General features: G+C 36.9%; 1 protein-coding gene and 1 pseudogene across 1 annotated transcript; both read right to left on the reverse strand.

Annotated features, from left to right (window-relative positions):
- Nucleotides 1–10,776: 10,776 nt before the first annotated feature.
- Nucleotides 10,777–11,192, reverse strand: LOC130830593 (elongin-B-like; annotated as a pseudogene).
- A 7,263-nt stretch (nucleotides 11,193–18,455) lies between these two features.
- On the reverse strand, nucleotides 18,456–59,672 carry ZPLD1 (zona pellucida like domain containing 1). The gene is made up of 10 exons (XM_057697819.1): nucleotides 59,537–59,672; nucleotides 45,191–45,411; nucleotides 34,422–34,603; nucleotides 32,941–33,013; nucleotides 28,834–28,931; nucleotides 27,853–27,933; nucleotides 25,793–25,964; nucleotides 24,512–24,620; nucleotides 19,033–19,062; nucleotides 18,456–18,631 (listed from the first exon to the last, which is right to left on the reverse strand). Exons 1-10 carry the CDS (start codon nucleotides 59,670–59,672, stop codon nucleotides 18,456–18,458), a joined length of 1,278 nt encoding a protein of 425 aa, XP_057553802.1.
- Nucleotides 59,673–72,089: the final 12,417 nt, after the last annotated feature.

Here is a 72,089-nt window from a genome sequence, read left to right on the forward strand (position 1 = left end):
GTCCTCTAAGGCATCTTCCATCCTCGAGTTGGACTCCCTTTGTTATACAACAACTTCCCACTGGCTATCTATTTTACAGTTGGTAGTATATATATGTCTGTGCTACTCTCTCACTTCGTCTCAGTTTCCCCTTCACCCCCCGCCCCCTCCCATACCTCGAGTTCTCCAGTCCATTCTCTGTATCTGCATCCTTATTCTTGTCACTTAGTTCATCAGTACCATTTTTAGATTCCATATATGTGAGTTAGCATACAATATTTGTCCTTCTCTTTCTGACTTACTTCACCATGTATGACAGATTGTAGTTCTATCCACCTCATTACATATAGCTCCATCTCATCCCTTTTTATAGCTGAGTAATATTCCATTGTATATATATGCCACATCTTCTGTATCCATTCATTTGTTGATGGGCATTTAGGTTGCTTCCATGTCCTGGCTATTGTAAAGAGTGCTGCAATAAACATGATGGTACAAGTTTCTTTTGGGATTATGGTTTTCTTTGGGTATATGCCCAGGAGTGGGATTACTGGATCATATGGTAGTTCTATTTGTAGTTTTTGAAGGAACCTCCAAATTGTTTTCCATAGTGGCTGTACCAACTTACATTCCCACCAACAGTGCAGGAGAGTTCCCTTTTCTCCACACCCTCTCCAACATTTGTTGTTTCCAGACTTTGTGATGATGGCCATTCTGATTGGTGTGAGGTGATCCCTCATTGTGGCTTTGACTTGCATTTCTCTGATGATTAGTGATGTTGAGCATCTTTTCATGTGTGTGTTGGCCATCTGCATGTCTTCTTTGGAGAAATGTCTATTTAGGTCTTCTGCCCATTTGTGGATTGGGTTATTTGCTTTTTTGGTATGAAGCTTCATGAGCTGCTTGTATATTTTGGAGGTTAATCCTTTGTCCGTTGTTTCATAGGCAATTATTTTTTCCCATTCTGAGGGTTGCCTTTTAGTCTTGTTTATGGTTTCTTTTGCTGTGCAAAAGCTTTTAAGTTTCATGAGGTCCCATTCGTTTATTCTTGATTTTATTTCCATGATTCTAGGAGGTGGGTCCAAAAGGATGTTGCTTTGATGGATGTCATAGAGTGTTCTGCCTATGTTTTCCTCTAGGAGTTTTATAGTGTCTGGCCTTACATGTAGGTCTTTAATCCATTTGGAGTTTATTTTTGTGGATGGTGTTAGGAAGTGTTCTAATTTCATTCTTTTACATGTTGCTGTCCAATTTTCCCAGCACCACTTATTGAAGAGGCTGTCTTTTTTCCATTGTATACTCGTGCCTCCTTTGTCAAAGAGAAGGTGCCCATATGTGTTTGGGCTTACTTCTGAGTTCTCTATTCTATTCCATTGATCGTCCTTTCTATTTTTGTGCCAGTACCATACTGTCTTGATCACTGTGGCCTTTAGTATAGTTTGAAGTCAGGAAGCCTGATTCCACCAACTCCATTTTTCCTTCTCAAGATTGCTTTGGCTATTCGGGGTCTTTTGCTTTTCCATACAAATCATAAGATTTCTTGCTCTAGTTCTGTGAAAAATGCCATTGGTAATTTGATCGGGATTGCATTGAATCTGTAAATTGCTTTGGGTAGTACAGACATTTTCACAATGTTGATCCTTCCAATCCAGGAACATTGTATGTGCCTCCATCTGTTTGTGTCATCTTTGATTTCTTTCATCAATGTCTTAAAGTTTTCTGCATACAGATCTTTTGCCTCCTTAGGCAGGTTAATTCCCAGGCATTTTATTCTTTTTGTTGCAATGGTGAATGGGAGAGTTTCCTTAATTTCTCTTTCTGCTCTTCCGTTGTTAGTGTATAGGAATGCAAGAGATTTCTGTGCATTAATTTTGTATCCTGCTACTTTACTAATCTCATCAATTAGTGCTAGCAGTTTTCTGGTAGAGTCTTTAGGGTTTTCTATATATAATATCATGTCATCTGCAAAGAGTGAAAATTTTACTTCTTCTTTTCCAATTTGGATTCCTTTTATTTCTTTTTCTTCTCTGATTGCTGTGGCTGAAACTTCCAAATCTATGTTGAATAACAGTGGTGAGAGTGAACAGCCTTGTCTTGTTCCTGTTCTTAGAGGGAATTCTTCCAGTTTTTCCCCATTGAGAACGATGTTGGCTTTTGGTTTTTCATATATGGCTTTTATGATGTTGAGGTAATTTCCTTCTATGCCCATTTTCTGGAGAGCTTTTATCATAAATGGATGTTGAACTTTGTCAAAAGCTTTTTCTGCATCTATTGAGATGATCATATGGTTTTTATCCTTCAATTTGTTGATATGATGTATCACGTTGAATGATTTGCGTATATTGAAGAATCCTTGCATCCCAGGGATAAACCCCACTTGATCATGGTGGATGAGTTTTTTAATGTGCTGTTGCAGTCTGTTAGCTAGTATTTTGTTGAGGATTTTTGCATCTATATTCATCAGTGATATTGGTCTGTAGTTTTCTTTTTTTGTGACATCTTTGCCTGGTTTTGGTATCAGGGTGATGGTGGCCTCATAGAATGAGTTTGGGAGTGCTCCGCCTTCTGAAATATTTTGGAAGAGTTTGAGAAGGATAGGTGTTAACTCTTCTCGAAATGTTTGATAGAATTCGCCCGTGAACCCATCTGGTCCTGGGCTTTTGTGTGTTGGGAGATTTTTAATCACGGCCTCAATTTCAATCACTGCCTTGTGATTGGTCTGTTCATGGTTTCTATTTCTTCCTGGTTCAGTCTTGGAAGATTGTATTTTTCTAAGAATGTATCCATTTCTTCCAGGTTATCCAATTGATTGGCATATAGTTGCTTGTAGTAGTCTCTCATGATGTTTTGTATTTCTGAGGTGTCTGTTGTTACTTCTCCTTTTTCATTTCTAATTCTGTTGATTTGCATCTTCTCCCTTTTTTTCTTGATGAGTCTGGCTAATGGTTTATCAATTTTGTTAATCTTCTCAAAGAACCAGCTTTTAGTTTTATTTATTTTTGCTATGGTTTCTTTCCTTTCTTTTTCATTTATTTCTGCTCTGATCTTTATGATTTCTTTCCTTCTGCTCACTTTGGGGTTTCTTTGTTCTTTCTCTAGTTGTTTGAGGTGTAAGGTTAGGTTGTTTATTCGATCATTTTCTTGTTTCTTAAGGTAGGACTGTATTGCTATAAACTTCCCTCTTAGAACTGCTTTTGTTGCATCCCATAGGTTTTGGGTTGTTGTGTTTTCGTTGTCATTTGTTTCTAGATATTTTTTGATTTCCTCTTTGATTTCTGTAGTGATTCCTTGGTTGTTTAGGAGTGAATTGTTTAGCCTCCATGTGTTTGTATTTTTTGCAGTTTTTTTCCTGTAATTGATATCTAGTCTCATGGTGTCGTGGTCTGAGAAGATGCTTGATATGATTTCAATTTTCTTGAATTTGCTGAGGCTTGATTTGTGACCCAAGATGTGATCTATTCTGGAAAATGTTCCGTGTGCACTTGAGAAGAAAGTGTAGTCTGTCGTTTTTGGATGGAATGTCCTATAAATATCAATTAAGTCGAGATGGTCTAATGTATCATTTAAAGCTTGTGTGTCTTTCTTTATTTTCTGTTTGGATGATCTGTCCATTGATGTAAGTGGGGTGTTCAAGTCTCCCACTATTTTTGTGTTACTGTCGATGTCCCCTTTTATAGCTGTTAGCATTTGCCTTATGTATTGAGGTGCTCCTATATTGGGGGCATAGATATTTACCACTGAGATATGTTCTTCTTGAATGGATCCCTTGATCATTATGTAGTGTCCTTCCTTGTCTCTTTTAATAGTCTTTACTTTCAAGTCTAATTTGTCTGATATGAGTATTGCTACTCCTGCTTTCTTTTGACTTCCATTTGCATGGAATATCTTTTTCCATCCCTTTACTTTCAGTCTATATGTATCCCTTGGTCTGAAGTGGGTTTCTTGTAGGCAGCATATAGAAGGGTCTTGTTTTTGTATCCATTCAGCCAGTCTGTGTCTTTTGGTTGGAGCATTTAATCCATTTACATTTAAAGTGATTATTGACATGTGTGTTCCAATGACCATTTTCTTAATTGTTTTGGGTTTGTATTTGTAGGTGTTTTCCTTTTCTTGTGTTTCCTACTTAGAGAAGTTCCTTTAGCACTTGTTGTAAGGCTGGTTTGGTGGTGCTGAATTCTCTGAACTTTTGCTTGTCTGGAAAGCTTTTGATTTCTCCCTCAAATCTGAATGAGATTCTTGCTGGGTAGAGTATTCTTGGTTGTAGGTTTCTCTCTTTCAGGACTTTCAGTATATCCTGCCATTCCCTTCTGGCCTGCAGAGTTTCTGTAGAAAGGTCAGCTGTTATCCTGATGGGTTTTCCCTTATATGTTGTTTGTTGCTTTTCTCTTGCTGCTTTTAATATTTTTTCTTCGTGTTTAATTGTCGTTAGTTTGATTAATATGTGTCTTGGTGTATTTCTCCTTGGGTTTATTCTGTATGGGACTCTCTGTGCTTCTTGGACTTGGTGAATTATTTCCTTTCCCATGTTGGGGAAGTTTTCCACTAGAACCTCTTCAAAGATTTTCTCAGACCCTTTCTTGTTTTCTTCTTCTTCTGGGATGCCTATAATTCGAATGTTGGTACGTTTAAGGTTATCACTGAGATCTCTGAGACTGTCTTCTAATCTTTTTATTCTTTTTTCTTTTTCCTGCTCTGTGGCAGTTATTTCCCCCATTCTATCTTCCAACTCACTTATTCGTTCTTCTGCCTCAGTCATTCTGCTGGTTATAGCATCTAGAGTATTTTTAATTTCAGTTATTTTGTTATCCATTGCTGTTTGTTTTTCTGAGTTCTTATGAACTGTTTCTTGTACTTTCTCTAGTTTGTTATCGAGATTTTGTATCATTTTTACTATCATTACTCTAAATTCTTTTTCAGGCATTTTTCCTATTTCCTCCTCATTTCTTTGGTCTTGTGGGTTTTTTTCCTGCTCCTTTGCCTGCATGGTGTTTCTTTGTTTCCTCATGGTTGTCCAAACTTTTGGAGTTGCTTGTCCTGGCGATAGAGGTGTTTATAGAAGACTGTCCAAGCCTCAGAGTAATGTCCAAGTATTGGATTAAACGAATATTAATTCTAGGAAACACATACATGTATAAGACACACAATTACTGAATCCGTTAGGACATAAGGCTCTAGAAAGACCTGACAGAACCCCAGTGTGCTATCAGATATTCAAAGAGAAACCCAGCAGAAATTGACAACTGAAACAGAACAAATCAGAGACAAAAGCAAAAGCAAACAAACAACAAATAACACCCTACACATACAAACATCAATCCAGGGAGATTTTGTAAGCTAGGATCAAATATAGAAAAGAGCTGGAGTACCACCAGACAGAATGGAGATTCTCAGAATATAATCAGACAACTGTACTAAGAACTAAGATAAAGACAAAAGCCTAATATTAAATACCAAGGCAGTGCGTCATCTGGAGAATAGAGCAAGGAGTCTGAGCAGACCGATAGTGTTGTTTATAAGTATGCTAAGATAAAATAAACTTAAAAAGGCTGGAAGAAAGGGGAACAGAAGAGCGTACTGTGGTTGGAAATATGCAAATAAAAAGAAAGGAATAGAAATGTATAAAAGATAGGGATGAAAGGAAAGTATGAGAGATATATTGTCCGTACTACCAAAAACTTAGCTATAGAAGTATATAAAAAGGCAAAAAAAAAAAAAAAAGAATAAAAGAATCATTAAAAAATTATGTTATAAAACTTGTAGATCCCTTAGGGCTAAGATCGTATTTAATAAATCAAAAAAAAAAAAAAAAAGAGAGAGAGAGAGAAAGGAAAAAAAAAAAAAAAATCCAGAACTGATCCCAGAATGGACCATTTCAATAGGTATTGATACTACTATTTCTGTTTCCTTAGCGTCTCAGCTGTAAGTGTCCTTCTCCTTGCCTTGGGTTTTTTTTGCGTTATTCTGTGACCAGCAGAAGTTCCTTTATTGTTCGTCTGTAAGCGTCGGTGTGTGGGGAGGGAGAGGGTACAATAGTGGCTCCTTCTCCTGGGAGTGAGTGAGCAGTGGCGCACTGTTGTTTCAGTCAGGCTTGGAGGTGCCTGTCGCAGAGGGCGCTGGTGGCTCAGGCGTAAACAGAAAGTCTTAGAGTTGGGCCTCTCTTGGGGTTTTTTTCTTTTTGATGCTGTTGTTTTTTTTTTTTTTTTTCCTCTGGGCAGCCTCCCTGCTGCTGGCGTTGCAAGGGTTTTTTTTTTTTTTTTTAATTTAATTTTATTTTTTTTGGGGCGGTACATCAGGTTCTATCATCTGTTTTTATACACATATCCCTGTATTCCCTCCCTTCCTTGACTCCCCACCCCTCGAGTCCCCGCCACCTTCCCTGCCCCAGTCCTCTAAGGCATCTTCCATCCTCGAGTTGGACTCCCTTTGTTATACAACAACTTCCCACTGACTATTTTACAGTTGGTAGTATTTATATGTCTGTGCTACTCTCTCGCTTAGTCTCAGCTTCCCCTTCACCCCCCGCCCCCTCCCATACCTCGAGTTCTCCAGTCCATTCTCTGTATCTGCATCCTTATTCTTGTCACTGAGTTCATCAGTACCATTTTTAGATTCCGTATATGTGAGTTAGCATACAATATTTGTCCTTCTCTTTCTGACTTACTTCACTATGTATGACAGATTGTAGTTCTATCCACCTCATTACATATAGGTCCATCTCATCCCTTTTTATAGCTGAGTAATATTCCATTGTATATATATGCCACATCTTCTGTATCCATTCATTTGCAAGGGGTTTTAATCTAGCCCCGCCCGAGTGCCTGAGGGTGCCTGTTATCCCTGAGCGCCTTAGGTGGCCCGCAGGGCCTCTCTCCGCTGCCTGTTGCAGAGGCACCGAAAGAGAGGGAGAGGCTACGCACGAGGCTCCTCCCCCCGCCCGTGAGCCTGCAGCCTCCAGCCGCCATCATGGCCGGGCAGCTCTCAGGGACGGGCACTCCTCTCCGCGGACCTCCTCCCTCCTGTCCTCTCGGTCTGTCACCCTACCGGCAACAATGTTTCTCACCCTGAACCAGTTCTCCGGTTCCCACGCTCCCGCTCCTGGACCCTCCGTTCAGCCGCGGATCGATGTCTCGGTCCGGGAACGCTGAGCTGCGCTGCGGACCCTCTGTATGTTTCTCGCTCCCTCCCATCTGCCACAGCTCCACTGCTTCACCCTCTTTAAGCCGTCATAGATGCCTCCCTACCGGCTATGTCGGGCTCCCCGCAGCCCTTTCTGGTGTCCGAGGCCGTCTGCTGGTGTTCAGCTGGTTCTCTGTGGGAATGACTGCGTCCTTCCGTGCATTCCCAATGCACCTGTGGAGAGGGATGCACTCCACGTCTCTCTACTTCGCCGCCATCTTTTCTCCTGGCCTGGGTCTCTTAATTTGCTGTCTAGGAAAGTCTGAAATGACTCTTATCTCCTCAATAGATTCCCTGTCTCGACCCACATGATCCCACCTGTAAGATTCGGAGACTGCTCAGCAGACTACAGCGTAAGAAAAGCCAAAACTAAGCATGGTGAAGAACCCTTGTGCACTGGCTCCCCTAGAGGAGGCCAACCATATAAAATTAAAAATCAAACCATGGTCAGACTTAGATGTGATCTGGGCTAGTGTAAAATTCCATGAGGCAGAAGTGATAAAAGAGACCCCAAAGAGGAATCTTCCAGTACTTGTGACACCTCTGGTCAGGAGCACTGCAGCTCATGATTCTAGATTATAGCAGGACAGGACCTGGTAGCAACTTATAGGAGCAGAAGCAGAGAAAAGTGCTCTACAGGCTGTCAGGAAAGTGGAGAACAAGTTAGGGATTAGAATTGAAGTCCAGTCATGAGAGGTGACAAATAGCAGGGAAGAGTGCAGCCTGATGGACACACAAATGTCCAGGGAGTTCCCAGAGATCCAGAAACAATGAATCTGAGAAGCAGCAAGACAAACTTAAGACCCTATCACCACGACCCTGACGGAGAAGGGGTCCCTATTACTGCCCGGTTCCTTGGCTCCAAACTCGACCTGTAGCAACATGTAGTTCAGCAGCCTTGAGCAGCAAAGACCCACACTTTCCCCAACATTCAAATGTCATTCTGTGGTCAAAAATCAAGTTCTTGTTTTCAGAGTGTAATGTTGGTGGTAGATAAACATTCTTTTCAGTGAAAACATTGGTAATATACAACACATTTACAGTAGGGTCTAGAGCTTTAAGTTTTTGAAAAAGAGGAAAACTTTGTGAATCTGGTCCTTCTACTTATTTATTTCATATTTATTAAACAGTTTGTTCTTCTCACTCATCTCATCCTATTAAGAGCACAAAGGCTGCTAAAGGAAACACAAATAGGAAATTGGGGGATGTGTTTGGAAAGGAGGAGCAACAGTCGTACTCCTCTACCTTGATGCTATGCTATTTGGGGAGGTGACTATGGTTTGATTATATATGTAAGGTCTTGGGGCTTCTCATTTCAGTTTTTGGAATCTCATTTACTATCTCATTTTATTTACAACACTCTAACATGGATACAGAAAGAATTGTTATTATCCCCATTTTAGAGAGATTAGGAAACTAACTTGGAGCAGAAGTGGTAAATGCAAATTTGTCTTCAAAAACTGAGGGCAGAGACCTATCTGTGCGCAAGTCCTTTCACGCAGTAGATGTTCAAAAATATTTGCTGAATGAATGGGTGACTAGATGATTTTTTTTTCCACTAAAGTACTATTTTAGGGCACAAATAGAATAAGGAAGAAAAGTGAAGTCACAACAGAGCTGGGGAATGAAGTTAATAATAGCTAACATTAATGGCATACTCTCTGTCAGTCATTTGAGAAGCACCTTACACTCATTTATCCCTTAGAACAACTTGCAAAGGTAAGTAGTAGTATTTTTCACATGGAACACATGAGGAAAACACAAAATATGTTTCAGAGCTGGGATTCAAATCCAGGTATGTTGACCCACAGCCTATGCTCTTAACCTCCCACCACACTATGCAGAACAAAATTAAGTCAGAAATCACAATAACAGCCAAGAATAGGTGCAATAGTAAGGAAATCAGGATAAGTGGAAGCTCTAATATCTACCAAGTGCCAGGCCTTTACATAGATTATCCCTAGTCCTCAAATTAACCCAAAAAGTTGGTATAAGAATCTTCACTTCGTACCTAAGGAAGCTGAAGTTCAAAGAAGCTAAATGACTTTCTCAAGGTCATACAGCTAATAAATGACAACTGATTCAAATCAGGTCTGTCTGATTCCAAAGCACAGGGTTTTCTTCTATATAGAATATTTCTAAAGACCAAATCTACACAATCTAGACCACAGAAATTTTCCATGTCCTGGAGCATTCTCTGTCCTTACGGAATATGGTACAGAGGAATTCAGGGATGTGGATGTCTTTGAAGAACCATCTTTTCTCAGTCTAGACCATTCATTTCCTTTCACTAAGCATATAAAATACTAAGCATGGATAATAAAGAGAAATGAGGGAGAAAGTACACACCTGAATTCAGGTCAGCTGAATTAGCCCTGGTGATCATAAACTATGGATAAGTGTAACCATTTGGGTCAAAATGCTATCTATATATAATAGAAGATTTTATAATAGAAGTGCGTTTCCAGCTCTAGACACTAGGCAGAATGGCTCCTTCTTTCTGTTTGGGGATATACAGGTAATTCCACATATCTATGGTGATCACTTTTCAGCTTTTTGGGATTGCTTTCAATCTGATTCCAGAGCAGTGGTTCTCAAACTTTAGCAAGCAGTAGAATCAACTGGAGGGCTTGCTAAATGGAAAATATGGGGCTCTACTCCCAGAGTTTCTGATTGAGTAGATCCAGTAGGTCCTGAGAAACTGCACTTCTAACAAGTTACTGTGTAAGACTGATGGTGAGGGCCAGGGCCTCATACATCCAGGACTAGGGTTCTACAGTTACTGTAAGTTTTCAATTTGTCTTTACTCCAAACCAATGCCAGCCATAATATGATATCCGCTCTCAGGAATGAACAACCTATTTTACAAGCAAGGTGCTCAATCCCTTGACTTCAAGTAAGGCCCCTAGGAAGCTCTACTGATTTGCAGAGCTTCTGCATTTCATAGTCAGTTCCACATTTTCTCTGTGCATAGAAAGCACAGATAAAGATGATATCTAAGATAAAAGTTCTTCACCTTTGCAATTTATGCATAGGTCCTCAAAACTCAATTTTGTCCTACATGGTTTAGATTCCTTGGGCTAGCCCTGTCTAATCAATATAATTTAGAAAGTTTCAACTAATCAATATTGTAGAACTTGTTCATTTTTCTGCCAATATAGGACAGAAATAAGGTTTTGCTCATGTTTTGCAAATGAGTTTTTTTAAAAAATTATTTTCATAGCTTCCCTGTGAGCCTTAGACTTTTATAGTTGTCAGAGCTCAGCTAGGGAAAGCTATAACTGACTGTTTCATTTGACAGTTTCTTTGGAACAATTATTTAATGTGAGCATTATTTAAATGTGAGAGGGGAATGAATATATCTTGGTGTGGTTTTACAATTTAGCCTCAACATCTTATCTTCCATCTACATTTAAAACAGCACATTATTCTTTGCTTCCTGCCTTCCATTTAGAGTCTGCACAGAGTTCAGATATTGGGGGAAGTCATTTAAACTGAAGAGCAAAAGATACACATTTTTCTTTCTTCAAATGGGATTAAGAGAATAATCTCTTTTTTTTTTTTGGACACTCAAATATCTTTGGCTGGGGTGGAGTGAGGGGGCCGTGGGGGGAGGGTCTCTCACCTCACAGCGTGTTCATTAGCGCTGCTTCCTGAGTCCTGCAGCTTCATCACATCCAGCAGCTGGGGTGGGCTGGAGAAGGGCTCGATGCGCAGGGCCTCGAATGCTTCATCTGCCAGGAAGGCTAGTCGCACAGTGACTGGGGCCTGAGGCCCTGCTGTCTGGCTGGTGAAGCCACACTCGCCCAACGTCTTGCCGCCGTCCAGAAGCTGGTCGTCCTTGTGCAGCCGCTGCTCGTCCAGAGGCACTTGAGGATGTCCTCGACGATGCGCTTCAGCTCGAACATGATACTCGACTCTTTGGCGTCCGTGAAGATGGTGGTCTTGTGGCGCCAGATGAGGAGAGACTCGTCCATAACAGCCGCTGCCTCTCGGCCTCCACGCTCTGGAGCTGCGGCGCTCCGCCCCGTTCCCCGCAGCCCGCTGGCCCCAGCATGCCCCGCGCCGCCAGGGCTCCCTGGTTCTCTTAACCTCATTTAAAGAAAGGAAAGTGTTGGTTTTAAACTGAGGCAAAATGCGATCCCGCTCAACCCTAAATTTAACAACTTAGGAAAAACCACACAGTTTTCAAGGCATTCTTTTCAAACCCTCTTGTTATGTATAAAGTTACTTTCACTGGTTGCCATTTTGAGGAAAGATCCTTTTTAGAGGAAGAATTTAACTCAAAGAGTTCATGAATTAGCGCAGGAAAGCTGCAAAGCTGCTAGTCTTTTTCCTCAAGACTGCAGGAATTCGGACCTTATAGCTTTACAGTGGAGTCTTGGCAACCCTTTCCAAGGGTTACTGAGTGGGGCATGGAGGGAATATGAAGAGTCTACAAAGCAATTGTCACTGTTCTGTTGTGGTGATGGAGTGAGGCGAAAATGCACAGAAAATGGTTGTTTACTTCAAAATATGAGTAGTGTTCAACTAAAGGGGATAATCTGGAGAATTTCTGTATCTGTTTCATGTACCATTTCTCTCAAGAATCAACAGGCAGTGGCATTATACTTATTCTGGAAATTGCCTTTGTGTACAAATAGCATTCATTACATGCAGATTTTCTCAGCTCTAAAGGACAAGGGGAAAACAGATTATTAGTAAAATAAAAAAAATAACGTTGATATGTATTTTTTTCCTCAGGGTAAGAGGGAAAATGTCTGGATGTTGTTTTCAAATATTCCAGCCATCAACTCCAGAAAGCATGGACAAACATGATTTTCATTGTTGACGTAATGAAGATGATGATGCTTTTCAGCATTTCCAGAGCATAAACTACGTTTCAGTGTGAGCCTGGCTGTGTGACCATAATGAATGCTAGTGATATGGGAAAAACAAATGCACAAGTGAAAAGCAATGTCAGATAGCTCATTCACTGCTGTCAATAGAATGCTGAGTTCCCCAGATCTGCTTAATGTCTGCCATTGTATAATCTTAAGTGTGTTGCAGACCATTTGCATGTTGAATAAAATGTTAGAACTCCTTTGGAATAAATAAAGCAATTGCATTTCTACCATCTCTTAGAAAGGTTTGGATTTTTGTTTTCTTCCTCTATGCTCATTAGATTAAGTACAAAGACTTTTTTTTCAGTAGATGAAATAAAATCGAGAATTGACTCAATTATCTCAATAATATAGACAAAACACTTTCCTCAACATTCAATTACCAGACCACTAAAATTACTTTCTGGTTTAATTATCTGGATACTTTGTCAAAAAAAAAAAAAAAAAAAAAGAAGAAGAAGTAGAAGAAGAAGAAAAAGAAAAAGAAAAAAGAAAATATGCTAGAGAGTAGTAGTATAAGAAGGCTAATATCAAAACCGATTATTTTCCCTAACTGACCATAGTTAATCTTTCTATCAGTTTCCTTTCTGTCTTCTTTCTGTGTAAGCTCATACAGTCTGCATTCTGCTTTTTTTTTCTCATGTTATAGCATAAGCATTTTCCATTTGGGTAAAGTTTTTTTTATAACTGATTTTAGTGTTTACATATCATTATATCACAGCAAAGTACCATAATACATCTAAGAATTCTGTATTTGGAAACATTTAAGTGCCATCTAATATTTTTTATTTAAAATAATAGTGATAAACATCCTTCTACATAAATCGATGTATCTAATGTCTTAAAACTGTGAGTAAATGATGACACGATTTGAGAAACAGTTTTAAGTCAGATCATCTGGTGATAGCTGGGCACATGGACACCTACAGGATATTTTCAAGACACCCGTGCTGGTAGTGTGACAATGTCACTAAGTTCTGGCTAGTGAAATAATGAAAGTCTCCTGTGGCAGCTTCCAGGAAATTTCCTTAAACAATTGGTGGTGTATGTGTGTCCTTTGCCTCTATCTTTGGAGCTTTCTCCATTATTTTGGACCATAGGGCAAGGGCTGCAGACCAGAGATGGTGGAGTGTGAAATAAGAGAAATTCTCATTATGGATTCATTGACAAACTGGAAAGAAAGCATTAAAGTTTTGATAAATCTTTTTGAGAGATAGTGAATCACCTTTCTTCTATATTGTGTTTTGAGAGTGAGGATGATGCAAAAACTACGTGTGATTTATTTTTATAGAATTTAAGAGAAATAACTGGGTTCAATTCTCTCTCAGTGGGCACTCTGCCTCATTCTCTGCCATCTCATTTTATGAACAACAAAATATATGTTAGCAAAACAATAGCTTTTAAAATAAAATCAGATCCAATCCCCAAGTGGTAAATAATTTCTAAAGTTATAAAACTACATACAAAGGGAGAAATAGCTTTAGGACCTTAAAACTTTGAGTCAGAGTTGGCTGAAATTGTTAAACCCAAACTCTCCCAGGATCTTCCAATATTAGTTGATTAACCAAACCAGCAGGATTATTCAGTAATGGATTCTGCTTTGGGCATTGCTAATTCAGCTGTGCTCCTGATGAAAACTAGCCTCAACATTTGGGCCAAGTTGCCTTTGACTAAACCTCCATGTAATGATGTCACTTCTCTTTTCAACATAGAAAATGAAAGGGAAAATTGAGGTAATTATGTTGGCAATTTAAGTAAAACAAAAAATATCCAGATACTTGAGGCAGAAGGGAATTTGAGGTTTGAACTATGCAGATAACAATCTGAGTTCTCAATTTCAGTTCACCAAGAATACAAAGCATTTTTTAAATGAAGTTTATTAAACAGAGATTTCCAAATATTATGTCTAGTACCCAAAACCGATTCTCTCCTTGCTATCTCAGCAAAAAGTGGTATTAATCAAGGCTATTTTAGTTCTCCTCTATTACTCAAATTTGTAAAGACTGATGCTTTTCATAAGCTATCAGGCAAGATATTCTCACAAACATGAAAGTATAATTTATATTTATCCAGTTTCCACTTCCTTTGAGCCTCTGGAGGAGACAAGTCACCATCATGAGGAACACGGGTAACAGCTACCAGAGATTTGCTTTTGTCTTCTACCAGTGAACTCATGCCCTCTGAGAAGCTGCCTCTCTTCCCAGGGTTCAGCACTTTCCTTGTTGCATTTGCCCCCTATTATCTTTGCTTTGCTCTTTTACATTCTTCACTGCTTCTGGCCTGTTGTCAGTGCTGATGACATCACTCACTCCATCCTTGGCTACCAGCACCCTCAATACCAACCCTGCAGGATGTAGGTGCAATCAGTACTTTGATGCCAGGCCTCCTCCCACCCTGTTTCTCCTGATAAGGGGGGACAATTCAGCATACTTTTCAAGCACATCACTGCCCACCCACTGATGGCCCTGTCTTTTCTCTACTTGATCCTTATTTTTCACTAATATAAAAGAGGACCCTCTGCTCACAAGTGCCTACCTCCAAATTAAATATTTCAAGGTAATTTCAGGTGAGATTATCAAATTTTATAATGTTTTTATTTATTCATTCATTTATGTGTCTGGATTCATTGGGATGTTTTATATTTTAGTAGTGTGACACATATTGATGGTCTGTTTGCAAGTTTACCAGCCTGTGGTAGTTCATTTTGTGTCAACTTGACTGGGCCAGCCATGGGTTGCCCAGACATTTGGTCAAGCATTATTCTGGGTGTGTTTGTAGGATGTTTCTGGATGAGACCTAACATTGGAATACATAAGTAAAGCAGATTTCCCACCCAAATGTGAGTGGGCCCCATTTATTCAGTTGAAAATCAGAATAGAATCCAAAACTCTAACTCGCCCATGACTAAGAGAAATTCCTCCCACCTGACTGTCTTTCTAACCGGGGCACTGGTTTAGTCCTTCCTTTGGACTAGAACTGAAACAAGAGCTCTCCTGGGGGCTTGAGCCTGCTGGCTTTCAGGCTGGAAACACATCACCAGCTCTCCTGGGTCTCCAGCTTGCCCACTGCAGATCTTGGGACTTGTCAGCCTCCATAATAATGAAACTCAATTCCTTAAAATAAATCTTTTTATATACATTCATCCTATTAGTTCTTTTTCTCTGGAGAACCCTAATACACCAGCTAATCCTGGTATTCGTTTTGTTTACTACCCAACATATATTTTTCTGAATTACACATTTGGATTGTTTTGTATTAAATGTCTCCTGCTTATAAATAATTGAGGAACTTCATTTTCAGAAGCAATTGATCTATGGTCAGCTTGCTATTTTCCTTATAAATATAAAATGAAAGCAAATGTGTGCTAGCCTAATAGCCCCCATTGCCTTGACAGAAGGCTCCCCATCCTGTTACAGTTCTCTCCTGCCAAGTGCTCTAAGAATCCTTCAAACTATGCCTCATGTGTGTTCACAAACAAATGTCTCCCATGTACTTCTTCTGCTGCTGTTTTCTCACTTCTAGACGTTCACTGCCTTACATTTCCCACAGCTAACAATGCCCTTTCATGGACCATCATGTCTGTGATGCCCCTAAAGCTAACTGCCAATGCTTGAGGACCCAGAGTAGTACTCACTTCTGTACGATTGGTTTCTCCCTGAGTGAGGAAGAGGATTTCTCCTCGATTGTATGTCATATTCCAAAACAAGGATGGCAGGCAGACCCTGACAGACAGTCATGAGAGACTATGCAACTCTGGGCAGAAGCTGAGCTCCTGTCTTTTCAGTTTTTACTTTCCCCTCAAAGTTTTAAAAATCATAATCTCAGCTTTAGTCAGAGCTCAAACTCAAGGTAAAGTACTTCTTTACCCTCCGCTGACCTCATGAATAAGCTCCCAACGCAGAGCTGCCAGAGCTGAGTGTGGAGGGCAGGCTTCACCTCACCTGGAGCCACTGCCCTTCCCTCCTGCATTAGGCAGCTTATTTTAAGTTTAATCTTTCTTAATGTTTGTGAAAGTAGAAACAGAATGTTGAGAGTAGGATGGTGACATCTTAAAAACAAAAAAATAAACAAAAAAGTCATTGTTTTAAAGATATTCATTCACAATTATTTTATTAAACGATCATCTTTTACATGTCATCACACCTTACCCCTGAAGTGCAAAAAACAGTTTGAGGTATTAAAACTGAAGGAACATTTGCACATATTTTGTAAGGTTTTCACACTATAGTAACTTGAATATTCAGTATAACTAAATACTACATATAATGGCAGGTTTATAAGAACAAAGCTATTGAAAGCAAACCTGGTTCATCTCATTATAGCTTTGGATTTCCCATTTATGATACAAAGGTGGCAAAAAATAATATGAGATTTAAGTTGTTTGCAAACTGATATGTCCATTATTCAGTTTTAGAAAATGGTGTATAGAATTTAATAGGTTAACAGCTGAAACAGTAACTATCCCCAACGCACAAAAATCAAACTGACAAATCAGTTTCAATGATATAATGTCCTATTCACACAATTTAATCCACGGATCAATGGCAATTCACTTAAGGTATCTGAAATAGATTTATCAAAATATTTCAATACTATCCGTGTACATGGAGGGTCATATAAGTAGCATGGTTCACATTTTTTTTTCTGTGAGATTTTCCCTTTTAAATGAGTAAATGAATTGCTAACACAGATGAAGTTCAGAATGATCACTTCAAAGTTATTTTGAAGTAACATGAGGAAGAGGAAATTGACTTTTTAAGTGTTAGACTTTGTTATATTGAAGAAATTATCTGGAGACTTTCCAAATCCCATTTCCCTCTGACTGTGTCTATACCTTGAAAGAGAAAGTTGAGGCAATTATATAGCTAATTAGCATAGTATAAATACTTTCTTCTGAACTATTCCAGCAAATTAGAGAAAAGGTATTTTTTTATTTGATGGGTAGATTTAATTATTAACTTCAGAACATAGGCACTTCATTTGAAACAAATCTAAAACTTCCATAGTGATTTCCATGTAGTATAGTAAAATTAAGTCGTGACTAATGGGTCACAAATGTTAAATAGCATTTAGTCTCTACAGCAGTTTCTACAATTAAAAACAGCACTTCTAGTAGCTGTATATGCTGGGTTCTGGTGTTTGTCATTGAATTGTTTTATTTGTTCCATTGTGTGGATAGACTGAACAAAGGGAAAATTGATTTTTTTTGTAAGAATATAGGCTTAAAACTTTGCTTTTTAAAATTTTTTGCAAAACTGATAAAAAATAAAATGCTTCTTGCAGTTTACCATTAGAGGATTGTCTTCCATGACAATCATGGCACCTTCAAGAAGACACCTGAAAAAATACGCCTCCTCCAGACTATATGTTTTGTCTACATAAGAAATTTGTAAGAAAAGGGAAATTTTTTTTCATGATGACTCCAACAAAGTTTTGAAAAACACATTTAACCTGTTTCCTCTTTGTTCCAGGAAGAAAAAGAAACCTAGGTTGTTAAAAACCCACACAGGAACACTGTGCTTGCGTGTGGGGACCATGTCCTTTCCCACAATTACTGTTTGTTTTCCCACGTAATGATTCCTGAATTAAGAATAATCTTTGCAGTTGTCACACTGCTGGAAGCACAGCTGCGGTAGCAGCTGAGCAGTTTACCTGGGAGCAGAGTGAACACGTGCTGATGTTCTCACTTGAGCCAGAAGGAGAAACCTGATTACAGCTTCTTCTATCAAATGAGTAACGATCTAGTGTCACTTAGTATCCTTTAAAGGTTAATGACTACTTTTACTGTTTGCTACACAAACGGATGCTCCCTCCAAGTTAGGATTCATTACCCAAGAGTTGGTTTTTATTTGAATGAATGCCATCAGACACGGAAATCAGCCAAAAACATAGGAGGTCATAGAGTGAGAAATTAAATCTCAAGTGTCCAAATTGGCCGGTCCAATTAAAACCTATCCCCAAGCGGCAATTATCTGGCATAAAACAAAAAGCAACTTTCATTTCAGGACCACATATGCAAATCTAAGTGCCATCGCAATGGGTTTTAATGTTTAGGGGGTAAAATGTAACAAATTTAATTTTTTCTGTGGCCACCTTTTGTCTCTAAAACCAATATCAAAAGAAAATTGAAATGAAATGAAAAATGATAGATCCCGTGAGATCTAAGTCCTGAAGGCTGTTTGCTTATTGCCAGCATACCCACAGGTGCCATACAAATAGGGCTGATCACAAACGTAGGTGACAAGAGCAATGTTATCAAAATTCTCTCACTACCGTCATGCTAACACACTACACTGAAATCTACCAAACCTACAGATATCAAATGCTGGCTGGCTTTCAATTCAGATGGAACACTGACTGCAGTCACACACTGTAGAGTCAGTGAAGCCTTCTCCAGAGAGCAGGGGCCTGTGACAGTCAGTCAAAGACTGGGTTTCGAATGCCATTCAACACCAAGCTGGTGGGTGCCTTCCTGTGTAGAAGGGCCAGTGAGCACAGGAGGAGGGAAAAGCACATGACTCCCAGAATGGCCATTCCTGATATCAGTGCACTGGTGACGGCATTCAGCTGGAAAGGAGGTTCATTTGGAGAACCTGCAAGTAATAAACACACACAGTGGGAAGGTCCAATATCAGATTTATCTCACCTTATCCCAGTTTATCCCTTCAAAGCATCTGTCATCAGTATCTTGCAAAATAACAGCATGAGACGATTATGCTACAATTTATTTGACTACTATTTAACTCAATACCCAAAGGATTGTATGGTTTAGAGTCCTGGTATCCCCTGGGCAGCCAAAAAAAGTCATCTATAAAATGCTATAAAAACTGACCAACAGATTGCGTATAAGTTCAGAAATCCTCTGTAAACTGTTATTTAAAGTATAACAAACGTTAAACCAGAGCTCATTATATTTAGTTGATTACAGTTTTGCAACTAATCACCAAAAAATACTTGTTTACTTTATTTTCAATATATGTTAATTATATCTTACCAAGCTGTGAATTGTTGGTTGGAGTCTCATCTGGGGGAAAGAAAAGAAAAAGAAAAACAATATTGTGTCTCCAAATATTTGCCAATGTCTATTATAATTTTATAATTACTTTTTACCTATATGTCCCCTCACCTTCACCCACAAGCTCCCTGGGAAAGACAATAATGAAAGTCCCCCTAAACTGTCTGTTAGCTCAGTTCCTGCTCCACGTGTCTGAGATTTCATCATCCATCTGTTCCTTCAAGCCCACACCCTGCCACTGCCCTGTGCATTTAAATATAATCACAAAACATACTGTGCTGTATTCTTTCCTGCTGACTTTGCATCCTCATCTTCTCTCCATCAGGTTAGTGGGGGCAGTAATTGTGAACAGCTATTACATTTTTTTAGAGGCCTATAACCTGCCATTTGTTGTTCTGTTATATAGAAATATTCATTATTTAGTGCCACTCTATTTTAAGTGATGCCAATTTGCCCATCATAATCTGCGAAAAAATCAAGTTCCAAGAAGATAAATTCACACGTAATAACTAAATGAAAGGAAAACATGACTCCTGAGCTTGAGTTTTAGTTTTATTTATTTGCATCTGTTAAGTGAAAGCCTGAAGCCATTGAGTTTTCACTTTCCTTTGACAAACATAATAGATCCAGTGAGTACATTCACTTGGTTTCCCAGTTTTTGTTTCCTATTTTGTGATCATATATCAATGAACCCTTGAACTTATACGAGTGGATTTTACATTTGTGTTTAAATATGTGGGTATATATATATGTCTGTGAGTGTTTGTTATTTGAACCATAAAATGGGTGCAGTTGGCTGTTTGATTCTGGAGTATAAATATTATTACAATTAATGTGTGTAATGCCATACAGTTTACAAAGTGCTGTCTCATATGTTATCACATTTAATTCTCATAATTGCCATATGGTTTAGATATTATTGCTACTCTTATTTTACAGATGATGAAACTTCCATCTGTCACAGCCTCCATGATAAAGTTAATATATGCTTAAATAAAAGCTCAGAGTACTTTTTTCTAAAATAATATAAACTAGCAAGTGCGGAAAATATTTTTAGAAGAAGAGGTAAATATCTCAGTCTACAAAACTCCAGGATTAGTATTTGAAACAATTGATGGGAGACCCTGGTGAGATATTTATAAAACATCTGATGCCATTTCTTTTCAGACATATGAGTCTTGGCAGAAATGATGGTTCAGCTGTTTAATCCTGAAGTATAATATTCAAAACAGAGAACTCATTCACAGGATTCTTTAGAATGATGCAATGTATTGCTATAGGGCAAAAAATAAAAAATACAAATTTTCTTTATAAGACATCCTTGAGAAAATCCTAACCTGCAACCAACATCATCCTACAAGGACAGTTGCTTCTCCTGGAAATAGACGGGATGCATGCACTGTGATTAATTCACCCAAAAGATTTGTGTGCCCCTTTCCCAAAACAGCCTGCCTCACTGGAACGTGGAAGAGACTATATAATGCTCTAAAGTTCCTTTTTAAAAGTTATTCTTTATTTATGAATTGCATTTATTTGCTCTTTAAAAAGAAAAAGGTTTATATTAAAGAATAGACAGCTTCCTCCTACATATCCCAAAGTAAGCAAAATTTCTATGACTGTATGCCCCCAACTATTTTCTGCAATTTCAGGTAAATAAAAGAAATCAGAATATCCCCTCCCCTCTTATATTACCGAAGTACTTCTGTAAGAACAACATCCTAGCTGTCACCCACAAGGACTTGGCTGTGGACAAAATCTCCATGTGGGAACAAAAATGCCACAAAAGCCACATCAGCTGCAGGTTCCAAGACTCTGATAAACTGAAAGCATCCTACCTTTGGTAGATGGCTGAAATCAGCATATATAATATTTAAATATTGCTTTGGAATTGTACTTGATACTGAGTAAGTTTAGAGAGAACAGATTTATCTGTTATCTGCTGCTTCTGGTATCCTGTAATGTTAGGATCATTGCAATTAAAAGAAAATCAAAGCACTGTGTAGAAAGGGGAGGTAGACATTCTCCAGGAGCTTTTTGTCACCATGCACTTCTGTTTTTCTCTCACACCAAGTTGGTCTTATAAACATCTATGCTAAAAGAAACGTTCTGGAATTTGAACAGATTGGAATTCTAAACTTGGTGAGCTCTTCAAAAAACATATAGCTAGCTGAGGACCCATAGGAAGAAAGTAATAGCAGCAATACCACAGCTGTTTAAAAGACAGAAGAAGCAGATAAATTGTCATTCTCTGCTTTTCTCTCATATAAGTAGCTGAAATAAATGGAAAAAGTTAACATCAGTGCAAAGATATATGCAGAATGAATATTTTTCCTTTCTTAGCACAAGCAAACTATTTTTCTTAAAGTCTTCAATTACCTATGTGGTAAAATGAATCACATATTTCAAGTTAAGAAACTCAGAACTTTTTACTCTCTACTGTGTCATGTTCATTAGCAGTTTATCTCTACCTTTGAACTCTAAGATCCCTGACGGCAAAGACTGTGGCCTGTTTATTTTATTCCCAGTTCCTAGCAGAGTGGCTGTCCCATGTAGGGGCTAAATAAATACACTAGAATGAATTATTCACTACCCATGAAACTCAATGACACTAGTTGAACAAGAGTTTGGCTTGGGCTTCTCCATAGGAATTGATGTAAAAAGAAAAAATTAGGTACTACTGTTTTCCAGTGATTATACCTTTAAATTTCCGTGATAAGCATTTCCCTACCAAATAGTTGTAGTGTTTCTGAGCTTAAAATAAAAACACTTCATGAATTTTGAGGATTTTGAATTTTGAGGATGTGAATATTTTCCTAAATCAACTAACAAAAAGATAAACAGTGTTAGGTAAAAATAACCAGAACAGAGTTGATTTCATTAAAACAAAACAAAACAGAAGTTCTGGGGTTTAACAGCTTATTAAACTTGACCCAAGCCAGATGTTTAGGGGAAGGAGTGGCTCAATGAACAAACAGAGCAAAAATTCCAAGTATCAGAGAGCTTTAAAGAGAGCAAATGAAGCCTGAAATTGGACTTGTCTATGAAAATCAGCCACAGGATCTACAGAGAAAAATTCTAGCTGAATTAAGGTAAAAATAAAGTGAAACTAAAGGAAGAAGGTAGCCCTTGTCATTAGGTCATTAAGCTGGACATTAAATTTACATAGAATTTGCCTATGAATGGATATAGCTTGATTTCTGAGTTGTGTTCATATGGAATGTAAAATAAAAATTTTTGCAAGGATATTACAGTATTATAATGAAACATTGCTACCCATGGTGCTCTTGGCAGTGAGGACCATATCCAAAAATAAGGACCATGCTACTGCTATTTATCAAAATTACAAGAAATACATCCACAGAGAGTGAGAGAGAAATGAAGGAAGGTTTAAACATGATCCTTTGGGGGCTTTACCTGTGGAGAGACCAAGGTGACAGTGCGTTGGGAAATAAATGTCATCTTTGAGGTGGAAACAAGTTGAAATTGGAAAGGAAGAAGTCCAGTCATGACATCAGAGGTATTGTTATCAAAGGCATTAGCTCTCTGAAGTTTTAGCACAGATACTTTGTTTGTTGTTTGTTTAATTTTGGGCCATGCTGCGCAGCATGTGGGATCTTAGTTTCCCGACTAGGGATTGAACCCGTAGCACAGATATTTTGGATGACTAGACATGACGTGGATGAAACCTATAAACCTGTATAGCTGGTTAGTTACAGTAAGATTAGAAACTGCTATGTGGTAATCTTTACTGGGATTTGGAGATCTTAATAATTTTGGTCTGTTTTAAAATTATATTACACTAGCAAATTATTTAAAATTTGTAATATTTAAATTTGATTTGGTCCACGTAAGAAGGAAACAAGGAAGTCAATAAGGAGGAAAATTCATCTACTCAACATGGACAGAGAGATGTCACTTTCAAGGTTCTTTTCTTACAGCAAACTGACTCCAGATATGCTCCATATAAATAAGAGTTGTTTTTTTATTGTGCCTACCCAAAAGCATTCCTAATTATTGGCAACCAGAGCTGAGTTTCCATGCAGTGTAATTCTATGAGCTATTTCTGACAGCTAGATAGAGATAAGAATGGGGCCTTTGACAAACCACAAACCAGTTATTTTCAAACAATTCAAAACATACCAAACCCTCAGGGAGTATGGACTAAGTTTGAAATTTTATATTTAATAAATATCTACATTATTAAAGGGCTTATTATGTTTTTTAATACTAATATGTCTACACAAACACAAAGGAGTGAATAATTAAAACAATCGTCTGGATTTTTCAGGCCCAAACGACTTTTTGCTTAATTACCTCTTTCAGACAAAACTTTCTTTTTATTGTGGGATAGGAGGCATGGCAGAAAAGGTAAAGATAATCTAATTGCAACATAATAATAGCCTATGGCTAATATAAAATAGAGAAAAATTATTAGCATATAGTCCAAATCAGAATTCTGCTTTCCTTTTTAGATAAATTTAGAACCATAGAATTAGAAAGAATCTAAAAGGCTATTTTTTCAAACCCTTTATTTTAAAAATAAACATTTGCCCAGAGAAGTGAAGTAAAATCCCAAGTCCCACAGCTTATTAGGACAAAAACTGGAACTAGAAACAGTTTTTCAGACTTCAGTGTCTGTTGCTTATAATGCATGTCTGTTGTATCCAACTGATTGTGGATGTTTCTGGGCTCACTCTCATGAAGCAGTATCCCTTTGGAGAGTATGTATGTGTATAGACATGCATGCACAAATATTTGTATACATGAGAATGTATTGTATAAACAATTGCGTCTATTAGATTCATGAGCACAAACGAGTGCACTGGTGGGGGCATTTACATACTATTACTATTCAGGATCCTGGGAGGAAGCAAAGAGTGTTCAAACTGGCAATTTAAGGCGATTTAATAGGACTATTTATAAAAATGGAAGGAATTCACAGGAGAAAGTCAAGTTACCTGGGCTATGGGTTAAAGGGAGGGTTTCCAGAACTGTGAGAGAGTAGTTGAATGGAGAGAGTTGTCTGGTGGGAGCTGTGTGGACTTCACACCCAGCCTCTGACAGCACCGCCTATTGGCCAAATCCAACCAGAAATTACGTGGAAAGACAGCCAGTGGATGCAGTTCAGAGACCCCTCTTCAAGGTCAGAGAGGGGCTGGGAAGGGCAGAGTAGATCCAAATGGGCAAAAGAAGCATATCCAGCACCGTATACTTTGGTGTGTGTGTGTGTGTGTGTGTGGTGTGTGTGTCTGTGTGTGTGAAGGGAAATGTGGTAAGCACAATATTGCCTTTCGTAAGTTGACTAAACAGGAAACTACCATGAAATGAAAGTTATCTAGCAGTTTATCTTGTCTCAGTTAGTGCTCTTTAAGAACCACTTTGAGTTCTCCTTAGAAGCCAAGGAACAAGCCATTTTGGAACCATCTATTACTACACACAAAAGGAGGAGTACTCTTACCACTCCGAGTAATGATGGGACCCGCAGAGAGGATGGCATTTCCAGAAGTGCTCTGGGGGCTTCTAGTGGTCTTCATCCCTGCATCTCGCCTTTCTCTGTGGCCGCAAGTCTAAGGAGTTAATGAAAATAAATGAAAGTCCACACCAGCCCAAAATTGTTTCTTTATGACCATTTGGGAAAGCAGATTCTTTTAGAAGAGATACCCCATGTTTACTTTTATTCATTTACTTCTGTGCATTTATTGAATTACTTTGCATATAACTGCTGCAGTGTTTCTTATCCCGGCTTGGGCCACGTTTCTTATTCCCTCCCATTGTAATTGTGCATTGCCTCATTAATTTACACAGCTCGATGGCTCTCCTGAAAAAGAGCTGTGTTTATCAAACTTTTCTACTTTTATTTCTCTCAAGGCTTTAATAAATCTTTCCCTGAAATGTTGGTCAGCACAGAGCCAAGGAAACGTGGACTCTCCATTTAACCCCAACTGATATAGCTACTTAGGACTAAAGCAATCAATGATTGTGAAGAAATGCATGAATTTGAGCACACATATAAACATATTAAAGCTATCTCAAATCAAAAAAAGTGACTGCGTTTTTCTCAGGTTAATATTGGTGTGACCCTAGGGGGTGTGTCAAAAATAGAATTTTTTTTTTCACTAGTAAATGGATTTATATTTTAGTGGCAGCTGTATGTAGTTCAGATCCACACCTTTCACAGCTTTTAATACCAGGGATTCCCGGGCCATCTGGTCCCAATCAACCTTTCTAGGGCCAACTCTGCCCCTACCGCAGGTTTTCCATCATCCTCTACTCTGCTCCATAGCCCTACTGAAGGACTGGACGTTCCCTGGTTACTCTGTTTCATGTTTCTTTGGTGTGGAGTGTTTCTGTCTTCAAAGTCACATCTCTTCCACCAAACCTCCCAGCCTTTCCTATTTCATCTCTCTCACAATGATGAATAATGCTTTTTACTATAACCCATATGTATGTCTGCCTTTGTACCGTAACATTTTGTCTTATTTTATTCCACGACTATCTCATGCTCCTAAAGGACAGCTAATTGAATTCAGAACTCATGCACGCATCTCTGTGTTCCTAGTATAATGCTTGGCACAAGAAAGGCATTCAATTGATCTTTGCTGGATGAATGAAAAAATTGTACTTCAAACTATTTGACATGATGCATATCCACATTCTATGTAGAAATTAGTTCCTAACACTTGATAACTTTCAGCTTAGATCAATTCAGCAGTTCAGAACAAAGTTGCTAAAAACATACTGGCATAAGGAAGGGGCAGTCATCAGCTCTGCAGAGCTTGGTAACACAGTGCAGGAAGACGGTGGACATTTTCTGATTCTTGTGTTTCACAAATCGGAACACTTCAAAGGAAAAGCGGCCCCGCTGGCTTCTGCCATTTTCAATGACAGTGGTCTGAGGATCTTTGTCACAGCTACATATTAGAGAATGTGAAAACAATATTACTGGAAAGTACGAATCCACCATGACTTGTAAGTTAATTTCTGCAATATTAAGAGTACCGCATTACATTGAGCTCACTAAATTATGCCGTTACAGATATTTGATAGGAAAATAAGCTAACTCAACAGATATGTAAGAGTGACCTAGATCATAAAATTTAAACAGATCAGTTTCTGATTACAATCTTACTGTCAAATTGTAGAGGAAATGTACTTTCATATGGTTCAAAAATCAAACCAGTATAAAGCATATACAGGAGAACGTCTTCCCCCACATCTCTGCCCTTGCGCATGCCCTCCCATGTCCACACACACAAACCCGCCAGAGGTGACCTCACATGTTACCGCAGCCTCTCAGGGCATATGCAAATAGAAGCAGAAGCAACAAGTTCTCAGTGTTTCCCCCCTCTTAAACAAATGATAGCACACTCTCTATATGGTTTTGTACCTTGCCTTTTCTAAATTTAACAATGTAACTTAGAGATCTTTCCATAGCAATGTTTAGAGAGCCTCCATCTTTTCCCACAGTTGTATACTATTTCATCATGCACACAATGACCCACAATCTCACTGTGCATAAATAACCACGGTGAATCTTTTGATGTGTTTCCTTGCAGTCTTTTATATCATATATTATATAAATGAGGTCAATGCTACAATCATATATGCTGACTCATTTCATATTGTAATACATTTAAATTTTAAAGAACCATATATTTCTAAAGATAGAAATATCAAGAGGACAGAAGGGGAAGAGACAAAATAGAACCACTTTTTTCTATTTTATAAATAACTTTATATTATTATAGTGCCTGTGTGAGCTCTCAACTTCTTGGTTCTCCATAATTGATCTACCCATTTCCTTACTGCTGAGCATGCAGTTGGTTCCCCTGCTTTACTATTTTAAATAGCACTGATAGACAAGAAAATCATAAACATTTTAGAATATGCTTCCCAATTCACAAACGTAGAATCAAAGGACATGAAATCTTTCAAGGCTTTTTGATATATACTGATATTGTTTCACAAAAATGTTAACCAAATTAACATTTCCAGCAGTAGGATATGTGTCAGTTTGATTATTCCCTCTGAGTAGCACCTTAACCTTGATTAGCCAATAAACCTTATTCTCTTTGTTTCCCATCATATTACACCCATCATGTGTCAATAAGCAGCAGTGATCAGAGCCAAGTGCATTTTATAAGCATGATTAGAAGCCATTGCTTGACTCTCAAGTCTGTTCTCCTGTCAGATAAAAATGCTGAAAAGGAACTGGGATGATTGAATGTTTTTATGATCAATGTCCTTTCTCCAAATGTAGATTACACTCATTCTTTCACTGTCTATTGGGGAATGAAGTTATTGGCTCTGATAAAAAAGAAGTGGTAGGCTGTATTACACTTTCACATTAAATACTGATAAATGAAGAAAAGCATTTTGGGGTCTAAATTATCTAGACCATTACTTTAATTTTACTCTCCTTTTGACATACCATGAGACAGTCTAGTTTTGGAAAAATAGACCCTCTCACTGCCTTTCTCTCATTGCCAATAATACCCTAACCATGCTTCTCCTAAGCCAGTGAAATTATTCCCACATGACCTAAACATGAATAAAACCTCTTTGATGGACCAAACTTACTTATAACTCTCATTCAACAACAGCCCTATCAACAGTTCATGTTGAAAACTGTTCTCCACTTTTTTGCTTCCAAATATACAAGGACTAAAAGTTCAAAATGTAAAACTTTAAATTTAAAAGCTACAAAAGTACCCTACAATAAATCTCTTTGACTTAGATTTTTCTATTTTAATTATCTACAATTGGGTTTTGCTATCAATACAAGATTTAGACACCTACCTAAGGAAGAGATCATATCGAATATCATCATTTGGGTTCCCTGATGGGGTCGTGTAGCAATATTCCATTAAGACATTCCATCTGCAGGAAGAGGTAAGAATAATCTAGAGTCAGAATCTCCTTTTGGATATTAGTTGCTAATCTAAGGGAAGTAGATATTGACACACATCTTACCCCAGGGAATATAGTTTTTTATTATTTGCAGAGACTTCTTGTTTATTAAAATGTTCTCCTAAACTCAAAGTGTTTAAAAGGCTGCAACAAACTGCCATCACACATCAAGAATAACATATAACCAAGAATAGAAATGCCAAGAGGACAAAAAGGGAGAAGGTAAAGTAGAACCAAATTTCTAGAGTATACTAATCTCTTCAGGATGTAAAGTTTAAGTAACAATACATAAGAAATCCAAAATAAACCATTCACATGTTACAATGTTTTTATTAGGGCAGAAATGGACTTTTACATTTCCTTTCAATTTTGATCATTCTGGATTTTCTAAGTATCAAATGAAATAATTGATTTTGTTATTTTGCAGAGATGTTTCTGGGGGTCATTTTATATAATTTTGTCCCAGATCCTTATGGAGAGAGTTCTCTTGTTTTTTAATAAACTTTTATTGAATAGTAACACACACATAGAAAAGTGTACAAATCATAAGTGTTCACAAAGTGACTGCATCTGATTAATCATCTTTCAGATGAAAGAAGTAGAACATTGTGGTATCCTAAAAGCTCCCCCCATGCCCTCTTCCAGTCATTACTCCTCCTTCTTTAAGGGAAGAAATGTTATTTTCCAATGAATGACATAAAGTGAGTGTCACCCTTTAAACCTTGTAATTTGTTATTTCTATTTATTAGCATTCCTAAATGGTGCGGCAATGACAATATTTTTTTTAAGTGCATGAGCGAAATTTATGATTCATAAGGCTTTAGGCAGCTAAAATGTTTTAACCAACAAAAGATAAGAGTTTGAAAATACCTGCCATCCAGATTAGTGGCTTGTACAGCTGCAAATACTTTGGTTTTCAAAGGTAATCCTATACTCGGGATAATTAACTGCTGACTGTAGGTCGAATCCTAATGATGAAAAAAATAAGCAATTAATCATCATTGCCTTCCCAACAACAGCACATTTACTTAAGACAATAATGTCCTATTAAAAAAAAGCAGGGGGTTGTGGGGAGGGAGAGGGAATCAACATAAATTTACAGAACAAACTCCAGAAAGGACCTAGTTAATCCTCCGGTTTTTGGCAGAACTGTTCTTAAATCATACCCAAGTAACAAATTCACTTCCATGCATAAATCTTCTTGTGTCCATAGTTTACCATTTGTGATGATTAATGTTCAGTGTATTTAAATTATATGCAATGATTACTAGTCAGAGGTTAGTATTTAGTTTATCTAATATTCAACACTCAATATTCAGTTTATTTAAATTCATATTCCATTTATTTAAATTATATTAGTGGCTAATATTCAGTTTATTTAAATTACATCTGTCTCAGTTTAAGCCATTTGCCATTGGAGTTGTAAGTCTTTACACTTTTAATAATCTCTCATTTACCCAAAGTCACTTATCTGGCAATTTGAAATTACCAAAATTTAATAAAAAACACAAGAAAAGAGACCAGTATGTTCTCTGAGTTGCCAAAATGCATGCCATGGAATTCCTGTACTAGATTACATGATGAGGAATTACAGAACGATGTCTTAGGACTTCATTTCTACATTTTACCTTTAATTTAGACCAATTCTGGAGAGCTTTTTTATATCACTCCCCAATCTACAGTAGATTAAAGCAGCAAATTAGAAATTGAGAAGTGATAGCTTTAATTTGATAGCAAAGAAAAACAGAAAAAAAAATTTAGAGTAAAGAAAAAATTTCTCAAAATCTAAGCTGTCAATCGCTTGGCATGGAAGCAAATTGTTTCCCCCAAATTTAGTAACTCTGAAGATAATGGCATTTTTCAGTAAATTGAAATTTTTAATGTTCATTATGAAATCTCAACATCATCAAGCAAAGGAAAAATACAGAGCATACTCTAAGAAGGTTGGGAAGAAAACAACAGATATTGAATTTTTTAAATTAAAACAATAATAATTTGGATACTTCACTTTTGAAAAAGTTGCAATCATGTGGAACATTTCATTCCCAAATAAAGCCTGATAAATGAGGAATTATATACTGTACTTATTTTCTGTATCACTGTGATAAATGATAATAACTCCTCTAACCATTTCTGATAGGTAGTATTTTTATTTAATTATCTTTCTGGCTCCCTTTTCCAACTTCTCCAAGTTATCCACACTTCATTAACCATACAGTTCTTTCATCTTGTACTTGCATTAATATTGTCGAGAATAATGCTTACTTATTTTTACAAGTATTATACTACAAAGTCATTTACAAATGATATGACAGCTGTGGTTTAATCATGAATTATCAAATTTTTTTCTCCTAAAATTCTTCTAAAAGGTAATCTTTTGATTTTATTTTGCATAGTTGCCTTTACTCCTGTTAGTACAATACTGTCGCTAAAATCAATTATATTTATTTCACATTTAAAAATAATTCATAATTACCATCACCCAGTTTTAGATTTACTCTGTTTCTTTCTCTGCTCAGAGGACACTGTTATTTAGGTGCAATTCAAATTCACAAAGTCATCCTCACTTTCAGTTTCCACAGAGGAGAAAACTGATCTATTTATACTATGCAAAAATAAGGTCACAGTTCAACTTGAAGTCACAGTCAATAAATGTCATTATTTTTTATAAGTAAAATTTTCCTAAGTACCTTTAGTGAATCCCAGAACACATAGAAATAAACAATTGCACTGAATCCAAATTGAGTACAACTTTTCCTTTCCAAATAACTAACCATGGAATAAGAGTAGTAGGTATGTAATAGAACTTTTCATCATTCCTAAGCATTGGAAATCACAAACTCTGCATGTAAAATAGGAAAATATGGCCCCTAATGGTTGTAAAATAATAGTTTGAAATGCTGCAATAAAATTACATTTGGGTAGCTAAATGTTAGTGTTCCAAAAAAATAATAAATATGATTTTGGATCAATTCATTAAAGTATACAAAATTTGTTTCAGTATAAATTACTAGTTTCTTAATGTTCTGTAAGATGGCAAAATACTACAATGGTGCCATGTTAAGAAACTATTTTGAGGCAGCAAAACTCTCCTGTATGATATAGTAATGATGGACGCACATCACATACATTTCTCAAAACCCATAGAATATATAACATGAAGCACTAACCTAAATGTAAACTATGGACCTTAGTTAATAATATACCAATATTGGTTTATCAATTGTAACAAATATGCCATATGCCCCATAATACAAGTTATAGTTAATAGAGGAAATTGTATGCAGGCACTGGTGGTCTGCAGGAACTCGATACTTTTAGATCAATTTTTCTATAAATCTAAAACTGCTTTAGAAAAATAAAGTCTGTTCGTTAAAAAAAAACTAGTTTGTAGGGAACTGGTTGAATTTTATTAAATAACTGGTTAGTAAATAACTTTTAAATTTTAATGTATTAATTCAATCATTAGTAATACTTTCATTGCAAATTGGTTAAAATGAGAAGGATTTTGGCACTATGTATTTCATTTATAGTCTGATATCAAACAATTACCTTTTACTATGGAATTAAAATCTTAAGGTTATCATCAAATCATAGGTTATTTGGCATTAATATTCTAGAAACTCTTTGAAGGATTAGTTCGTTAGCAAGACTACAATACTATTTCTAATGATAAAGGAAAGAGCTTAATAGCAAAGCTCTCCTCATATCCACACTTCTAAATTTTGACTTTCTGCTTTTCTACTGAGAGAATAGTTTAATTTCATAGAAAATAATGGTATCCTTAAGTGTCATGTGAGTATATTTTTCACTTTTTTAAGATCAGGAATTCTCACCTTTGTTTCACTCAATTATAACAAATAATATTGAATCTAAACCAGTCATTGCAATTCTACCTGAGGGAGCTTACACATATAAATTAACAGAATCTTTACAATTTAAAAATATTGCTCACAACAATAATAAATATTTGGCTATACTGGGAATGAATATTGGCACATATTTGCTGAGTATTGTAAAACCAAGTATCTTGGCAGCTTCTCCTTGTATAAGAAAGTTTAGAAATGACAGAAAGGCAATCTCCATTCCAACACATTTTAATTTGTTGTTTAGAACTCTGTGGTGTCAGACAGCAAACTTATAAACATGATTTTTTTAAATGCCTTTGGAAACTGTCCTAGTACAATATTTATAGCTCATTATATTCAAAGTATAAAGCACTGACTTTTAAATCAGTTGCATGAATTATAACTCAGTGCCATGATGACATGAATAATAATGTAAAAATCAGATTCATAATTTACAAAAATGTTGGTTGATAGATTGAAAAATTGATATTTAAATCAGGCATTTAAAATGTATGAATAAAAATTTTTAATCAACATGAAAATATCATTTGGGGGATTAATGTTAGAGTTATAAATAGAAATTCATGTATTTTTCACGTTTTGCTGCCACTGTCAATATTTACATGACAAAAGTTTAAACAATACTATGTAGTCAACCCGAATTATTTCAGATGTGGCAGAATTGACAACAGCCAAAACTCACATCGAAAACATTGACACATTCATCACCAAGCATCATGTCTTCAACTCAAGTATCACTTGAACTTTTCCCATCTTTTTATCACAAATATATTATTTCCAAAATCTTGACCCTGACTATGGCTATACACACACACATATACACATGAATAAATATATACATGTAAATGTAGATAGACACTTGGAGTAACTATGCAGAATCACATTTATAAAATAAAACAAATCATTTATCAACTTCTAGAAAATAATGGAGTTTTTAGTATATCTTTTTCACTAAGATATACGAAAATAGTGGTAAAGATAAACAAATGTTACCAAAGTATAACAGGGTTAATGTGGCTTTTGGTAGATTTTTATATAAAAGCCATTCGCATTAATGGCTTCTCAGAACAGTGAGAGAGAAAATAACAACCTTCACCCATCAACTTACATTATAAAGGAGCAGGTTCAAAGTGCTGACAAATGTACCATTGTTCTCCCTCACAGAAATAGCAGCTGAGGACCTAAAACAGATTGAGGAAAAGGAAGGCATTGATGAGATTTTAAATTAAAAGTTTCAGTTATACCTTAATGTTAGATTTAAGGCAGCAGAACTCTGAGTATCCTGACATACTTTACACTAGACTCAGAGTGTGCACACTGTTTAAATCACTGAGCAGAGAAATAATCAAAAAGCAAGAGGGACTAAGTAAAGACAAACTGTTCTTTATGATCTTTTTATTTATAAAGGAAACTTTTTTACATTTTTTATTACATATGAGACTTTTGCAGAAAAACATCATCCCCAAAAAATCTGACTCTGATGCAAATACATTTTCATTACTTCCACTTCAATAGAAGTTTCATGAGATCAGGGACTTTGTTTTACTTTGTTCACTGTTGGAACATTGCATAGTACATAGTAGGTGTTTAATAAATATTTATTGAATAAATGAATAGATTTCCATGCACACTGAAGTTTAGGAATGTATTTAGTGGGGAAGTTGAGGGGAGCAGAGTGAAAGACTACGACCTACTTCCTTCTGCACCTGTATCCTTTTGACTCAAGGCCTTTCTTCTCTTGTTTTCCACATGAAAATCTTGCTTTTGACCAAGTTGTTTATCATCATTGTGCCATTAAATCATTTATGAATATATTTTATCTGAAGCAAAATGTGTCCTTCACATTCCCTTGTGACTAAGATTAAACAATAACTTTACCTTTGTGATAGAAAATCCTAGAACTGGAGAGGGAAAGGTTTTACTCAATCACCCCATTTTGTCAAAAATATTTCACAGATCCATGTGGTTATATTGTAACATGGATGTAAACCTGTCTTGCAGTATGTGCTCTGGGAGTAATGAATGAATACGTGACTATAAACAAAAGGCAGTGACCTCAGTCCATGTCTGAAGCTCTTTGTCTCTGGGTGACACCACGTTTCCTGGGAATCATCAGCATCTGTGCAGGTGACACCTCAGCAGGAGGCATGGCAACCTCAGATTTGGGGGCAGGAGGGTCCAACAGTGAGAGATACAGCAGAGAATGAAGCCAGGCAGGAACCAACAGTGCAATGATTGAATGTTCTAATCACTGGAAACATGACAGGCCCTTCTGGACTGCATAAGCACCCAGGGTTCTTGGGTTTTGGGGTAGCTCTGAAGGGAGCTAGGAGAATCCAAGGCAGACACCTGACTAGCTTGAGCCAGTTTTAATTTGTGGGGGAGGAGGGGGGGATTAAAACTGACCTATTGACATGCATCATAACAATAACATTTATAGATAGGTAGATAGATAGATAAGACTTATATGGTTTCCATTAGACTTTTAGCTATTCTCAACAAATCCTGCTATCTTTATAAGTCCCTCAAGGATAAAAATGACTCACACAAAAAGACAATATGAGAAAGCAAGAATAAAATGCTACTTACGAAGCAAGCTGGGTATTATTAACCAGGTATTCCAATGGATAACTACAACTAAATTTGTAAAGAAGCCCAGGTAGATAGCTGATAATTGTTGGTGGGTCCGGAGTATCAATATATCCTGAAATATTTCCTATTTGCACTGAAGTTGCATTTCCATAAGCACTGACTCCAGGAATTGTGGATACCTGTTAGAATGGTAGGTCAAGCTCAGCCATTAAATAGTTACATATAAATCTAGGCATTTCATATGCAAAATAAAACATTAGACCAGATTACTTCTAGGGTCTGTTGCAACTATAACAAAGCATGGTTTTGAAATTATACACATATAATGCTTACTTATACGTGATCATATGTCTTTTTTTCCTCCCTGTCATAAAGAGAGATTTTATTTTTTTCCCTTTTTAATCAGTTTTTTTTTCCTGTCTTATCCTTTTTAGTTTTTATTGGAGTAGAGTTGATTTACAGTGTTGTGTTACTTTCTGCTGTACAGCAAAGTGAATCAGTTATACATGTACATATATCCACTCTTTTTTAGATTCTATTCCCAGATAGGTCATTACAGAGTATTGAGTAGTAGGTTCTTATTAGTTATCTATTTTATATACAGTAGGGTGTATATGTCAATCCCAATCTCCCAGTTTATCCCTTCCCCCTTCCCCCCTTTGCAACCATAAATTTATTTTCTATATTTGTTACTCTATTTCTGTTTTGTAAACAAATGGTTCATTTGTACCATTATTTTAGATTTCATATATAAGAGATATCATATTTGTCTTTCTCTGTCTGACTCATATGCATCTTTTAACTAAATAAAACTTCAATTACCCAAGATACTTTACTCATATTTCATAAATAAGAAAGTAGAGAGACTTATATGTTACTTGTTATACTGCAACAAGTAATCTGAAAACGCTCATGGGTAAAGTCCAAATTCCATGGCATGGCCTAAAAGACGCTTGTTAATTTGACCTGGGCTCACATTCTTGGTTAATAATGCCCCAGCCCCAAGGCCCTTGTTGCTCTGGGCTTTGTGCATACTCCTCCTGCCTCCTCTCTTCCCCTGCTCACCACGACATATCCTACTCCTCCCCTGGATCTCATCTTCCCTGGAAACTTCTCCTGACACCCCCACAGCTTCTATCTCCATCACAGAAGCAGTCATAGTGCATGAGCAGTCTAACTCAGCACACCCGCATCCATCATTAGAGCTCTTTGTGGGAAGGGGACCCTCTCAGTCTTGTTTGCCTTTGTCTCTTCAGCATAGATCAGTAACACCAGCATCCTGGGGCCCTCGAGATAAATTTTGAACGAATGAATTAAGGTCACAAATTTTCTGAGGGTCAATCTTCTCAGGGTTTTCCTCTTTGTTTCATGTAGATTCTCATCCCCTTCCAGGGCAATAGTTCACAGGTGGGTTGCAGAGGGGTCATGAACTCTCAGAATTTATATAAAAATATTGTCCATGTGTATATTTTCCTGGGACTGATTAGCTTTCATTGGATTCTCCCAGCCCACTAAAATTTAAGAACCACTATTTCAGGAATAATCAATAATGTTCTTGACCTTCATAATACCATTGGGCTTCTCCCACCATTTCAAATACAATATGATGCTCAATTAGTATTTTTTTAGCAGATATTATGGAGACCTATAACATTTAATTTTCAACAAGAGAATGCACTTTATACATGAACCTAGGAGCACATGGACAAAGCTGAAGCAATTATCTAGCTGATTCATGAAGAGAACCAGAACCATTGTAAATGAAAACATTTTGATTCTAATCCAAATGATTTAGTAGTCTACATAATTTTTCCCATATAGGACTGTCCTTGGTGCAGACTCCAAAGCTGGTGACATCTAAGACAAAAATAAAAAATAAGTAAATCTTCCTGTCTGCACATCATTTGCCTGACTTCCTAGCTAAAGATGCAAATTCTGTCTGTGAAGAGAAACACACACACACACACACACACACACACACACACGCGCATCTCATATTTATACCAGAGTAATTCAGCTCTAAAAAAAAATGAAGGTACACACACATGTACACATACACACACACACACATTTTCCTGGCATTTCTGCCAAACTGTATTTCCAGCAGCAGGGTAGGACTGAAGTCGAGAATAGAAAGCTCCTTAAAGGGGAGGCCTTGGGATACCGTGGAAGGAAGGCAGTGCTGCGGCTCTCCACAGGGGCTCCCTTCCTCCAAAAGGAAGCTGGGATGTGTAATAATCAACGTGCATCACCCTCCCTCACTCTCCCTTAGGCCCACTTCATAGCCTCTCTGCACACAACCAGGAGAGATGAATAAACGGTTTTAATAAAAAGAGTCAACAACACTCAAGCTGTAGACTTGGAAACGGTCATGGGCACAATATTCTAACTGCCCTCCGGGAAAAGATAAAGGAGATTCAAAGAAATCTCTTTTTCCTATTTCCTATCTCTCACCACGTCTTAAAATCCCTGCCCTTAGAATAATCAAGCCTTCCCCCTTAATTCCAAACAATAATTTATCAAGAGGAAAAGTCAATCTCTCCTTCTTCGCGGGGCTAAGTAGTCACGCTCATTGAATCTTCTTTTTGCCTTTGCTAGGATTAACCAATAAGACTATATTTAAACAAACAAAAGGAAAAATACTGCTAAATGAATTTTAGTTTAACACTCCCCAAATTACAATATTTTTACCTCAATTAATTTTAATTCCTAGGAGCGTGAATGCCTCTTTCAATTCTATTTTTGGTGTTCAATGCATGAATAAGTAAATGAACAGTGTAGACTAATGGTTCTCATTCAAGGTGGAAATATTTGAAGTGGTGTTTTGATTTTCACAATGATTGGAGAGGGCGTGCTACTGCGATTTCCTGGGTAAGATTAGGTAACATTTTGAAATTCAAAGGAAGGTCCCACAGGAAGAAATATTTCACACTGGAAATGCTAATAGCCCTCTTTTACAAAACAATGGTGTGGTAAACACCATACCTTGAAGATTCAAAGTTTCTCATTCTATATTTCATCTTTCTTCCTGAATGAAGTCACTAAGAAGTAACAGGCCAAGTGATCCATTGCCAACCTCACTGGAATATAAAAGATACTTCCAGGGGTTCACAGGAAGATGGCGGAGGAGTAAGACATGGAGATCACCTTCCTCCCCACAAATACTTCAAGAACACATCTACGTGTGGAACAGCCGCTATAGAACACCTACCAAACGCTTGCAAGGGATTTCAGATTTCCAAAAAGGCAAGAAAATCCCCACATAACTGGGTAGAGCAAAAGAAAAAAGGGAAAAAAGAGAGACAAAGGAATCAGGACAGGACCTGCCTCTCTGGGAGAGAGCTGTGAAGGGGGAAACGTTTCCACACGCTAGGAAGCCCCCTCACCAGTGGGCATGGAGGGAGCTTTGGAGCCTCAGAGGAGAGGGCAGCAACAGGTGTGCAGAGGACAGAGTGGAGAGATTTCCACACCGGGGATCAGTGCCAACCAGCACTTCCCAGCCTGAGACACTTGTCTGCTTGCCCGAGGCTTGGGCTTTGGAGGTCGGACTCCAGGGAGAGGACTGGGGTTGGCTGCGTGGGACAGGCTAGGAGGGTTAGTACACCACAGCTAGCTGGGACAAAGTCTGGGAAAAAGCCTGGGCCTGATGGAGAGGCAGGAGACCTTTGTTTTGGGGTGCCCGAGAGGCAACCCACCACAGGAGCTTCCTGCCCTGCACGCTCACAGACAGCGGGGCAGTGCCCACACGAGCATGGGCACGAGCCGTGGCTGATATCTCAGAACCCAGAGGCTGCTGCTGATGCCACCAAGGGTTCTGTGTGTAAGGCAGGTCACTGTCCACACCCTCCCAGCAGCCTGTGCAGCCTGCCACGACCGAGGGTCCCGCAATCTGGGGCCAGCTTCCCCAGGAGAACACACAGCACGCATTGGGCTCTTGCAACTTTATGCCAGACTCTGCTGCTGCAGGCACCCTCCGAACATTTCACTTGTGACTGCCACATCCCTTCCTCTACCCCCCTGCCAACCCCCCTGGCCTAAGTGAGCCAGTGAGCCCTAATCAGCCACTGCTTTCACTCCGCTTGCTTGGGAGGGGAACAGACTCCTGAAAATGGCCCACACACAGAGGCAGGGCCAAATCCAAAGCTGAACCCCAGGGGCTGTGCAACCAGAGAAGAAAAAAGGGAAATATCTCCTTGCAGCCACAAGAGCATACCTGAATAGACAAGTGGTCTCGCAATTGAGACTGTGGACTTTGGAGGCAGCTGTGGGCTTTGAGGGCAAGTACACATGGAAGTAAGACCAGATCAGAGTCTGAGCTGGCCCCATAGTACCCACAGCAGGTCCAGAGACCTAACTAGAAGTATTAGAGGACTTTTGGGTAGGCAGGGATTGGCTGTGGTTCACTGTGGGGGCAAGGACACTGACAACCAAGGCCACAGGAAAATATTATCCTTTTTTGTTTGTTTGTTTGCTTGTATGTTTGGTTCTTTTTGATTTGCTCTGTTGTTCTTTTTCTATTATTCTTTTAATTTTAATTTTTATATACTTGTTCTTTTCTTTTACTTTTTATGCTATTCTTTTAATATGTTTTTAATTTTACTTATTACTTTTTACCTATTTCTTTCATTTTTGGGTTTGTTTATTAGTTTGGTTGCTCTCTTCTCCTTTGTTTTCACTTTTTTTTTCTTTTTTCTTTTTGTGAGTGTGTGGGTGTCAGTTTCTTTGTGTGATTTTGACTGTTTGGTTTTGCTTTTACCATGTGTCTTGGGGTGTTGTCTATTTGTTTTTGTTTTTTTTTTCTCTTCTTCTTCCTCTGTTTCTCCCACACCAGGTGGCTTGCAGGGTCTTGGTGCTCTGGCCAGGGAATGGGCCTGAGCCTCCAAAGTGGGAGAGCCAAATCTAGGACATTGGACCACCAGAGAACTCCCAGCCCCATGGAATATTACTCGGTGAAAGCTCTCCCAGAGGACTGTGTCCAAATACTAAGACCAGGCTCCATCCAAGGGCCAGCAAACTCCAGTCCTGGATGCCTCATGCCAAACAACTAGCAAGACAGGAACACAATCCACCCATCAGCGGACAGGCTGCCTAAAGTCATACTAAGCTCACAGATACCCCAAAACAAACCACTGGACTCAGCCCTGCCCATCAGAGGGACAAGATTCAGCCCACCCCCCAGGACACAGGCACAAGTCACACCCACCAGGAAGCCTACACAAGCCACTGGACCAAACTTACCCCCTGAGAACGGATAATAGCAGTAAGGGGGACTATGATCCTGCAGACTGCAGACAGGAGACCCCAAACACAGTAAGTTAAACAAAATAAGAAGACAGAGAAATATGCAGCAGATTAAGGAGCAAGGTGAAAACCCACAAGACCAAACAAATGAAGAGGAGATGGTCAGTCTACCTGAAAAGGAATTCAGAGTAGTGATAGTAAAGATGATGCAAAATCTCGGAAATAGAATAGAGGAAATACAAGAAACGTTTAAAAGGACCTAGAAGAATTAAAGAGCAAACAAACAGTGATGAAGAACACTGTAATGAAATTAAAAATACTCTAGAAGGAATCAATAACAGAATAACTGAGGCAGAAGGATGGATAAGTGAGCTGGAAGATAGAATGATAGAAACAACTGCTGCAGAGCAGAATAAAGAAAAAAGAATGAAAAAAATAGAGGACACTCTCACAGACCTCTGGAGCAACATTAAATGCACCAACATTCAAATCATAGGGGTCCCAGAAGAAGAAGAAAAGAAGAAAGGGTCTGAGAAAATATTCAAAGAGATTACAGTGGAAAAATTCCATAACATGGGAAAGGAAATAGTAAATCAAGTCCAGGAAGCACAGAGAATCCCATATAGGATAAACCCAAGGAGAAACTTGCCGAGGCGGATATTAATCAAACTAGCAACAATTAAATACAAAGAAAATATATTAAAAGCAGTAAGGAAAAAGCAACAAATAACATACAAGGGAATCCCCACAAGGTTAACAGCTGATTTTTCAGCAGAAACTCTTCAGGCCAGAAGGGAGGGGCAGGATGTATTTAAAATGATAAAAGAGAAAAATCTACAACCAAGATTACTCTACCCAGCAAGAATCTCATTCAGATTTGATGCAGAAATCAAAAGTTTTACAGACACGCAAAAGTTAAGAGAATTCAGCACCACCAAACCAGCCATAACAACAAATACTAAAGGAACTTCTATAGGTGGGAAACATAAGAGAAGAAAAGGACCTACAAAAACAAACCCAAAACAATTAAGAAAATGGTAATAGGAACATACATATTGATAATTACCTTAAATGTGAATGGATTAAATGCTCCAACTAAAAGACACAGACTGGCTGAATGGATACAAAAACAAGATCCCATTACATGTTATCTACAAGAGACCCACTTCATGGACACATACAAACTGAAAGTGAGGGGATGGAAAAAGATATTCCTTGCAAGTGAAAATCGAAAGAAAGCTGGAGTAGCAATACTCATATCAGACAAAATAGACTTTAAAATAAAGACTATTACAAGAGACAAGGAAGGACACCACATAATGATCAAAGGTCAATCCAAGAAGATATAACAATTGTAAATATCTACGCACCCAACATAGGAGAAACTCAATACATAAGGCATAAAAGGGGAAATTGACAGTAACACAATAATAGTAGGGGACTTTAACACTCTACTTACACCAATGGACAGATCATCCAAACAGAAAATAAGAAACACAAGCTGTAAATGACACATTAGACCAGCTAGACTTAACTGATATTTATAGGACATATCATCCAAAAACAACAGAATATGCCTTCTTCTCAAGTGCACATGGAATGTTCTACAGGAGAGATCACATCTTGGATCACAAATCAAGTCTCAGTAAATTTAAGAAAATTGAAATTGTATCAAGCATCTTTTCCAACCACAACATTATGAGACTAGATGTGAATTACAGGGAAAAAAAGCTGTAAAAAATACAAACACATGGAGGCTAAAAAACACACTACTAAGTAACCAAGAGATAACTGAAAACATCAAAGAGGAAATCAAAAAATACCTGGAGACAAACAAAAATGAAAACACAATGATCCAAAATGTATGGGATGCAGCAAAAGTGGTTTTAAGCAGGAAGTTTATAGCAATATAATCCTACCATAAGAAATAAGAAAAATCTGGAATAAACAATCTAACCTTACACCTAAAACAATTAGAGAAAGAAGAACAAAAAATCCCAAAGCTAGAAGGAAGAAAGAAATCATAAAGATCAGATCAGAAACAAATGGAAAAGAAATGAAAGAAATAATAGCAAAGGCCAATAAAACTAAAAGCTGGTTGTTTGAGAAGATAAAGAAAATTGATAAACCATTAGCCAGACTCCTCAGAAAAAAAGGGAAAAGACTCAAATCAACAGAATTAGAAATGAAAAAGGAGAAGTAAAAACTGACACTGCAGAAATACAACTGATCATGAGAGACTACTACAAACAACTATATGCCAATGAAATGGACAACCTGGAAAAAATGGACAAATTCTTAGAAAAGTACAACCTTCCAAGACTGAACCAGGAAGAAATAGGAAATATGAAGAGACCAATCATGAGCACTGAAATTGAAACTGTGATTAAAAATCTTCCAACAAACAAAAGCCCAGGACCAGAGGGCTTCACAGGCGAATTCTATCAAGCATTTAGAGAAGAGCTAATACCTATTCTCCTCAAACTCTTCCAAAATATAGCAGAAGGAGAAACACTTCCAAACTCATTTTATGAGGCCACAATTACCCTGATACCAAAAGCAGACAAAGATGTCACAAAAACAGAAAATTACAGGCCAATATCACTGACGAACATAGATGCAAAAATCCTCAACAAAATACTGGCAAAAAAAAAAATCCAACAGCACATTAAAAGAATCATACAACATGATCAAGTGGGCTTTATCTCAGGAAGGCAAGGAGTCTTCAGTATATGCAAATCAATCAATGTGATACACCATACTAACATATTAAAGGACAAAAACCATATGATGATCTCAATATAAGCAGAAAAAGTTGTCAACAAAATTCAACACCCATTTATGATAAAAACTCTCCAGAAAGTGGGCATAGAGGGAACCTACCTCAACATAATAAAGGGTATATATGACAAACCCACAGCCAAAGTCATTTTCAATGGTGAAAAACTGAAAGCCTTTCCTCTAAGATCAGGAATAAGACAAGGGTGCCCATTCTTACCACTATTATTCAACATACTTTTGGAAGTCTTAGCCATGGCAATCAGAGAAGAAAAAGAAATAAAAGGAATACAAATTGGAAAGGAACTAAAACTGTCACTGTTTGCAGACAATATGATACTATACACAGGAAATCCTAAAGATGCCACTAGAAAACTACTAGAGTTAATCAAAGAATTTGGCAAAGTAGCAGGATACAAAATTAATGCACAGAAATCTCTTGCATTCCTATACACTAACAATGAAAAATCAGGAAGAGAAATTAAGGAAATAATCCCATTTACCACTGCAACAAAAAAATAAAATACCTATGGATAAATCTAACTAAGGAGGCAAAACACCTGTATGTAGAAAACTATAAGACACTGATGAGAGAAATCAAAGATGATACAAACAGATGGAGAGATACACCATGTTCTTGGATTGGAATAATCAACATTGTCAAAATGACTATACAATCAAATCAATCTAAAGATTCAATGCAATCCCTATCAAATTACCAATGGCATTTTTCACAGAACTAGAACAAAAAATTATACAATTTATATGGAAACACAAAAGACCCCGAATAGCCAAAGCAATCTTGAGAAGGAAATATGGAGCTGGGGGAATCAAGCTCCCTGACTTCAGACTATACTGCAAAGCTACAGTAATCAAGATAGTAATCAAGACTGGCACAAAAACAGAAATATAGATAAATGAAACAGGATAGAAATCCCAGAGATAAAACCATGCACATACGGTCACCTTATCTTTGACAAAGGAGGCAAGAATATTCAATGCAGAAAATACAGCCTCTTCAATAACTGGTGCTGGGAAACCTGGACAGCCATGTGTAAAAGAATGAAATTAGAACATTCCCTAACACCATACACAAAAATAAATTCAAAATGGATTAAAGACCAAAATGTGAGGCCAGACACTACAAAACTCTTAGAGGAAAACGTAGGCAGAACACTCTATGACATAAATGACAGCAAGATCCTTTTTGACCCACTTCCTAGAGTAATGGAAACAAAAACAAAAATAAACAAATGGGACCTAATGAAACAAATGTTTTTGCACAGCAAAGGAAACCATAAACAAGACAAAAGAAAAACCCTCAGAATGGGAGAAAATACTTGCAAATGAAGCAACTGACAGAGGATTAATCCCCAAAATATACAAGCAGCTCATGCAGCTCAATATCAAAAAACAAACAACCCAATCCAAAAATGGGCAGAAAACCTAAACAGACATTTCTCCAAAAAAGACATAAAGATGGCCAAGAGGCACATGAAAAGATGTTCAACATCACTAATCATTAGAGAAATGTAAATCAAAACCACAGTGAGGTATCAACTCACACCAGTCAGAATGGCCATCATCAAAAAATCTAGGAACAATAAATACTGGAGAGGGTGTGGAGAAAAGGGAACCCTCATGCTCTGTTGGTGGGAATGTAAATTGATACAGCCACTATGAAGAACAGTATGGAGGTTTCTTAAAAAACTAAAAAGAGAACTACCATATGGCCCAGCAATCCTACTACTGGGCATATGCCCTGAGAAAACCATAATTCAAAGAGATACATGTATCACAATGTTCATTGCAGTACTATTTACAATAGCCAGGTCATGGAAACAACCTAAATGTGCATCAACAGATGAATGGATGAAGATGTGGTACATATATGCAACGGAATATTATTCAGCCATAAAAAGGAACGAAATCGAGTTATTTATAGTGAGTTTGATGTACCTAGAGACTGTCATACAGAGTGAAGTAAGTCAGAAAGAGAAAAACAAATACCGTATACTAATGCATATATAGTAAATCTAGAAAAATGGTACAGATGAACAGAGTGGCAGAGCCGGAATAAAGATGCAGATGTGGAGAATAGACTAGAGGACACAGAAGGGGATGGAGAAACTGGGAAGTAGTGAGAGTGTAGTACTGACATATATACACCACCAAATGTAAAATAGACAGCTAGTGGGAAGCTGCTGCATACACAGGGAGATAAGATTGGTCCTTTGTGATGACCTAGAGGGGTGGGATAGGGAGGGTGGGAGGATGGCTCAAGAGGGAGGAGATATGGGGATATATGTATACATATAGCTGAGTCATTTTGTTGTACAGCAGAAACTAGCTCAACATTGTAAAGCAATTATACTCCAATAAATGTGTATTAAAAAAATAAAAATAAAAAATAAATGATATGTCCAAAAAAAGCATGAGGAACATAGCTAATGATAAACTGTAGAGAAATATTCCTCAACGTCACTCACACAAAATAGTGTTGGTTAGAGTAGCACAGTTAATCTCAGGCCCCTCAACCACCAGTTACAATACACAGAACCACTATTGCAAAATAAAACTGAATGCTGTGGAGCAGAAGCCTCAAACAGGCAAAGGAAGTGATTTGTTCAGTTTTATTGGGATTTTTTCTCAAAAGATAGATTGGGCTTCTGCTTATTTCATGAAACGGGGAGATTTTTTTTAGTTATGATCCCCACACCTAGCACACAATTTCATACTAATCTTACCACTAAATTGTTTCCACAGCCCTCCAAGGTGCTGAGATTGATGATGAAAATGACCACCGCAGGAAAGGTATTGTTATTGATGAACCCCCTGCAGTGAGAATCGCCATGCCTTCCATTCAGTGCCAGGTCTGTTTCAGAATAACCGGAGAAAAGTACTGTGCAAAAATTAATCTTCATTGTAATGGCCTGGACCCCACAGTAGACATTGATGTCTCTTTCAGCTGAAATAAAAAATATAAAAAATAAACAAATCATGAAAGCACAGCACGGGTCCAAGAATAACTTTAACATCCTCTGAGGTAGTTTCATCCCCTCGGTCTGTTTAACTCATTCCTATACTGTACTTCAACACAGCATAATACAATGTGAAAGTATTATGAAAAATAGCCAGGAAAAATAGTCTTTGATTTAGTTATTTCAGGAGAGATCTTTGAGTGTAGAGATTATAGTTCATCTCTGTTTCCTTGTGCCTGGAGTACAGTGGATGTGAATTAAATGTTGGCCAAGTAGTGTAAAATGATTGGAGAATTGAGTGGAAAAAATTAGGTCACTGAGGAAGTTCAGAAGAGAGTAACTGAATTATTTAGATCACCTGTCTAGAGTAGTGACATTCACTACAATTGATGCATTTTTCCAAGTGTAAGGAAGAAGCCGTTAAAATCCATCCTAAACCAAATTGTTGAGCACTTTGGTGTTTTGTAACCCATCTTACCCAGGATGTAGAAACAAAAGCCATCCATCCAGATTCAGTTTTATTTTATTAAATTATTCTAGAGAGGAAGAGAATGAAAACTAATCTGTTGATATTAGTCAGAAATCCATAGTCTATCCCAAGAAAAATTTGTCAATTACTATCATAAATAAAAGCAATGAACCAGGCATGAAAATGTAAAACACAACTTGCAGTTCTCCATGATTCTGTGAATTACCAGTGATGGGATCTATTCCAAGTCTATAGAGGTGAGCAGGCACACACACACTCACACACACACACACACACTCACACACACACCACACTCATGCACACAAGATTTTCATATCTCTAGTTATTTTTCTACATGTAATGAAGAAAATATACATAGAAAATGGAGAATTTGGCTGCTGCTAGGTAATTCCCCAGTGGCAGAAGCTTTTACTTTTATTTACTTTTGTTTATTATGGTAACTGTTACAGGTTGAACTGATTCCCTTCCTCGAGAAAACAAAACAAAACAAAACATATTGAATATTAACCCTCAGTACCTTAGAATGTGACCTTATTTGGAAATAGGGTTATTGAAGATGTAATTAGTTTAGATGAGGTCATACTGGAGTAGGGAGGGTCTCTAATCCTGTATGATCAGGTGTTCTCATAAAAGGAATATCATGGAGTGATGCACCTACAAGCCAAGGAACAGCAAAGACTGCCAGCAAACCACCAGAAGATGGGAAGAGTCTAGGAAGGATTCTGTCCAGTCTCAGATGGAGTTTAGTGCTACTGATACCTTGATTTTGAACTTCTGCCCTCTGGAATTGGGACGAAATAAATTTCTATTGTTTTAAGTCACTCTGCTTGTGTCACTTTGTTACAGACTTAGGAAATTAATACAGTAACCCTACCACTCTTTAACACTCTTGTTTTCACCACTGAGATAAAGAATCTGAAACATACATCCGGTTGGTTTTCAAAGTGTGAAAACAAACAAATAAAAATGGGTTAGGCTATTTGGAGAAATCACCTTGATTGTCCAAAAAAGGAAAAACAAACAAAATAAAATATTTTTTGGTAAATGATCTAAGTAATACGTAAATGTCATTCATGATTTTTTGGCATAAAGTTAATTTGCTTAAATATACCAGTTCTAACCTAAGGGTAAAAAGTATTCAATAGCATATTTCCTTGGACTGTTTATCCTGCATACTGGATTTTGTTGGTTAAGTGGGTCATATTTTGAGGATACAAATAAATCAAAATGGAAATTTCTATGTTCGGTTATGATTTTAAACTCAATACAAAGAAGAAAAAATTTTTTTCATAGCAAAAGATAGAAAAATAAGAAAAATCTTTTTCATGGCCTAAAAGCAAATATTAGGCTAGTTATTATAGAAAACTCCAAGCAATATTCCCTTTGTAGGCGGAAAATAAAATGAATTCATTATGAAGTATACTGTGCCAACATGGAAAATAATAAATACCACTTAAAATTAGGAGGATATCTCTAATAGCTTTCAACATTAGCTGCTCAAATGCAACTATAATTTTTAAATGATGCTGTTATTAAAATAATGAGTTCATTTTAACAAATGCTTGAGTGTTTCAAACATTCAAACTTCAAATTACATCTTAAATCTGTTGATTTTTCTCCATCTTTATACTTTTCCTTGGCCCATGCCATCATTATCTTTTCCCCTAGCATATTATATTAACTTTCTAACTGGTTCCTTTATTTCTACTCTTAATACCCTCTGATTAGTACAGCTGTTAAAACATGAATCCAATTATGTTGCCCCTTTGCATAGATCTTCAACAGTTATTCATTTCACTCAGGCCAAAAGTCCAAATCTTGAACTAGGTTCTCAACACTCTCTGTGATCCACCACCTGCCTACCTCTGCATTCTCAACTTCTATTATCTCCCTTTCTCCCTACATCTGGTTCATTGAACTTTTTGCGGTTCTTTAAATGAATCACACTGGGTGATAGAAGCCAGAAGAGTGGTTACCTCTGGAGGAAAACTGTCTAGAATAGAGGAAACAAGCAAAATTTGGAGGGTGATAAAATTGTTCTCTCTCTTCACATGGATGGTGATAACATGAGTATATACGTATGTTAAAATTTCAAGCCACACTCTTAAAATTGCTGCATCTAATTTTATATGTTATTCCTCAATAAAATACAGTGAGCATCTTAAAAAGCCTAATATAGGTTGCACAAGATCCTCAATCAATCTTCTTTCCTCTCTGTAGGATGCTTCTCCTATTCCCAATCTTTGTCTGAGAAACTCCTACTTATCCCTCGGGTCTCGAATTTCATTGTCTTTTTCCCAAAAACTTTCCTCACCCCAAATCTAAATTATGCTATTCTGCCTTATGCTGTCTTATTGACTTGGAATCAAATATGTATTTGTATAATTGTCTTCTCAATAAATTGAAAGTCCCAGAAAGCAAGAAGCTATGATATTCATTGATGTACTCCGTTATGGGGCAATAGACTGCAATAAGGATGCACTAAGTAGTGGTCCTTTTTCTCAGGGAGATCACAGTCCATAAGGAGAGATAGATGTGGCCCACATTTACAGAAAGATTGGCAGAGACCCACGGGGTGGCATAGAAAGAGAACCTCACCCAGACCAGTTGATTAGGAACAGCTTTCTGAAGAAGAAAGCATTGAGCTGAGTTTTGAAGTATCGGTAAGAGTTAGCTACATAAAGAAGTGAGAAACTTGCACAAAGGGGACAACATGATTCATGACACAAGTGTGAAATCAATATACTCAGGCGGATTTGGAGCTGGACACTTCCATTTACATCTGAATTTAAAAAGCAAAGGTGGAAATGGTGGGGAATGAGGCCAAGTAGCAAGCACACAGGTAAGATCACAGGAAAACTTCACATACAAAATAGTCTCTGTAAGGTAGCAAAGTGTGTCCTTAAATGTAAAATAAAATTCTCAACTACTGGAGCATGCACTAAGAACTCTCCTTATGCCTAGCAAAATAGAGAATGAGTTTCATTGCATTACTTGGCATACCATAAATGTATGGAAGTTAATACATATCATTAAACATGTTATAAGAGAGGTATCATTTCCTTAACTTAAACCAACTAAAGATTTTAGCTTCTTCACCTTTGTTCAAGAATTAATTGATGCCAATGCTAGCTTAACAACGGCAGTGATTGCTTTGTCCAGACGTAGTGCTCTCTTCTGTTTTCTGCTTTACAACTGGAGGCTTGTAACCCCTGCAATGGAACTGAATTTGCTACAAGCTGATCTCACTGGGAGAAACAATAACAAACTAAAGACTTTATAGTGTAAGAAAGAGATCTGTTCAAATCCATCCTAACCTAGCTTTCTAAAGACTTTTCACTGTCCCCTCCGAGGAACACATTTTTCCCTGGTTGTAGATACTGAAGACATCTATTCAGCACAACTTTTCCATTTGTGAGACGTTGAGGGGAAAAAAATTCCAAAGGGCAATTTCTGCCAAAAGTAGAGAAATTTTTTTTCAGCTACTGAATAACAACAACTAAAATTTTGGGGCCTTTTTATTGTCCAATCCCTGGCCTGAATTGCAATGTCCCTTCATACAACACTGGAGTATTAAACAATCCGATGAATACAAGCTAACGACAAAAAATAATCGAGGAATAAATATCTTTAGATGTTTGCTTTTTAGTGTTCTGTGTGTAAAGATACTAGATATGTCTAAAATGGTAGGTCTGCATACAGAGTTTATGTGCAGTTATGCTGCCAAAAGGGTGATTTTTCCCCTGATATGTAACCAAGCTAAGCTATTCATAGGAAAATTTAAAAAGCAGTATTCAATTGAATTCAGATAAAAATAAAGAGATGTTCTGCACTCCTCTTACCTACCAATCAGGCAATGAGTTTGTCTCAGATTTTCTAAAATTATGCAAATATAAATATCCTGTCATATAAATATCCTGTCACCATCTATCTTACCATGTATAAAAACATAGCCTGATTTGGGGTTCACAGAATATGGTTACCATATAAACAGAGTAAAGAGAGAATGGATCCGATTCTATATGTGTGAATAAAAACATGACTCTACCTATTTACCTCCAATAAAGTTCCATTCCTAGAACACCTAATATACTTTTCCCTTTAGACATAATTAATGACAATATATTCTCAGCATATCATTCACATATCTAACAAATACATCTATTTTCTTTTCCTCAACAATTCCATACTCAACTGGCTTACATCCAATGGCATCCAGAGGAGGCTAATGATTCCTAGCTTTTGATGCATGGAAGGATTTTTATCTCATCTCAATACTGTTAAGTTTTAGACCTACATTTCCTTTCAGTAAGTGTCAGAATATCTATTTTAACATGTTTTAATGATTACCTGGATTAATAAGGGCACAGATCAATGCAAGTGTTCAAATAATTTGCACACATATATTCTGCAGTACAAACATGGAAACACCCCCAAATCGAACTGAACTCAGCACTGCAGTGCAGTGGCTCAAAATGTTCCCTCACTATTGACCTGAAAATGTAAAAATATTTTTGAAAAGCTATTCTGGGGGTCAGTGTAGAATGTAAAAAAGGGTAGAGTGCACAGGAGTTGAAGACACAAAATCAGTGCCATCAGTTTTATACAAGCTAGAGGCTATTTGGTCCCATTTATTTTCAAGATCTAAAGTACATGCCATTTCATGTTAACAAAGTATCCCAAAAAAGCGTTTATTTATATATATTGTATTTTAGTCTCTGTGCTAAACTCTGAAGATAAAGACATTAACAGGACTCCTTTACTTCAGGGAACTAATGGTTGGGTAAAGGAGACAGAGAAAAAGCAGACAACTGCAGTGCAGCCTGATAATGATATGATAGAGGTTTGAATACCATGTGATACACAACCATGTCTTGGTAGAGTAGAGCTGTTTGGAAGGGATTGTTGAGAAGAAATGAAATAGTTCCAACTAGTCAAATTTTATAAGAAATTGATTAGATGATGGCATGAAGAGAAAGGGATGTCAAACTTATGCTCAGGTTTCTAACATTAGTGACTGGGTGGATTATTCCCTGCGATAAGGAGAAGGAAAAAAGATGAGCTCAGGTTTTGAGTGACTGAGGTACATATGGGACATTCAAGTAGAAATATACAACAGGTGGTTGGAAATAAGAGTCTAATAGAGGATAGAAAAGAGTAAGAATTATAAATTTGAAAATCATTAATACTCAGTACATCAGTTATAAATAATAATAATAGATGAAATACCCACTGAGAGCACTCAGGTAAGAGAAATGCGGTGAGAACAGAAAAATAATTTCTAAGGTGTCTTTCTATAAGACTTCATTTTTCCAATGATAGATAATCGTTCTCTTCTGCTCTATACCACATCACCTTAACTATGCATCTACAATATCACCTACTTTATACCTGGGAGTAGGTATTTGCTTTCCCACTAAATTATGAACTCATTGAACACTCTGGGTTTTCCCAGACTTCCTAACAAATACTCAGCAAGTGTTTATTAAAATATGTTTAATTAAACTCTTTCACAAACAGCATGCATGATTTCTAACTTTTTAATATCAACTTTCAAGATTCACAAAGAAAATACATGCACAATGATATGGGTCATCTGGACTGTTCATCCAGAAACTCATATTTCCTATCTGTATGCTGCCAACTGCCTGAGATGATTCCTGTTTTCAGAGTTCTAGATGAACATCAAAATTCTCTAGTACCATAGAAATTTCACCTGGAAATACAAGACACTCATTCCTCAGTATCCATGGGGCATTAATTCCAGAACCACCCTCAGATACCAAAATTAAAAAAACAAAACAAAACAAAACAAACCCACAGATGCTCAAATCCCTTGCCTAAAGTGGCATACACAGTATTTGCCTAAGCACATCTTCCTATATACCTTAAATCATCTTTAGATTACTTATAATACCTAATATAATGTAAATGTTATGTAAATAGTTGTACACACAATGTAAATGCTATGTAAATATTTGCTGGTGTGCAGCAGATTCAAGTTTTGCTTTTGGGAACTTTCTGGAATTATTTCCTGAATATATTCAATCCAAGATTGGCTGAATCCACAGAAGTGGAACCTGTGGCTGTGGAGAGTCAACTCTAATTTATTTCCTGGACTCCAATAGCTATTCCAAGACCATATAATCTTAGTAGATTATAAAAGTAATTTATATATCATTTCCATTTCTATCTCTATAAAATGAGAGTAGCAATATTTGGCATTACAGAAACTTAAAATTGCTTGGAAAACAGATGTTCTATTGCTGTTTTAACACATTTTTTTAAAGTTACTTTCTCCTCTTGAGTTTTTATACAATATTGAGCAAGAAGTTTAAAAGGGGTATTGATATTTCATCTACCCAAAATACCAGCAGCTGATGAATTTAAAGTGGATTAGGAATTCAGGTTTCCCCTCTGTATTGAACAGGTTCCTTGCCACCTCAGTTTTCCACATCTGTTTCTCATTAGCAAACGCAAGCTGTTGTCTGCAGGGCTGAAGGAAATGGATACTCACTCCCAGACAAATTTTGCAGGCTTCTATTCTCACTTGCTGCTCCACATTCTTTGGAACTAGAAGAGTTCGGTAATCTTTTCAAGCAGAAAAAAGCATATAGGTTTTACTTATACAAGCAGAGAAAGTAAAAAATCCATGCAATAAAGAACTTTGTTATTAAAATAAAAAACAATTCAGAATTCTGAATTGTTCAGTCACTGAACTTGCTCATTCCTCTTCTCTCCACTGCACTTTATCACTGAAGATTAAGCAGGATGTGAAGAGCAACTGTTGCCTGGATCAGTTCTTCTGCCTCATCTGGTGTAGTAGTTGCAGTCACAGGTGCAAAGCAAAAGCAGGCATCCTCTTCACAGCTTGGAGACCAAAACACTACTACCATGAAGGAAAGCAGGAGACTAGGCCTTACTTATCTACACAGAGGGCCAGGACATATTCCCTGAGATAATCATCCCATCATCCACCCCTACTTTGTCTTTGGGCACAGAACAGTGCAATGGTTAGGCAAAGCCTAACACAAAATCAGATAGTTCATTCTGCTTGACCCACTCATGAAGTCTATCAATGAAATAGGTGATTCTCTATTTCATTTCCTGTGGAACACTGATACTCATTGAAATATTAATAGATATTACTAGAGAAAAATTTCCTTAGTCAAGGTGGACCTGAAAAAGGTAAACAAACTTTCCTACCATATGATTTTTTAAATTCCTTAATGTGGCAATTTCCATTGTGCATCTCCATTTACACATAATTTTTAAATTTTAGTTTTATTGAGATGCAATTGTACAGCACTATATAAGTTCAAGGTGTACACCATAATGACTTGGCTTGCATTTATTGTGAAATTATTACCACAATAAGTTTACTTAATATCCATCATTCATATAGACACAAAAAAAGAAAAAAAGAAAAAAATGTTTTTTTCCTTGTGATAAGAATTTTTAGGATTTACTCTCTTAGCAACTTTTAATACATTTTAAACATACCATATATCAGTGTTGACTATAATCATCATGTTTTACATTGCATCCCCAGTATTTATTTATCTTACTGTGGGAAGTTTGTACCTTTTGACCACTTTCATCTGTTCTCCTGTGCCCCCACCCCTGCATCTGGTAACCACAAATCTCTTCTCATTTTCTGAGTTTTTGTTCTTGTGTTTTAGATTCCGCATATAAATGAGATCATACAGTATTTGTCTTTCTCTGTATGACATTTCATTTAGCATAACATTTGAAGTCCATCCACGTTGTCACAAATGGCAGGATTTCCTTCTTTTTCATAGTTGAATAGTATCCCATTGTGTGTGTGTGTGTGTGTGTGTGTGTGTGTGTGTGTGTGTGTATCTCACAACTTTATCCATTCATCTGTTGATAAACACTTAGTTGTTTCCATGTCTCAGCTATTGTAAATAATGCTGCAATGAACACAAGGTACAGATGTCTCTTTGACATAATGATTATTTTTTCCTTCAGATATATATCCAGAAATGGAATTGCTGGATCATACAGTAGTTCTATTTTTATTTTTTGTGGACTCTTTATACTGTTTTCTATAATTGCTGCACCTATTTACATTTCTACCAGCAGTGCACAAGGGTTCCCTTTTCCCACATTCTCACCAGCATTTGCTATCTGTTGTCTTTTTAATGCTAGCCATTCTGACAGGTATAAGGTGATACCTCATTGTGGTTTTAATTTGCATTCCCTTGAAGTAGAAGCAGTCCTCCTTCCTTACATTTCCTTGAAGATTGAGCACCTTTTCATGCGCCTGCTGGCCATCTATATATCTTCTTTGGAAAAATGTCTATTCATTTGTTTGCCTATTTGTAACTGGATTTTTTGGTATAAACCGTTTTTTAAACTTAGTATTCAAAATTTACTTTAAAGCATCATGGTTTGATGAAAAGAGTTCTAGTTTTATATTGCTGACAATTGTTGGCTCTGCAGTATTAGACAAATTCTAATCCTCAATCTCTGCATTGTAAAGTAAAAATTTAAAACAGTTTTGTAGGTTTGTTGTAAGAAATAAAAGAGAGAATTACATAATGTGCCTAGCATTCTATACATGGAATTTATTCATTCTTAGTACTATTTCAAATAGAATACAAAATGACAAGTTATATATCACTGACTTACATTCAGTTTCCTATGAATGGTTAGTTCACCATAAAACAATGTCAGGCCACAAAGTTTCTGGTATCATAAACCTATTCTCTCCTTGATTGTGCCTTTATCATTAAAGACTTCTTTGGAGGCTTAAACGTGTAGGCCGACCCTTATATACACCATCTTCTAAAAGAGGGGCTAGTTCCAGAAGGTATCCATGAGTTGCAGACACCAACTGCATTTATCTGTATGTTTCACTTTGGCCAAATAAAATTCCTCGGTACTCTGAAAGTCAACTATGGTTTGTATTTTATTCTCAGAAGAGTATATAATTATAATGTCAGTGGGGCATGAGTCTATTCCCTGCTACTAGCTTACATAGCCAAGAGTTAAATGCTTTTAAAATTAAATGGTATCCCTTTAAATTTAAAATGAATTAGACCATGGTGTTTCCCTTGGCTCAAGGATAAATGGCATGGAAATTAAAGAAGATAGTTCTAATGTCATGGAACAGCACGGGTCAGTTAGGGTGAGATGATCACTCTCCTCGTCATTAACATTACTTTGCATTTAGATAGCTCCGCTCCTTTGGCAGACTCATTCTCATTCTAGCCCATTGCTTAGTATCCAAGCAGCTTGTGGAGCTCCTGATGACATCAAAGGTGATCCTGATGTGGAGGAGAAGCCACAAGTCAAGAGGGAAGTGAACAATTAACCTTCAGGCTTTATTTGCTCACTCCCATCTTCTTTTGCAAACAACCTGCAAACATGAGCTTACTTGAAAAGACTATCCATATAAACTTAAAGCCTCTCACGGAAATTTTGATTTATCTGAATTTCAGATTTTTTTTAAAGTAAATTTTAAATCGCAACAGTGAGCGTGTTGGTGTGTGTGCATACATTTGGAAAGTTTGGATATTTGTTGTCTAAGCCCAAAAGTATAAAAAGTGCTAACGTGTAGGACAAATATAAATTAAAAATAAGAGGTTTAATTCTCCCTGTTGAAAATAAAGGAAGAGACCATTTATACCAGAAAATTCGTAAGTACTTTCTTTTCTCGTTGACATATATATGAATCCTTTTGAGAATTAGATAAGACTTTTGTCAGCTTTATCTTTCTCAAGGACCTGGGAACCATCTCTTAGAGAGGTAATCATCAAGGAAAATAGTATCCTTATCTCACGGTCTGGGGAAGGTGGAAGCCTAACTTCGGTGGGAGGCTTGCTCCAAATCACAAAAGTACCTCCTTTCATAGAGACATGAGAATTTTATTTTCCCTCTGGTTAAAGCTAATACACTAACACAGATGGTCACCCCAATTATCAGATAAATTCAGGATGAACTATACGTGACAAACGGTGCTGTCAAGTCATCTTGAGGACCATTTATTATTCATCTTGAAAACATGTCTTGAGGACTAGCCCTCAACTAGTCTTGAGAACTAATTATTTATTTTGAAAACATGTATGCAATGGGTTGCCTCTGCTCGACTATGTAAAAGAGTGAGATTCCTTTCTGTCTTTGCAACCTTTAGTGTATTGCCTGTGTTGAGCATCACATTCTAGTTTAATGCCTATTCAATGATAAACGTGTTTTCATCTCTACTGTCTTTGTAGAAAGGATTTTTGGGTTGGGAGAAAATTTTGGTTTTAGTTATATTTCCCCAATACATGACTGTGCTTTTCATTGGAATAATGGACTTGAAAATAATAGAATATTGTTAGTTGTTCTCAGTCATAATGCATATGAGACCCATCTGCAAGGTTTAAAATACAAATTCCCGGCACCATAGTCAGAAATTCTGACACTGCATATCTGGGGGAACGCAGTGAAGTCCACACTTAACAACTTTCTCAGGTGCTTTTGATGCTGGTGGTCAATGGGCACCCTTGTAAATGCAAGTTTTAACACAATTTTTAAAATTTACCATATGAAAAATACTTCCTTTTGCTGTCCTAGTCACTCCTTGGCTTATTTACAGGCTTTATTTATCTTTAAAAGTATAATACATCATGAGCTAGATCCTCTCTGCCAAGAAATATTCTTACATTTTGGCCTTCTTTTTTATCCATAACAGAGTAAGGCTTGACAACCCTTCCCAGGCCCCAGCCTCTGGCCCCTCACTCTCTGAGGGCCTCTGCCTCCCACTTCACCTAAGAGCTGAACATAATTAGCATCTCTCAACTTCTCTGCCTGTGTCTTTTATTTCTCCTCCCCTAAATCAAAGAAACAGTGACCACTTTTCCAAGGTTAACTCCTCCACCTGTACTTTTGATCTCTTCCATATTCTCTCTCCTCATTACATCAATTATTTCTTTGTTCGTAATCCCAGTCTCTGAATACTTTCCCCTTGCTCATGTATACTCAGAGGTCTCTAGTCCTCTAATCCAAAAATTCTCCTTTCTCATTTAAATTGCTGGCTCAGCTAACTCCCCTCTTTCCTTCACCATCAAAGTTATTTAAATAGTAGTCTATTTCCACACCTTTCCTTTTCCTATCCCTCATTCACTGTTCACTCACTGCACAGGGATTCAACTCTCACACAGCTATTTTCGGTTTCAACCTCTCTTCTCAGACCCAGGTCCATATTTCCTACTTCTGAGTAGAGGTTGCCACTCTACATTCTAAAAGCACCTCAAAGTCATTATTTTCAAGCCCAAACTTCCTTTCTAAAACATGCAAATGCCCTATATTTTTGGTGTCAGTTAACAGTATCAACAACCAGTTATCCAAATTCAAAACCTCCTCTAGCCTTCTCTTTCTCTCACTTCCCAAGTCAAATCAGTTCTCAAGTGCTAGGGAGTCCATCGCAAAATACTGCATCTCTTAATAACTATCTCCTTCTACTGCTTCCACTGCCACTGCCTTCATGACATTTCTCTCTGCCTCTAGTCTCTTCTAACTTGATTTTGTTCTTCACACTTTCCCCAATGCCTGCTTTCTGAAACAAAATGTGACCACGTCAAATCCTTAAAAAAGGTATATTTAAAAAGAAGCAATGAACCCAGTGACAGGGCAAGAATAAAGATGCAGATGTAGAGAATGGACTTGAGGACATAGGGCAGTGGGGTAGGGGCGAAGGGGAAGCCGGGACTAAGTGGGAGAATAGCATTGACATATATACACTATCAAATGTAAAATAGATAGCTAGTGGGAAGCTGCTGCATAACACAGGGAGATCAACTCGATGATGGGTGATAACTTAGAGGGCTGAGATAGGGAAGGTGGGAAGGAGTCACAGGAGGGAGGGGATATGGGGATATATGTATAAATACAGCTGATTCACTTTGCTGTACAGCAAAAACTGGCACAACAGTGTAAAGTAATTATACACCAATAAAGAGCTTAAAAAAAAGTTGAAAAGAAGAAAAAAAAGCAATGTCTCTTCATTGCTTACAAAATGAAGACAAAACACTATTATTACACAAATAATACAAAAAGTATCCTTCCCAAAACAATTGAACCTGGATTTATTCAAACTTCTGGCTCTAATCAGTTGACAGGTTATACAGGAAAAGAGGAGCATGTTAAATGACATGTAACAGTTACAGTCAACCAGATCCAGAGTGTTGGAATTCTAAGCAACAAATGACCAAATTATTTAAAGAGGTAAATGGCATTTTAGAAAAGCAAAGGACTGCTATAAATTAAGATAGACTTAAGAAGCACATCAACAAATGCACCATGTGGATTTAGAGGCAACTTGGCAGAGTATTAGATAATATTAAGTAATTATTGTTAAGCTTATTAGATATACAAGTGTAATGATTTTTTAAGTTTTCACTTTTATATAATGAAATGTGAATAATGAATTTATTTTAAAATATTTCAGAGATGGGGGTAGTAAGAAGGAAAGATAAACAAAATTTATAAATGTTGACAACTGATAAAGCTGGATGATTACCATGAGTGCTTTTTACTAACCTCTACTTTTGCATATGTTTGAAATTTTCCGTAACAAAAAAGTTAAAAAATATATCCTAATATTTGTGATATTCAAAATCATTAAGAACCCTGCCTTAACTTACCTTTGTAGACTTGCCTTTAGACATTCCCCATCCTGACCTCCTTATTTTACTTAACCTGCCAAGTACTTTCATACTAGGTCTGGGCTCATGAAGACATTCCTACACACTCTTCTCTTTATTCTGGAGCAAGCCAGATCACCTCTCTTCAAATAAATTAGAAACGTCACATCAACTACATAACTACCTACTGATTGCTCTGTGCAGGTGTGTTGTTGCCCTGGCATGCTCCAAACACAGGAACAAGTAAAATATGACAGAAGGTATTTTAGTTTGCAATACATATGTAGAAAAGTATTTTCAGATTGTCTAATTCTTATTTTGTAACTACTGAACTGTGGTTCTAGACCTTTAGCTGATATAAAAAGATGAATACTTAAGTGAAACCTTAAATTACCTCTAAAAAGTGCAAGTTTTAGGAACCTGTGGGACATGTCCATTAATATGGTCAAAATCTCATGTCTGTCATAATTTTGATGGGTTGCTGTTAAATGCATTCTGAAGCTGGCTTCTATACTTTGGTGGTAACCAACATTTCATTGAAATAGCTTTTTTTTTTTTTTTTTGAGTATTGCATAGTATTTCATAATCATTTTATAAGTATTCTTCCCAAATAAATTTATTAGCATATAAAGGCAGTTTTTTAAAGTCCAAATTTATTTATGAGAAAAAAGCCATCAATTAGGCAAATTTTTAATGACATTAGCCTCTCCCAATTTTATCAACCATTAGCCATTATTTTTCACAACTGTGAGCAGCCATTATAATAACAAACTACAATGAATACTTTGTGTGTTAATGTGGTTATAAATTACAACTTCAGAAAAATGTCTTGTCATTTGCCATCTGTTAGTATCTGCTTAATATAGACAGATATCCCCCTCATTTTCCTTATGTATTTAAATGACTTACTATTCAAACATAATCACTCTTTTCAGATGCAATTGGAGAAAAGATTGGGTTCAGACTTACCAGGAAATCTACTGTGGAGGTTGGCGTCACAATTGTAGCCATTGAACTGAGAAGACCCTGGAAGCACTCTGATTGTTAGAAGCAACAGCAACCATATCTGTTCCATTGCAAAACCTAGAAAAGAGTCACTTTTCATGTGGACATCACCAGCCTTCACTCTTACTTGCTGGGAAGACTGAGGTTGATGTCAACTCACTGTTCGATAGGCAGGCTGTCTATATCCATGCAGGCAAAGCTCATTAAAGACCTAAGGATTATCAGAAATAATTACCAACAACGAGGCAGAGATTTTGGCTACAATATTTCAAAATTATTTTTATTCTTTGACTCTAGTTTGCTAAGGGTGACAAAGTTAGACTTTTGTAGTAGAAGAACTAAGATATGAATCATGACATTTGCAAAAGAAAGATTTTTATTATAAACAAGAAGAACTCAAACCAAGTATTTAGCAGATCAGAATAGCAAGCTAGGCAGACTGACTGATTTGGAGGCCAAGCTACACTTTAAAGCACCAATATCCATAGTTAGAGGGATTTAACACTCAATAGTTGATTTTCAGAGAATTCTCAATACTCCCAATGACCAAATAATGTTACGAAAAATTTTCTCTCAACAGAGGAATTCCAGGATACTACTACTTCTCAAAATCAGTGATTTGTATATCATTTTCTCAGGAAATACAGGAATAAAGCAAAAGGGAGAACAGAAAAATACTACATGTGGAATGACATCCTGGTTTCTCCATTGGCTGCTTGTTGGTGGTTGATAACTGATACAGAAGTATGAAAACTTTGAATTCTTAGGAGATTGTAATGGAAATTGTCAATGTGTGCTGAACAAATAAATATAAATTGGCTTTAATACTTAAATACCAGTCTGGTGTTTAATTCTTTTTCCCCACATGGCATTTTATTGTCCTGATAAAGTTAAAATATCTTCCAGAAGTGCCCAACTTATTCTCAGAGCATAGCTTGTACACTGCAAAATAATCTTTTGGGTTGGTGGTTTGGTTTGTGTATAAAAAACAAAAAGAAAATAAAATTGCAAATGGCTTATTCAAATAATTTACTGCATTTTTAAAGCTTTGGGTTTGTGGAAAAAATTATGTTTTAGCTGTCCTTAAAGATCTGCCCTTAGATGATCAATCAAGTTTTTAGCAAAAGGAAGGAAATACACCTTGCTTTTGAATCATTTTACTATAGCATGTTTACAGTGAACAAAGTCACTTTGGTGAGGATGTGGGAAAGGAAAGCATGAGTTTACTCCCAAAAATAGACAGAAAAAGTATCAGTTCAACAGGAGCTTCCTTCCTTAGACACTATAACATACCACTCAGGCACAAACCTAATGACTTTAGGAAGAATAGCCTCATATCTATTTAGTTCTGATCCACTAGGACACTCCATAAACAAAAGGCTCACAAAAATGGCTGACCCAGATCCTGGGCTCTCTTGGCCATGCCTATACCTTCACTGTCTAGTTCCTCAGGACACTTCAAATAGACTAAGACAGCCTTGCTCTTTTGGAGTCTTTGAAAGACTGCTAGGAAAGACAGCAGCTTGAACAGTACATCCCATCACACTCACAGCGATGCTATGCCCCATCGCCTCCTTCTCATGGTGAGTCCCATTAATTCCTAGAAGGCCCTGGAGACTCTAGACCCACAGGGTTGTCTCTCCATCTAGAGAGGTCTCCCACACTTAGGGAATCAGAATCAGGAATTTTCATTTGTGAGTTACTTTTTTTTTTTTTTAATAAATTTATTTATTTGTTGGCTGTGTTTGGTCTTCATTGCTGCGCCCGGTGTTTCTTTACTTGCAGTGAGTGGGGGCTACTCTTCGTTGTGGTGCACAGGCTCCTCACTGCCATGGCTTCTCTTGTTGCAGAGCATGGGTTCTAGGCACGTGGGCCTCAGTAGTTGTGGCACATGGGCTCAATAGCTGTGGCTCACGGGCTCTAGAGCACAGGGTCAATAGTTGTGGTGCATGGGCTTAGTTGCTCTGTGGCATGTGGCATCTTCCTGGAGCAGGGATCGAACCTGTGTACCCTGCATTGGCAGGCAGATTCTTAACCACTGCGCCACCTAGGAAGCCTTGTGAGTTACTTTTATTATTCAAAAATGCTTTCTAGCTTTTACATTCTCTCACAGGATAAAGATACATTTATTGAGAAGATGCTGTATACAAAGAAGACACTGTGTTGCCAGATCATTTACCTACAGTCTCTCATTCAAATCCTTATAAATACTGGATGATATTGGAATCACTACTCCATGTATAAAATAAATAAATAAATAAATGTCTCAGAATGCTAAAGTGACATGGAAAATGGAGGAACTAGAATTCAACTCCAGATCTTTCTGATAAGAGTTTGCCATACGAGCTACCTAAAAATCATGTTCTCAAGTAAATTTAGTGTTATTTTGGTTGCTATTTTATCATCATTTTAAAATTGTGTACCCTTTACTAGATCTATTCACATAAAAATAAATTCTTAGGTAGTGAGTGCAATTTGCTAAGTAGATGTATTCTACAATATGAGCATTGTGAGGGAGAAAATTTTTTTTAAAAAAGGGAGAGGAGGTCCTCATTGTGGAAACAGTGAGAATTATTATACTATAGACTAAACTGGACACATCTATGTTTACCAAAAATGGTTAAGAAACACATGCTACTTGAAATATCCCACTAATAGCAGTAGTAAAGTCTTTGCTTTACAAATTTAGATCAGATCTGAGGTTGTCCAAAAGACATATCTCTACCCTTTGAACAAGACTTACAGCTCTGTCATGGAGATTAAAATCCATAATAAATATTTTTTTTGACAAGAAGAAGGTAGAGGTAGAAGGCAGTTTGCTTTAACAGAAAAATCCATTGATTTTGATATCAGCAGATACAGATTCAAATCCTCCCTCAGGCATTCTCTAGATTTCACACTTGAAAACCAAGATGAAGATCATAAGACTTCATAAACTACAGACACATAAACAATATAGCATAGTCTGGACATACAGAAGGCACTCTCCATCCAATGGAGAGGAATGGTGCTCTTTTCACTAAGCCACATGCTCTGGACCTAGACTATGTGACACAAAGGCATCCCATGGGCTAGTAACAGCCCTGATTAATTGAATCACATTATTATACTTATAATGTTATTTGTACTGGTCTATGTTTTAATATTGAAGTACATTAAGCAGGGGAATTTTGAAGGACACCACAACTTTTGTACAGGCAGTATCCACATTCTGATCCCGATAACATTGGCAGTGCTCATGGCATGTTCGGGACTTCGGGAGGCTCTTTATATTCCATCCACAAGTTAAAACAAAATGATGAACTGTTTTCTTGGACACTCCCCATCCTCAATCCTATGCCCATCATTTCCTCTGCACGTGGAAAACCTGAGTATCAACTTACAGTTGTAGCAAGCTTGGAGATGTTACTTGTCATAGTTCCTAAAATTCGTTTCTGAAATGGGATTGCTTCGGGTTTGGAGACTATGTTGAGACTCTTTATACTCATTAAAGCTCAATGTCCTGTTTGCTCAGGCTCCCCAGCTCCTGGGCAGGTGCAATTCTAGGCATGTGTACTCCAGTCTTGATCTAGCTTAGAAAACTTAGTTCAGCTTCATGTCACAAAGTAGAACCCAGTGTCTGTGGTCCACCCTGGGATGACCTGAAATGCTTGCTGTCCCATTGTGGCTCCGGTAAACTGATTAGAGAACCTGAGCAGAAGCATTTGCCATCTTCTCCACCATAACTAAGTGAGCAACCAATGCCCCTACTTTTGTGCTTATGTGACCAATATTACAAAACATTAGCATTCTTAGATAACAATGACCTTGAAGTCATGTATCATAAGGTTTTTGTACATCTTTCTTAACTCAGTACCTTCATAAATTTAAATTGATTGGGATAAGGATGGGAGAGGATTGTATTATAACACTGAATTTTAAGGAATTCAGAAGTGTTGATTTTAAGGAGATGCATCTCAAACTGTTAACTAAGAGGCTCTGTGTTTTATACTTAGCAATACAAAGGAAGTCATATGCTAAGTGACTTGCTGTCAAATGTCAATACTCATATTAAGTTCTCTTTTTAAAAAAACTTCTTCCAAAATATGAATTTCTAATTTGCTTAAGATTGTATTTGGAGTCAGAAAAATATAATTTCACTTTTAATTCTCCCTCAGCTTTATATAAATTGAGATAGTTCTGTCACAAACACTGTTCTCTAGATTTTATACATTTAAGAATCTTTTTTTGACCTTTCTTTTATTAAGGTCTGTTACGTGCCAGATACTGTGCTATGTTTAATATTCAACTACTAACATAGATTTAATTTTCATCCATGCTACAAATGTGGAAACTGAAGCCTGAGGTTTTTAATTGCCTTGCCCAGGGTCACAGACATAGTAAATGGCAAAGCAGAATTCACAACCAGCTTGATTTTGGAATTATTATAATATTCTATTTGACTTAATTGGAGTTTGTCAAATAAAATTAATGTCTTGTTAATTTTCAGAAAGTAAATTATATTAATAATGTATTCTTAAAAAATGCTTTGAACTAAATGATTCAGATTGAGGCAAAATATTTTTAAAAGCTACATAATTGTCATGACTATTTCATTTAGGCAGTGAGTACATAAAAAATATTATTCTTTTCACAAATTGATTTAATGATAGCACCAGTGAGTGTTAAGGGCTGACTGTGTACCAGAATGGTTTTTTAAGCACTTTTCTAACCATATTTTCTAAGCGTATTTTCTAACAATGAGACAGGTAAATTATTCTCCTTATTCTGAGGATGAAAAAACTAAGGCACAGAAAGGTTAATTTGCCCAAGGTTAAATAGACAACCAGTATAAGAATCAAGATTCAATGCACAATGACTCCAGAAACCACCCTCAACTATTATATGGCATTGCCTTCCAGAAAATGATCCTTACAACAGTATATCAAATGGAAATTTGGCAATTACTTGGTAAATTTGATCAAGATTGATTTATTCCTACGTTCATTTATCAAATGTTATTGAATGTTTACATGTGCCTGGTACTGTCTGCGGAGCTGAGGTAATGCAATCAGCAAAAAAATTTGCATAGAACTTACATTCTAGTGAGAGGAGTCAGAAGAAAACAAAATCTATAAGTGAAATACAGAGTATATTTACAATAGCGCTATGGAGAAAAATTAAGTAAATGGAATGATAGGAAATTCTAGGGCAGAGGAGAGGGAGTTTTGAAATTTTAAATGGTCATGGATATAAATCAGTCCGTATAAATGAAGCTCGGGGGAAAAAAACGTCAGTTATGAACTACCACATCTACCTGTGTTTAATTTGTACTGCACTTTTTTTTTTCCTCTTTAGGAATTTCCCAAATAAAACAGACTTTCAGTGCATAAATTATTCTCTGGGAATAATTTGGACACTTTGAACAGCTGCATTAACCTTTCCAGATGAATAAAGGTGGCTCTTAGCACCCAAGAAAAGTAATTTATTAAATAGCACCCTTGTGACCTGAGAAAAAGTGAATCTGTTCAAAAGTGCTTTATCTACTCTTGAGAAATAACTTTTGCAGAAACAATTTATCAAAGTTTCATACTTCTTTAATTTTATTGCCTTCATATGGGCCACTCTGTATGATACTCTTCTAGTTGGGAAGAAAAATAGAAAATTCAAACGAAAAATCATTTCCTCAAATGTTTAATCATCAATCTAAGACATGCATTTTTTTTTAGTAAATTAAAGCAAATTTTTTAATCATACAGATTCACAAAAATATGAAACAGGCTCTCAGGCATCAGTGATCACACTAATCCTCTCATTCTCAGCCCTCCTCTGCATTTATTGACCTGCTACTCTTCACAGACTTGCTGTGCTTTACAGGGGGCTTAACCTCTTTTCTGGTGCTTCTGTATGACCCACCCAAGTCTGCTCCTCAGAAAAGATCAGAAAGTTCATTAAGCTTTAAATGACTACAAATATTCTGAAGAGTTTCCAGGGAAGGGGAGGAGAAGATATGTGTGCATTTTAATAGAGATCAAAGTTTAAGTTAAAGGAATAAAGCGCTACTTCCACCTTCAAAGAAACCAATAGGACTCAGGTAAGATCTGGGGCAAAGAGGCACTGAAGTTGTACAGGGAGGCAGCTGTCTTGCTCAGTCAAGTCTCACGGTGTCACATGGTCTTGCCTCTAGAAAAAAGACATATTAGCTTACCCTCCAAAATAATCAGTTTTACTGTGCTGGAGACAATGACTACTTAATGAAGAAATCTGTTTTCTGATCGGGGGGTCTAGACTGAAGCTCTATGTTCTTTATTTCTGTGTTGCACTAGGACATTAGAGGCAACATATATATTAAAAGGAAAATGAAAATATAAAATTTTCATCAGAAATATCCATTATTATGTACTTATATATTCTTTAACATAGAATGACCTTCTCTTGCTAAACAAAGAACAAAACACATGGTGTACTTTCAGAATAATGCCTTAAACAAAGAAGGAAACAGGTTTAGTCATCAAGAAGACATTCAGAATTTTATGACTCTAAAGATGCTGATGTATACCATGAGGAAATATGAGTGTTAAAGGCTGTTTCTAAGAGTAAAACCTACTCCAATTTTCTCTGACACGAAGTGAGGGTTCATTTATTTCCTTTTGCCCGCATTTCTCATTTGCCTTTCTGTTGAGGATTTTCTCAAGTAATCTATAGCATTTAAATGATATACAGTGTTTAGAACATTTATTCTAGCACCTTAGTTTTGGGGGTACTGACAGATTGAACTAAGTCACTCTAAAAGCTTTTTTTAATAATTCACCACATTCATTTTCAAGATCTGTATACATTTTATTCTTCTGAAGCAGCTTTGAAAATATATTAGTATATTGACATCCTTCATTCTTTCATGAAGTACAATGATAAATTAATAATAAAGTGATAGTTTAACTACTTATCTTAAATGACCATTTCCCTGTAATTAATTAAACAATTGACTGTTAGTGTGATCATTTCAGAATGAAAATATTTCTCAATAGAGATGACGTACAAAATACATAAGAGCAGGCATAGCACAGGAATCAGCCAATCAGAAGAGACACCATGCTGATATATTTTGGCTGGATATCAATGCACCTCTAAAAAATCAAAGGTATTTGCATGAGTACCAATAACAATAAAGATAACTTCACACTTTGGTCAACTCTTGTCTAAGAACAGAAGAGCCCCCTTCTATTAGTACTCCACTATTTGATATTCATCAGTTAATTAATTCATTTATTTATTCACTCCACAAATTTTTATGAGCAGTTTCTAAGTGTTAAACTCAGGGCACTCGGATTCAATCCAGTGGTGAGCAAAACAAATGTGGTTCTTATCCTCATGGAGTTTAAAAACTAGAGAGGGGAAAAATCATTAATAATGGCATACATTAAATATACTTTAAATATATTTGGTAAGTGCTATGAAAGAAAAGTAAAGAGTGCCTCAAGAAAGTGTAATACATATTGACAGAAGAATGTTTCTAACACATACAGAGGGATAGCATACTATTGAGCAGTTAGAATGTACCCTACCTCATATAGTCAAAATTACCCTTGAAATTCCCTAAATTCCCCATCTTTATGTGGGATTCCTGAGTAATAAAACAATATTTTGAGTGAGTTTTCTCCTGATCACTTCTGTTGTCCCACAGCCATTGATCCTTTTAGGAAGATGAGAATAGAACCTATATTAAAAGAAAAATATTGTCTAATTCTGACTTCCAAACAGCCTTATTTTAACTCAAAGTAGAGGAAATTGCATAAAGATCCATGGTTTTTGACTATTAGAGACAAAGAAGATTTTGGTTCTCAAATACCTGGGCTTTGACTTTAAGAGCCAGAGTTGGAAGACTGAATAGCTTGGAAGCCTAGAGTTTGTACTAAAGTCCACAGAGAAGAGATGAGATATGCCAGCCATGGTAGACACAGCAAGGGCAGCGGTGCTACCTAAAGACCAAACAGATGAGAATTCCCCACTAAGGCCAATTAGGACCACATGATGATAAATGGACTAAATACCCTCACCAATGCCAGGATGATAAGTATTTTTTTAAATAACTAATGTATAGAATAATTACTACTTTTTATTTTATTTACGTATTTTTTTCCTTATTTTTTCTTTAGTTACTCCAACATCTTAATAGACGGACTCACGCATTTGGCCTATAGGCGTGTGGAAAAAGTGCAGCGTGTCCCCTTCCTTAAGGCTTGGGTGGAGGTTGCAGCATCACATCAAGGGAACTGTGCTCAAAAGTTCTAGGTAGTTATAACAGCTAAAAGGGATAATTGGAGAAATGGAAGCCAAGGTCAATAACCTAGAATATTTGAGACACTTCCTCTTCCAAAATTTCCACAAAGAGATAATCAAAGTGGTTGGAACGGACACCTGTCATTCATGTCAAGTTTTCCTTTCACTTGGCTACTTCCCCACCCCTATAATCTCCTTCTCAAACTAAAAAGGTATTGCCCTACTGCTCTTCTCTTTACTTTGAAACTTGTTTCAAACATTAGTATGTTCTAAATCTCTAGTTCATTAACTTTTGTCCACTCTCCCCCTGGAATTTTGCTTTTCTCTATCTTTCTCCTGAAATGACTCTTCTATTTGTACTAGGAATCCTATAATGACCAAACGCAACAACCTCTTTTTTTCTCACACTACTGGAATTCTTTGTGACTTTTGCAACGTTGTTTACACACCCTGTGAAATGCTTTTCTGTCCTAGTGCTCGTGCCCTGCATACTCCTGTTTCTCCTTCATTTATGATGGCTCATATCCTACCACACTGATCACGCTCCTCATCTTTCTGTCCTTGAAACTTCCCAACTTTATACAAATTTAAACTTTCGGCCCCTATACTTCTCGTCATCAGATTTTCAGCTCTTTTCTTTCTCCTCACATCCAGACCTGTATTTCCAGCCTAAGTATTCCATATCCAAGTCCTATGTGTATATCTGATGCAAAAGACACAAAACTTAACTTTTTACTCAATCACATTTTTCTCCTGTATTTTTAGCCCTATTGTTTCACTTAATAACTCCAATTAAAGCTTTTATAGTTATTTGCAACTCTCCTGATTCTATCTACCCCTGACATAGATACCAAACGTTTCACTCCTGTCATCTGCAAACTTACTGTCATCTTTATTTTAGTTCCTCATCATTTCTCGGCCTGACTCTAAACATTCCCTATTATTTTACCTTTTCTTAATCCACCTCACACAATACATGGTCCAGAATATGCTCTTATCGCAACTTCCAGAACATGTCATGCTTTTGTTTGCTTTCTTTTCTTCATATGTATTCTCCTCTGCCCAAGTACTCTTGTTCTCCAGGTCAGTGCCTCTTTTGTGGAGACTTTTCTGATTCTGGTTCCCTCCTGAATTACTTCCACTTCCAATTTGCTTCAAATAAATTTGGCTACCTTCTAAGTATTTACAATTTGTTGCTATCTGTATTTTGACACTGGCACCAGGTTTAAACTAAAGTCAAGCATATCTTTTCCTCCAGAGCCGCTAATAATCCATGACACAGACTGCTCTCCTTGACTTTTCCAGTGGAAGAAACTAATTCTCCTTGCCTTTCTTTCCCCAGCTCTAACATTGACCCCTTACCATCTTAGTAGAAAGGGTTTTTTTGCTTATTTGTTTGTTTTAATTTTGTGGTTGGAACTCAGGCCTACTTGAAATGTGATAACTGGGCCCACTAAGATCAGGAGAATGGCAAACCTGGATGAGCCCATGGAGTCGTTTGAGGCCCCACGGGGTAGGCTGGAGCCACCTGGATTTATTTCTACCCATTCAAACATCTGCTTATATTATGATAACTGGTTTTTAGGAGATCAAAGGAGCTGGTATGGAAATGTTGTTTTTCTGACTGTGCAGCACACACACATCATGTAAATGTCCCCTCAACATGCGCATACATCCAAAGCCCAGTGGTGTATCGGACAGCAATAGGAGCTGGTACCATGCTCACATTGTTAGTCTTGCTCCATTATGATGGAAATAACAGGCAAGACAGAGACAGATCGCAAGGAAGGAGGTGGGGTGTATGGTGACATGGAGACACAGTGCCTGTAACATAATATTTGAACTTCCAATTTTGTCTTGAAAAATCAAATCAAGCTGAGGACAGCTCTACAATCTCCATGGCTGCAGGTGATTTGTCCAAAAGCTCCTCTTCTATCTCTATGGAGATAGAGCTATATGTCCATGCAAGACCTTAGCATTGAGATTAATCCCCCATATTTGGAAGGCAGAAGTGGGCAAAATAAACAATGCGCATGGCTGAGCGGGTTGCATGCCAGAGGCCAAAAAACAAATGATGCCAGCAAGCAGCAATGTTTCTGGTCATTCTCCTCCCAGGAGCCTGTTCCTTTCAGCATATTTTGAGTGTAGTTCATGGGATGATTTTTGTAACATTCATTTATCAAATATATTACACTATTCAAAGGACTTTGATATTTATCCATTTATGTGGAACTTACATCTCTCCTGTAACACCAAAAAGCATTAGAGATGGGAAATTCCTTAGAGATCATTTCACCAGTATCTGCATTTACTAAAACCCAAAGAAATCTTAGTTTGCCTAAAATCCTATGAGTAGTTAGTAATACTGGATCCTACACCCGCTGATTTTTCACTCTGCTAGCTATCCCCATAACTCGAAGCAGCCACCTAAGCAAGAATTTGTTCATCAGATTCTTTATTAAATTTTATCATTTGTTGGCTTATATAATAATTATTGATAACCATTATTCAATAGTTATTAAATATTATTTATCAATATTACCTTTAAATTCTCACTGCAAACTTATGAAGTAAGAACCATAATTGTCCCCGTTTTACAGGTGAGGAAATTGAAACACAGGATAGTTAATTAGCTTACTTTAGGTCACTCACCTAGGAGGTGGTAGAGATGGCATCTGAACCCAGGTTAACTGGCTGCAGAGTCTGTGCTCTTAAACCCGCACTACACTATCCCCCTACCCTCCCTTTCCAAACGTGAAACATGAGGAGTTAGGAGAAGGGAGATGAGGAGAATATTGACTATGACTGAATAGTTAACCCCAAAGAAATTAAATTTTAAACCAGAGTTATCTTGAAATGGCAAGATTAGGTGTTTCCTGCTATGGACAAAAAACAGTCTCCTGCATAATTTGAGTTCACTTAAATAACAAACCTTCATTTGAATGTATCCAAGATGCAAACTAATTGTATATAAAAAACCCTGTACAGAGATATACATTATCCATGAGCTAGGTTTTCTTTTCACAGCTAAATAGATTAAGATCTTTGGAGATGAGATCTATATTATCAGGGTTACATTCTCAGAAGCTGAGACCACCATAAAATCTAATACATTCTTGAGATGTGAAAGGTGCAAGTAGATATTATTTTCTTATAGTTTTCTTTTACTTCCTCTCTCCATTCATCCACCCATCTGTTTTTGTGGTGATGGTAATTGTTGAATCATTTGGTATTAAGTTTCAGACATTTTGTCCCTTAATATTTCAGCACACATCTCATAAGAAAAAAAGGACCATGTCTACATAACCACAATACCATTACCAAAGTTAAGAAAATTACAATTAATTCATAATAGCATCCAATGTCAATTTCATATTCAATTTTCTTCAATTCACCAAAAGTATATTTTATACCTGTTTTTCCCCTAATCTGGGATTCAGAGAAAGAGACCAGAGAGATAATACAACTAAATGCAAAGGTTTATGCTTTGCATTTAGGTTGTGATAACCCTTTAGTCTCTTGCAATACAGAAAATCTGACTGATCTGATAGCACTTTACATTGGTAAGAAGTCTATGGTCCCACCAGACCAAAGGAATGTGAGAAAATGCAAGATTCTTTCAAAATCAGAAATATTTAAAGCTAGATGAAATTAATTCAAATATCTTGAGGTCATAAATGCAAAATTTAATCAAATATTAAGAGCTGCATGACTGAGATTACAGACAAAAAAACTGAGTAAAATGTAACATGAATCTAAAGAATATTAGAATATTAGAAATGTGGATTATATGGGTTGGATGAGTCATGTGGGCTTTAACAATTCTTCTTTAATTTATCAAGCCCTTGAATAGGCTGTAAATAAGGTTATGTTGCATGATGATTACTAATAAGAATCTACCCATTGTTCCAGTCAAAACCTCTGGCTAATAAGCAATTGCAGTTAGCTTAGAAGATAATTGCTTTCTAAGTGGGTTAGCATCTATTAACCCCAGGATTATGTAGGCATAGTAGTGCTAAAGAAAATTAAAAACTACAGAATCTTTTTTTCATGTTACAGAATCTATGCATGTTGGTAGTCTTAGTAATTCAAATGTGTTAGAGAATTTGACCTATTTAACTAACAGTTTGGTCTTTTTATTTTGATTTGAGATGTGTAACTCAGCAAACAATTTAGATTTTTAATGTAGAATTGACATGCTACCAAGATTATATATATTATTGAGATGTTTGAAAAAATATGATTGAACAAATTTTAA

The sequence above is a fragment of the Hippopotamus amphibius genome, chromosome 10 (genome assembly GCF_030028045.1).
Source record: "Hippopotamus amphibius kiboko isolate mHipAmp2 chromosome 10, mHipAmp2.hap2, whole genome shotgun sequence".
NCBI classification, from domain to species: domain Eukaryota; kingdom Metazoa; phylum Chordata; class Mammalia; order Artiodactyla; family Hippopotamidae; genus Hippopotamus; species Hippopotamus amphibius.

Coding starts and splice junctions, on each gene's coding strand:
- ZPLD1 (XM_057697819.1), bottom strand. CDS start 59,672: ATGAAAAGTGACTCTTTTCTAGGTTTTGCAATGGAACAGATATGGTTG. Junction 45,412..59,536: donor CCTCCACAGTAGATTTCCTG/GTAAGTCTGAAC, acceptor TTTTTATTTCAG/CTGAAAGAGACATCAATGTC. Junction 18,632..19,032: donor AACCAACAATTCACAGCTTG/GTAAGATATAAT, acceptor TATTACTTGCAG/GTTCTCCAAATGAACCTCCT.